Source organism: Cryptomeria japonica, chromosome 8 (genome assembly GCF_030272615.1).
Source record: "Cryptomeria japonica chromosome 8, Sugi_1.0, whole genome shotgun sequence".
NCBI classification, from domain to species: domain Eukaryota; kingdom Viridiplantae; phylum Streptophyta; class Pinopsida; order Cupressales; family Cupressaceae; genus Cryptomeria; species Cryptomeria japonica.
Genome location: NC_081412.1, coordinates 727,282,129 through 727,354,217, shown reverse-complemented (window position 1 = coordinate 727,354,217; position 72,089 = coordinate 727,282,129). Strand labels below are relative to the sequence as shown.

General features: G+C 35.2%; 3 protein-coding genes across 3 annotated transcripts; all 3 read left to right on the top strand.

Annotated features, from left to right (window-relative positions):
* Positions 1-22,379: 22,379 nt before the first annotated feature.
* On the top strand, positions 22,380-23,135 carry LOC131046817 (ethylene-responsive transcription factor ERF098-like). Its single transcript, XM_057980604.2, has one exon. The coding sequence runs from the start codon at positions 22,380-22,382 to the stop codon at positions 23,133-23,135; it is 756 nt and encodes a 251-aa protein (XP_057836587.2).
* Positions 23,136-42,138: 19,003 nt separating this feature from the next.
* Positions 42,139-54,563, top strand: LOC131857948 (ethylene-responsive transcription factor 15-like). Its single transcript, XM_059210742.1, has 5 exons — positions 42,139-42,177; positions 42,322-42,407; positions 52,654-52,739; positions 54,221-54,309; positions 54,354-54,563. The coding sequence occupies exons 1-5, from the start codon at positions 42,139-42,141 to the stop codon at positions 54,561-54,563; spliced, it is 510 nt and encodes a 169-aa protein (XP_059066725.1).
* Positions 54,564-68,949: 14,386 nt separating this feature from the next.
* On the top strand, positions 68,950-69,687 carry LOC131857947 (ethylene-response factor C3-like). Its single transcript, XM_059210741.1, has one exon. It carries the CDS (start codon positions 68,950-68,952, stop codon positions 69,685-69,687), a length of 738 nt encoding a protein of 245 aa, XP_059066724.1.
* The last annotated feature ends 2,402 nt before the right edge of the window (positions 69,688-72,089 follow it).

Sequence of the window (72,089 nt, the reverse complement as noted above, 5' to 3'; positions counted from 1 at the left end):
AAATGTTTACACAACCATATCCAAAAGCTTTCAACAAATTTCTATGAAAAGTTCAGTTTAGTTTAATAGAATTAGCTACTCAACTCTTTGTTTCTGTGTGTTAATTTAGTTTCATTATCATCTGAAAGTCTTCCAAACATGAGTTGTTTTTTAAAGCCTTCAATGCCTTCACTTGAAAATATCAATTCTAAATAATTTGTAGTAATTTTATTTTTTTATCACTTCATTCTGATGATGGGTCATAGAATATTTTCTCAAATGTTGATGAAAAACTGTTTACACAATCATATCCAAAAAAATTCAAGAAATTTATATGCTGCGTAAATCTAGTTTACTGTCATCCAAAATATTTCAAATGTGAGCTGTTTTTTAAGACCTTTAATTATGAAAATTGAAATGATCTCTGACTAAAAATTTTTGTCAAATTTTTTGGATTTTAACATTGTAAAAACGAATTATAAAAATTGAAATGATAAAAATCACATAAAAATCAATCGTATTTTGCAAAATCTGATACAAAGCAGACCCTTCCCTTCGTACCTAATGTTAGGTAAAAGCAATCCATCGTCACCTTTGTTTACTGATGGATGATCGCCTTTTAATTTTATGAAACTGGAGTTTATAAATACATTTTTAAAAAGACGAGTTTGAAAGAATCGCTAAAGTGGGAACCGTATGCCATTATCATAAGCCTAACATGAATGCCCTGAGAACAAATTTATTGACATTGTCATATTGAGTGCCCAAAAAACTTATGTAGCATATTGTGTGGATTTAAAGTGCCAACAAGAGAATATTGGTGAAGGATGGATAATAAATTCAGTCTGAAAGTTGGAGTTCGAAAACATTTCTCATTCTTAATTGTATTTCAATAATTCTTTTATTACATTCGAATTTTGATTGTATTTGTATTCTGTTTTTAGTTTTGATTGTATTTCATGTGAGAAAAATAACAAGTGCAGAAAATTTGCAAAGAAGAACAATAGCACATAACACACAAATTTACGTGGAAAAATTTGGTAAAAATATACCAATAAAAAACCACGGGAAATTTTTTTCTTTCGTATTGATTCTCAGGAATTGTAGATTTACAACAATTTCAAAGCCTTTTAGGCCTTTGTCTCTTAAAGGAGGAAGTCTGCTACTCTATATATATACAAATTTGACAAACTTAACACAATAATTAAGTTCTCAAATTTGCCACCTCTAACTCTTCGAATGCCACCACTATAGTCATATTATTGAATAAGCCTATATGTGGCACTCAATCGTCTACAAGGCTGATACATATAGAGTCCAACATTATTATACTATGAATCACTTAATAATTTACTAAGTCAATACAACCGAGTTGTAAAGTCCTAGTTGGAGACAACTTACTAAATATAGTAAGTATGACTCACACAATTACATGTATGACACATACGGGACCAGAGTCCTAATTGATGACAATTGTATGACACATATGGAAGACGAGTCCTAATTGACTTCACATTCCAACATTCTCCCACTTGAAGCCAAATTTTAAACTCTTGAATAATTCCTCTACTGAAAGACCATTGCCAATGCTACCTATCATCACATAATCTGTAGACCAAGAGAAGTTTTGCACCAAATGAACTTCTCTCTACTAATAGGTTTCGTCATAATATCTGCAGGGTTTATACTAGTGTGAATCTTGGCTAAAGAGATTTGTCCTCCTTCCACCACTTCACAAACAAAGTGATATTAAATATCAATATGCTTTGTTTTGGAATGGTAAGCTGAGTTTCATGCTAAGTGTAAAGCACTTTGACTGTCACAATGCGGTACCATGTTATCTTGCTTTACTTGCCATTCACCCAAAAGTCTATGAAGCCAAATCACCTCTTTGCCAGCCTGTGTTGCTGCCATATATTTTGCCACAGTAGTAGACAATGCCATCACTGCCTGCAACTTCAACACCCAACTAACAACACCTCCAACTAAAGAGAAAACATAACCTGTTGTACACTTTCTCTTATCTCTATCTCCACCAAAATCTGCATCCACATACCCATTAACTTGAAGACTACTCCCACTGTAATAGATAGCAGCATTTGAAGTGCCTCTCAAATATCTGAGAATCCACTTCACAGTTGTCCAATGATCAATACCAAGATTCGCCATGTACCTACTGACAACTCCCACTGCTTGTGCAATGTCTGGTCTGGTGCACACCATGGCGAACATAAGACTTCCTATTGCTGATGAGTACAATACATGAGACATCTGTTTCTTCTCTGCTTTTGTGCTAGGGCACTATTCAGAAGACAATTTAATATGAACAGGAAATGGAGTACTAACTGGTTGTGCTTTCTGCATATTGAAGCACTACAGAACCTTCTCCACATAATTTTTCTGTGACAACCATAATTTTCCATTGTTTCTGTCTCTATGTATCCTCATTCCAAGAATCTAATTTGCACTGCCTAAGTCCTTCATCTCAAACTCCCTAGCAAGATGATTTTTCAAATGGATGATTTTATACATGTTGGGACCTACTACCAACATATCATCAACATACAGTAGTAGAATAATAAAACTACTATCATCATACCTTTGATAATAGGCACAATTATCAGCCTCACATCTACTAAAACCCAAATTCAACATGAAGGAATCAAACCACTTCTATCAACATATTGGCACCTATTTCAAATCATATAGCGATTTTCTCAGCCTACAAACAAGATTCTCATTGCCTATTTCCTCAAAACCTTATGGTTGTTGCATATAAATCTTCTAAGAGAGATCACCATGCAGGAGAGAGATCACCATGCAAGAAGGTTGTTTTTATATCTAACTATTCTAACTCCAAATCAAGACTAGCAACAAGAGCTAAAACAACTCTAACAATACTTAACTGTACAACAAGTGAAAAAATTTCATCAAAATCAATGCCAGATTTCTATGCATACCCCTTGGCCAGATTTCTATGCATACCCCTTGGCCACCAGCCAATCTTTATATCTCTCCAAATTATCATTTAAATCTCTCTTCAACTTGAAGACCCACTTGTTCCCAATAGTTTTTCTCCCTTTAGGCAATGGGACAAGCTCCCATGTTTTGTTCTTATGCAGAGCTTCTATCTCCTCTTCCATAGCAACTCTCCATTTGTTGGCACATTCAGCTTCACAAGCCTCCTGATATGAACTAGGTTCACCAACATCAGTAAGTAATGCATAAGAAAAATTACAAGTAAGAGAATACCTTATAGGTGGTTTGATTACTCTACTGGATCTTCTTAAAATAGGTGATAATTCACCCTGTGGCTCAACTGGTTGTTGTTCTTCTGGTTGATCTTCATCTAGTTATTCTGCATCTGGTTGTTCTTCATCAACCACATCTAGATGATCATCATGTTTTTCAACCTCTACTAGAATAGCTTCCATACCTTGTTGTTCTTTACTTTTTTGTATTGAATTTTTATTAAAATACACATCTCGACTAACAATAATCTTGTGGGCAGTAGTATCCCACAATTTGTACCCCTTTGTACCTTCTACATAGCCAAGAAAAATACATTTTGTGGACTTCTTGTCCAGCTTATTTCTATTCTCTTTAGGAATATGTAGATAAGCATTGCAACCCAAAATACAGAGGAATGAGTAATCAATTGGTTTACCTTTACATATTTCTTTTGGAATTCTATTATCAAGAGAAGTAGTGGGAGATCTATTGATCAGGAAACAAGCTATATTTAAGCCTCACTCGAAAATTTCTGCTCCAAACCTACAATACTCAACATGCATTTGGATCGCTCCATGATTGTATGGTTCATGCGTTCAGCAACACCATTTCGTTGTGGTGTCCTAGCAACCGTCAACTGCCTTGCAATTCCATGCTCATTGCAAAATTGATTAAATTTTGTTGAACAAACTCACCTCCATTATCAGGTCTAAAACATTTTATTGTCTTACCTTTCTGATTCTCTACCAGAGCTCCAAACCTCTTAAAACAAGAAAACACTTCAGATTTCTTCTTGAGAAGATAAATCCACACCTTACAGGAATGATCATCTATAAATGAAGCAAAATATGATGAACCTCCAATAGTTTAGGAGCTTCCCAAGTATATGAATGAATTAAATTTAATACATCTTTGTTTTTGGTAGTACTTCTAGAAAAATTAAGTCTATTTTGTTTTCCAAACAAACAATATTCACAAAATCTTTAATCTTTATATTTTGCACTTGGGAGAATATTTCTATCTAGCAGTACCTTGAGACCTTGTTCACTCATATAGCCTAGCCTTTGATGCCAGGTTGATAATGAGTCCATCTCTACATTAGATACCACATCAGCCTCTCCAATGTTAGTTTGTCCAACTAACCTATAGAGATTGCCAACCTTCTCTCCCTTTAGCACAACCAAAACTCCCTTTGTTACCTTGAAACAACTATTTTCACAACTGAATTTATAACCTTGTTCATCAAACACTCTAAGTGAAAGTAAATTTTTCTTTAAACTAGGTACATGCCTAACATGCTAAATACTTCTAACTACTCCAAAAATCTTGATTCTTACCTCCCCTTCACCAACAACTTCCCATGGGTTGTCATTTCCCATGTAGACCATACCACCATCACAAGACTGATAAGAAGTAAACCAGTCTCTATGTGGTTTCATATGAAAGGAAGCACCAGAATCAAGAATCCAAACATGAAGTAAAGAACTTCTCAAATTAGTAGTTAATACCTCTCCATCTTCCAATGGTGTCTGAACTTCAGAAGTGTTTGCCTCAGATGCAGGTGTACTAGGATTCTCCTTGGTTTCTTTTGGTAGCCTACAATCCTTCTTGACATGTCCATTCTTGCCACATTTCTAGCATTTCACCCTTTTTCACCCCTTTGATTTGGACTTGGTTTGTCCACGCCCAGTATTTGGTCTTTCCTGAGTTCTGCCTCTTGCAACAAGGGATTCATTAGAAGAAGATCCTTGAGATGTCTTCCATCTTGAATCTTCAGAGATTAAAGCAACCACCACATCCTCAAAGACCAGCTTCCCACTTGGTGCAAAATTATTAAGAGCCATTACCAACTGATTCCAACTATCTGGAAAGGAGCAAAGTAATATTGTTGTGTTATCATCTTCATCGATTTTCACACCCACTGAAGCCAATTTTCTTGTCAGTGTGTTGAAATTTTTTAGATGATCTATGATAAATGAATTTTCACGCATCCTCAAATTATACAACTGTCTCCTTAGAAGAATTTTGTTTGCTAATGACTTTGTCTCATACAACTTTGCAAGCTTATTCCATAAGTCATGAGCATATTTCTCCTCTACAACATTGAACACTGTTGAATCTGCTAGAGATAACTAGATTGTTTCTCTAGCCACGCTATCCATGGTATTCCAATCTCTTGTGCTCATATTTGTAAGTTTTGATGATACTCTTTTAAGAGCTCTATCACATCCATCCTTTACCAACAATGCTTGAATCTTAAGCTTCCATAGAGAAAAATTCGAACCATCAAATTTATGTACCTCAAATATGGTAACACTATTTCCATCCATTTCTCACTTCTAAAAACAAACAACTTCTACACAAATAACCTAATCTTTGATACCGATTGTGAGAAAAATAACAAATGCAAGAAATTTGCAAAGAAGAACAATAGCACATAACACACAAATTTACGTGGAAAAATTTGGTAAAAATATACCAATAAAAAACCACGGGAAATTTTTTTCTTTCGTATTGATTCTCAGGAATTGTAGATTTACAACAATTTCAAAGCCTTTTAGGCCTTTGTCTCTTAAAGGAGGAAGTCTGCTACTCTATATATATACAAATTTGACAAACTTAACACAATAATTAAGTTCTCAAATTTGCCACCTCTAACTCTTCGAATGCCACCACTATAGTCATATTATTGAATAAGCCTATATGTGGCACTCAATCATCTACAAGGTTGACATAAATAGAGTCCAACATGATTATACTATGAATCACTTAATAATTTACTAAGTGAATACAACCAAGTTGTAGAGTCCTAGTTAGAGACAACTTACTAAATATAGTAAGTACAACTCACACAATTACATGTATGACACATACGAGACCAGAGTCCTAATTGATGACAATTTGTATGACACATATGGAAGACGGGTCCTAATTGACTTCACATTCCAACATTTCATTTATGGTTCTGGAATTCACATTGTTAAGTAGATTGTTCAACACGTCAAATTAGTATTTTGATTTGAGCACTTAAACTAGCAAAATTAAGCTTCTAATTCTCTATATAAAACTAAACATGTCAATTCATAAATAAAGACCCAATTGCCTCATCTATCACTGGTGCTCTGCAAACCTGTTTGAGGTAGACAAAGATTGTCTTGAGCTTTCTGAGGTCCACCAAGGCCAATAGGGCAGAGTTGTTTTCTTTCCTTTGTGTGTTGTTTACTGTTTGTTCTTTGCACCAATTTTTTTGGTTTCGTTTCTTGTCATTTACAGTGGAAGGAAAAAGAGGGGACAATATTGGATGTGAGTTGTGTCGAACAATACCAGTAGCACTACAAGCAGCCAAGAGGCCGAGAACAAGTCTTAGAAAACACCAGCTTCTACTTTACTTTTCTAGATGTTATCCAAAACACTAACAATCTACAATTGGTTAGGCAAGGATTAATGGAGTACTACTTGTTTGATGTATGTTGTCAAGAAAATAAGATTTGTGCCAAGCTTGAGGAAGGCTATGATGGAGATAATGAATGTAAGGTAGAAAGCCTACACAAGTGCCCTCATCTCATTGTAGAGTTCATCTCTAAGATTCTCTTTGTCCTTGAAAGGGTATGTTGTTGAAATCATTTGTTGTTGTGTCAAAAGATTGAACTCTCAATGTTCGATACAAATTTTAAATTTAATCCGACCCATGAGAAGTGGTTAAGCCATGTTATGAGAAACTCGTGTTGGTATTCCAATTACAATGAGAGATTGTTGGCATTTCAATAAGGATATTGAGAAGGTTGTTGATGACTATGGATATAACTGATTAAGGATGATTACTGTCTTAATATTATTATTTTGTCATTGATGTCAAGAAATTGATTTTCTAATTCAGTATGATGTTGCCATATCTTAAGAAGTATGATTTGATGAGTATAAAGATGTCGGTAAAAGACACAAAAAGAATATGATGAATAAGGGGATAAGTTATTCAATGGGCAACTATTACCAAGTTAGACAATGATGAGATCATGATGTTTAGATTGTTTTGATATCCTACATGTGCTATTGTTTGAAAGGTTAATACTATACTATTACCGAGCAAAGAACCTAGTCGGTAAACCCTAAGGAACCTAGTCGGTAAACCCTAAGGTTATCGCTATCAGTTAATGAAGGCAGAATGTCTACCGAGTGAAGTTTAGTATTTACCGAGTTACAACCGAGCTATAACAGAATGCATTAAATGTTTACATGTGATATTTAATGAAGGAAGCTGATTAGCTGGAGTGGATTAAATGATTGGTAAGCCATGTATGAAGATTGTTAAAGAATCTATGGTAAAGAAAGATTGGTAGGAAGATCTACAGCTCAGATTGAACCGCAATACCCTAACACAAGTTCCAAGGTGAAAATGCAAGTTCCAAGGCGGGGTGAAACATTTTCAGATCGAAGGATACATTGAACCTAGACAAGATTAAAGATCTGATGGCTATGATTGATCATGGGAAATGTGATCAAGGAGATTAAGTGGTTGGAAGATTGTTTATAAATAGGAAACTGTTGATAAGCAATGTATGCGGGCAAGTGTATGCACAGGGATGCTACATAGTGATTACCGAGCACAGAAGCTTGAAGACCTGTTTTGATAACAGAGTATAGAGCCCAGCAAAGGGACAAGATAAGTCCTATAAATTGATTGTATTGAGCAAATAAGAATCTGCTTCAACATTTTTAGATGTGAAGTTGCAGACATATTTTTATTACTGTTATTTTGAGAAGTAGCAGAAAATCTCTTAACCGAGTGGACTTAACAGTCTTATTTGTAAAATCCTCTAGCAAGGTGACATTCTTATTGAGTGTTTGAAATCCTTTAACAAGGTCACTTCTAACAAGGTGAAGATCCTAACAGATCTGAGGGAAATCCCTTAACCGGGTCACATCCAGCAATTTGTTTGTAATCTTTAACAGGATTTGCTTTTAACCGAGCATACTCTAAAAGAGTATATTTCTGAGTGGGTTTGAAATCCCACAGTGGTTTTTCTCTATTTGGGTTTCCACGTTAAATCTGGTGTTATATGTTTGTGATCTTATCTATTTATGGGTCTGCATGCATTACTTTTTTCTGATAAGGTTACCGAGGTTGAATTTGTTGTTTTTATTGAAGATAAAGTTTGAATGATTCACCCCCCCCCCTCTCATATTGTTAGCTTGGCATCTGTACTAATCATATTTAGTATCAGAACTATCAACTCGAACCATCAACACTCGATACAAATGCCAGATTTAACCAGACCCACAAGAAGCAGTTAAGACATGTCACAAGGCCCCAAGGAGGTGCTGACCACCAAGTCAACATATGTATGTCCAAATAAATAATAAATTTCTTTTTAAGGAATACATTTTTTTGTTTTTTATTTCTAGTGGCATCATTTTTACACCCAAGTTGCTTCTCTCAAATGCTCAACTCTCCAAAGGGCTTAACTATGCCACATGGAAAATGAAGATGTGCATGATCCTCCACATTAAAGAGCTATGGAGAATCATTATTGGTGCAATACAAAGTCAAATTAACATAGATGAGTGAAAGAAGTTTGACAAGATTGATACGAAATTCCTGATATTGATCACACTTAGTATCTCCAATGAAGTTCAACCACATGTATGGGATGTGACAACATCAAAGGAGGCTTGGGATACTCTATCAACCATATACGAGACAAAAAATCATAAAAACATCCTCCATCCTTATTCTAAGATTCATTAACTTAATATGAAAGCAAAATCAAAGCATAGTTAGGGCATGAAAGGCTAGAACACAAAAGTGAGGCCTACGTGAGAAAAGAATTGTATAGGGATACAATTTACAATGCTATAGGAAGCATGGTTGAGTCAAAATCCTTCATTGAGACATCTTAGATTTTTTGGTTGTGAGGCATAAGCACATGTACCAAAAGAGAAGTGAACAAAGTTGGAGAACAAGGCTATGAAATGTATCTTCATTGGAAAAAGTTATGGTGTGAAAGGATACAATCTTTGGGACCCTATTGCATACAAGGTAATACATAGTAGAAGTGTTATTTTTAGGGAAAATAAGACTCCTATTACATTATAGTCGGCACAGACTAAACATGAAGATGTGATTCAATTTCTTTATATGCTTGAAAGAGTTGAATCAATGCCCCTAGATAGGAAACAAGTTTAGGAGAGCTCATCTAGCTTTGAATCTTCAAATCAGGAGGAAGAACCTCCAACTAAATGTTTTTGAAGGTTTACAAGATATAAACAACCATCTGAAAGGTATTCACCTGATGATTGGAGTTGTATTTTTTGTTTAAATACTAATGTGGATAAACCTATATATGTAGAAGAGGCATTGATGGATGAGTTTGATTTGGACATTTTGGATTGTGATGGAGGAGTAACATTATGATAAGTAAGTGGAGCTTGAGAATAGGAAGGCGAGAACATTATGATATTTGGGTAAGAGATGGTTGGGAAACAAATGAAAGGCTAACAGAAGGAGGTATGTAGAAGTATTGATTCACAGTGTGAGATTTTGCCAAGATCTAGGGCTCAATGAAAAATACAATGGAGAGACAAAATATTGATAGAAATAAACTATAATCTATCAAGATGAAAATACTGATCAATTGGATCATCAATCGTTACATACAATGAATATGAACCTGCTTATATAAGCAAGGCTATATAGATATGTGAGTACACAAACATGACATGTGGCTCAATAAGAAACACAGGTACATAGGAAATAGGTGTGGGTAGGTAGGAGAAACAATATAATATTCCACATGAGGTGGATCACCCATTGAATGTGGAATGTAACAACAAGATAAGTCCACAAAATGTGGAAATTCTCCTACACACACTATCCCAATGTGGCACAAACACCCAAGTGTCTCATACCCAAACTACTATGAAATGCATTTCCTAAGTAAACTTAAGTAAGGTGTAATAATATCCATGATGAATAATTATTTACATCAACACCCCCCCTTAAGTGCAACTCAGGGGAATGTACTTAAGTCTACAATGAAACTAAGAAATGCAAGATGGGTCCCAACTACTGGGCCATGTTAGGTACCCATGTACAAATGCAAATGTATGCAAACCAGTGCAATGAAATCTCTCACAAAGCAGGGAAAGAGAGAAAAACCCAATGGGAAAAAACTCTCCCCTAAAAGAGAGATGAAAACTAGATACAAAGAACTCTCATAGAAGTATGTGAAGGACAAAACCCCATGTGAAGAAAAAGTCCCCCCCATATGAGAGAAGAAGAAGATAGACTAGGAAGTCCCCCCTCAATGTGGAATCTGCACCAATCACAGAAGCTCGATGATGAATGAAGAAATTGCTCCACGAACATCGAACCACGTTCCTCCCCTTAGGAAGAAACAAAACCAAAGGTGTATCCATGAAGTCTCCCCAACCATGAAGAGAAGATGTAGGGAAAATACTCATGATGAATGGAATCTCTGAAAACTGCTCAAGTGTCCTCATGTTGATGTTGAAAGTTAACCCCTCCAAAGGTGGTAAACTGCGCTACACTGCTGAAAAAGGCACTCCAAGATCTAGTGGAGAAAAATGTAGAACAATATCCAAAGACTCACATATCTCCTCAAAAGATAAAGAGACCTCCTCCACCTGCTGGACAAAAGTATCCACAATCATGTCAACCTCTAATGATTGATCGTGTAGACAATGCACAAGAGGGTCAGAGTGATCCCTTGCAACAATTGAAGAAGGATCATCTTCATCAAAGAGAAGATGAATGTCATCAATGATGTCTCCCAAATCTGCAATGTAGGACTCCACAAACAAACCTGCAATGTCTGTCAAGTAGGCATCCCATGAAATTGAAGTTGGAAGACATGAAATATCCTGCTGCACTGAATCACAAGAAGCCAAAACTGTTGCACTAGCTACATCATTAGGTGCAATAGGTGGTGTGATATCAAGAGAAGGAGATGAAATGCAAGGCTCAAGAACGGGGTCACAAGTGAGAATCCCCAAGTTCAAATGTCCAAAGTTCTCCTAAAAATTTGAATCATCAACATAGGAAGAATCAACCTCATCAATAGGACCTAAATGTCAAAAAGAGTACAACCGAGATGAATGATCAACCACCCCAGTCACAATGATGGCTCCACTCTCCAAGTCTCTAATGATAACCGAATCAGGTGTGAACTCCACAGTTTTCCTAGTTGCCCCATGTGTGATTTGATAGATGGAAAGAAGATTGTTTGTCAAGTGGGGTATACACAACATCATTGAAGGAGTTATCCCCAATGGCAATAGATCCTTTCCCAATCACATCCATGTATGTATGATTGCCCATCAAAATCTGCGGTATGTGGCAAGGCTCATATGTAGAAAACATAGACTGTGAAGATGCCATATGATGAGAAGCCCCTGAATCTAGAAGCCATCTCCCTGAATCATGACTTGTAGTAGCACAAAGAGCTTGTCCCTTTCCTTTATCTATCCCAAAAGAGTGATCCTTTCCTTTATCCTTGGAAGAAGAAGCCGATGTACACATTCTAGAAGGTAGGTTGATTCTATTCTTCTCAAGAAGATTCTTTAATTCATCAATATCCTTCTTATACCAATGATGTTCATCATGTCCTGACTTCTTGCAATATCCACAAAAAATGTTGTCCTTATATGATTTCCTTTTAGGTGAGAATGGTGAATCACCTTGTTGTGGAGAGGAAGATTGTGCTCCATCTTGTTGCGGTTTTGACTTAGGTTGCTTTTGATTCTTTCCTTTTCCTTGATTTCTTTGATTCCCTTTATTAGCCAACAAAGCTTGTGACTTTGAATATTTGAGAATCCCCATCATGGTCAACTTAGATTGCTCAAGTATCAACATCTCCGTGAATGAATCAAATGAGGGAGAAGTGTGAGGAACCTTGAGCTAACCTATGGGTGTGAAAGCTAGATACAAAGGTTGCATACTCTGAAGGAAGCTTGTCCAACAAGTTATAAACCAATTGAGCATCCTTTTTGTCAATTCCACAATCATTTAGCTTTGCTCTTAGCTCAGTTGCTTTTGTGACATAATCTTAGATTGTATCAAAATCCTTGGGATCCAAAGTTGTGAGTTCACTATCAAGCTTGTAGTCCTTAATCTCATCAACTTGACCATACAATTTCTTAAAAATATCCCAAGCCTCTTTAATTGTTGTACACTTATCAATGTGAAAAATGAGGTTATCTGATACATACTTTCTAAGAATTCCAAGTGCCATAGCATTCTTAGTAAGCCATTCAATTTGAGAATTAGGATCAACCTTAGGATTAGGTGGTGCTGTTATAGTTTCATTTACATAATGAATGAGTCCTTTTTCCATTAGTTTACTCCATGCCTTAATCTTCCATGATGCATAATTATGAAGAGTTAAAAGTGGAAATTTAGGAGAACCTATACCACCAAAATGAAAAAAAAAAAGATAGAGAGGGGAACAATCACACAAGAAACCCCCCCAAAATACTCAATCAAGAAACCCACCCCAAAAATGTTAATTTGGCACTTTATATTTAGTGCGTATACAATGGGCCACTTGCAAAACAAGGAAAAGTGGACATCTAATTTCAATTTACAACTTCTAAAAATGAGATCTAAGAGACTTCCACAAATACTGCTAGTGATCTAAACTAAGGTCCAAGCAAAATACAAGTACCTAATATGCCAAGAATGGCCAAATACTTGAAAGTATAATTTTTAATTTAAAATCACTGCAAACAAATGGAAGATTATGAAATTAGAGGAAAAATAATGCACTTTCAAAAAAAATGGCACTTGAAAAGGAGGTCGTATGACCCCAAATGAAGCCTCCGAAGTTGCAAAATCGGGGATTAGACAGGTACAGTCATGAAGATTTGCGATTTCTAAAAAATCCATCAATTAAAATCAAAAAATTCTTTCACCACTACGAAGAGCACAAAATTATAGCCCATTTCAAAAACAAAAGCACCAAAAAAGAAGCAAAAATGAGCAAGATATGGCCTTCCAAAGTTGAACTGCAAAACTAAAAAGCTCAATGAAGAGGGGGTCAAAAAAATTTCAAAATACTGCTAATGTGGTGCTAATGTCAGCAAATGACAGGCTTAAATTTGACACCCGTCTGCCCATCAAAAAAATTTCGCCTCCCTGCCCATTCGACGTTCGTACGGTACGAACTTGCTGATGTGGCGATCTGCATGGCAGGGGATGGTCGCTGATATAGCAGAGCTGTGTGGCGTACAGATCTTGACTGTGGGCTAGTGGCCGCCTGCCACGTGGTGGACGTGGGTCCATTGATTTTAATGACTGTCAGGAGCTGCAGGTCGGCAGGAGGCTCCGGGTCAGAGGGCTAGGGTGCCAACACCGGCAACAAGGAGTCCAGGGGTTGGCAGGGTCTTCCGGCGATGGAGGGCTAGGCCGAAGAAACAACAAAGCCCAGCCGATGGGAACAGAAGCTGAGGGTCACGGGCTATTGTACGGGAGCTGCGGGAAACATAGACCAGTCGGAAGGGAACGCAGCACGGGGCTCGATGGGGTGTTGCAGGCTAGCGGCAGAGGGACTGCACGGGCGATAGAAGGATGTGTCGGTGCTGGGAGGTGGGTTCGCCGGTAGAGGGAGCAGCTGGCGGTAGGTACGACAGAGTAACCGAAGACGATGGTGGAAGAACGCACCGCCGTGAGTACGGAATAGCAGCCACCGGAGCAGAGTAGGGTGTCGGGAGAAGATACGGCGAGGTCCCTGCAAAAAACGAAGTTTGCAGTACAACGGATCACGGGGGGTCTGCGAACCCCCCAAAAACAAGATTTTTTAAAATTTTTTCCCAAAAAATTTTTTCAATTTTTTTTCAGAAAAGATTTTTAATAAAATTTTTTTCGAAATTCGTACAATAATAGCCAAAATGGGCAAAAAAAATTTCTCACCAAAATAGGCCGACTTTATAGCCAAGATTCATGGAAACGGCCTCCCAAACTCAACCATGATGTTCAAATTGTTGTACGACGCCCCCAAAAAATGAAGATCCCCAAATCCAAAAATTGAAGCCTCCAAAATGTCTCCAAAAGACTAATCAATGAAGCCCTATAGGCTCTGATACCATGTGATATTTTGCCAAGATCTAGGGCTCAATGAAAAATACAATGGAGAGACAAAATATTGATAGGTATAAATTGTATTCTATCAAGATGAAAATATTGATCAACTAGCTCATCAATCGTTGCATATAATGAATATGAGCTTGCTTATATAGGCAAGGCTATATGGATATGTGAGCACACAAACATGACATGTGTCTCAATAAGAAACAAGGGTAGGTAGGAAATAAGTGTGGGTAGGTAGGAGAAAGAATATAATATTCCACATGAGGTGGATCAACCACTGAATGTGGAATGTAACAACATGATAAGTCCACAAAAGGTGGAAATTCTCCTACACACACTATCCCAAAGTGGCACAAACACCTGTGTCTCATACCTAAACTACTATGAAATGCATTTTCTAACTAAACTTAAGTAAGGTGTAATAATATCCATGATGAAAAATTATTTACACCAACACATAGGATTTCCCCCATGAATAACATGCCTATCATTAATGTTTTGTGTAGAGGTAGCTATGATAAAAGATATGTATGCAAGTATGTTAGGTGAAGATGTAGAAATAGAATGTTGATCATGATTTGTACGATTTGAAAAATGAAGGGCTTTAACATAATATTTCATTGGAATATTATTAGTGCCCAAAATATGAGCAATAATATGTAACACATTCACACCTTGTTCATCACTTTGAATCATTCTCCTCAAACCCTCAATCAAGGGGACTACCTCACTATTCAAGTGTTCTTGATGCATCTATTGTTAAAGACTATCCAATTCATGGTCAAGCTTCCCCAATTGGTCAATACTTACTTAAGTTCAAGATTCAATTTTGTCATGAGAATCATGAGGGGAATGATTCTCCACAATGTTAGGTATGTCTTGTGTAGGAATAGTTGATTCACCCAAGTTCCCATGGAATAGGTTAGTCAACATAGTCTCAATACCCTTTTGGGAACCCATAACTCTATAACATCTTATCATAGAGATGTTGGATGTGGGACAAAGGGTAATAAATCTCATACACAAAGAGGGAAAACCCAATGAAATAGATTTGTAGTCACAATGCCTCTCATGCAAACAAAATAAGTGATTAAACAATGTAATTTCCAATAGAATGATTGATTAACCAATGCATTATAGAAATAATAGACTTGACTAGTAAATACTTCTAAATCTGAAAATAGTATGCAATAACAATCATATCTTGGCATATATATCAGAAATTATGTAACCTAGAAGTCAATTTCATAAAAAAAATGTTTAGGATTTTTGTGAATTAGACCTCTAAATTTATGTAATTTAACTGCATAAATGATATATTTCAGAAATGATTGCAAATATGAATTAATTAAATGCATACAAATCATACCTGAAATTAAAAGTCAAAATTAATACAAGCACTATGCTAGATTCACCAAAAATGTAAAGGATGGAAATAGGGTTCAAAAGCTTATGCATGCAAACTAAGAATTAAACCTATCTTCAATAATTAAATTTGGAAGGTAAATTAACTCAATCGGCTCAACCCCCGATTTGATTGGAAAGGAGCTAAGCATAAGGTGAATTCAATACTCCTTGGTATTGACTTGAAAATGAGATATGAAAATGATTTAAATTGAATTTAATGCAATACCTAAAGTTAAAGATGTGAATTTGACAATAATCAACATACACAGATAGTTTTAGATCAGATATGTAGACATAAAATACAAATATAGAAACGGGAAGCAAAAATGAACCTATTGTCACCATTTTAATTTTAAAAATTCTAATACAACTAATCTTGAATTATACTAATATAAAATAAAATAAAAATATTTGCCGAAATACAATATGAACCAAATTTAATATAAAAACATAGAAACTAGTATTATTAGAATAACTTATAACAAGTGTCACATGCCTTTATAATATTGAAATTAAAATTGTTTGAGAGCTATATTGTCAAAGTTTAGTTAAAGTTAGGTTGAGAATACTGGGAAAGGTTTTTGAAAATAATAATAATAATAATAATAAGATATGAAATAATTGGCACTTAAATTAGCATCCTATTTTTTTATGATTGCTAGCAATAAAGATTTTTTTTTGTGTATAATTATAGTTATAGTTGTAATTAATAATTATAAAAATTAAGGTTAACATAGTATGAAATGGATTTGATGAGAATTTATAGTTTTTGATTAAGTGAAAACAAGTTTTGAAGGGGCCCCGAAACCCTTTACATCAAAAAAAAGAAAGATAAAGCATTGAAAGTCCGGCTAGATAGAACAACCAAAAACAAAGACAAGGACTGCCCCAAAAGACAACAAGGCCAGTAAAACCAACTCAAACAACCAACTACAAAGGCCCTCATTTGGCCTTGTGGGAAGGAAGAGTCATATCAAAAGAAGGCTTGGACGTCTTTGAATGCTTTCCCTTAACAGTAATCCAACCATCTTCAAATTTAGCTGCCGCAACAGACCAATCCCAAGGGCCCAACACTGCTCTTTCCGGAGTGGAAAAAAGGGTGCCAGAAGAGGGAGTAACAACCGTCGCAGGCACAAAGTCACAACCAGCAGAAGTTGTGCCAGTATCCTGTGAAGCAGTCAGCGAGGAAAGAGGTACCACTATTGCGAACACATGATCACCACAAACAGGAGGGATAAAATTTGTATCAACATGCGAAGAAACCGGTGGGGTAAGAGGCAGCAATCCATTTTCAGTAGAGGGGACAACAACATTCGGTATCACAGCATCATGAATCATAGAAGCATCCTTAGTGGCAATCGAAGAATCTTTCATTGTCACTAAAGAGACCGATCCAGCCAAACTAGAAACCCCAGCATCAATAAGAGATTTTCTAACCCTATAATGTTGGTGAGAGGTCCCCGACCACTATGAAGCCGATGAATTTTTCTTCTCAATCCCACAATTCCTTGCTGCATGACCAATTTTGAGACATCTACGACATCGGAAAGGAATACCCTTATAATCCAAGGTCTGGAACTAGCTGCCAAAAGAGGAGTTGATGACAATTTTTGTTGTCAGACCCTTAGAAACATCTAGCTCAACCAGAATGCAAGCAAACATAGTATGATAAAGCCCATAAGGGTCATTATCCACCATAATGAAGCTCCCGATAGCATCACCAATATCCTCAAAGAGAGAATCAGCCCACAAGTGTAGAGGAAGGTAAGAAAGCCTAACCCAAATCAAAATTTTGTTGAACGTTTGTGAAAGGGGGTTAAAATCATAGTACCAAGGTTTGGCTGATAGTGGCATATTATATTTCTCATAGAAAAAAATTTCACATAGGATTTTTCTTCTGTCATTGGCATCCTGAAATTTAGCAACAAAGAAACCTTTAGCCATAGGGAAAATGTGAACGATACCAAAAATTAGGGGGTCCCAGTGCTGGGAAATCCATTTGTGCAGCTCCGGGAAGCTTGGCCAGATACCCTTGAATCTACAGATAGCACTATGCTCCGTAAAGACCTTCACGTTGTTCACAATTTCCTGTTCAGACTCCTTATTTGCATTAACAGAAGCAGCACAGGAGACAAGGATAAACCCTCTCTCAACCCCTCTACGTGAAGAAGGAACCCTAGCAGAACAACATTCACCATCATGGTGAGGGCACCCAACGACCATTGACACCCAAGAGGGACCAACATCCTTGACCGATCCAGCGGGGCGATCACCAATAGGGGGCATGCAGGGGAAACAAAGGGAGAATCAGGTGCGGGCTATTTCAAACACTCCATTGCGCATGCTCAAAAAAATAACCTTGTAGGAAATGTGTTGGTCTTTACCCAACGATGAGCATTTATAGTTAAACAAAGAATGGTTAACAAATAATTTATAAGTAGTATGTTAACATAGAATGAAATCCATTTGATGAGTTTTTTTAAACAATTAACAATTATTTACCACTTTTACAACTGTTTTGGATGATTGTTCAAGAATTGAAAAAATACTAATATTAATAATTTTATAAAAAAAATTAATAGTTCACAATGAGATATAATAATAGTAATTATAATTTTGTTAAGTACTAATAATTTGAAAATATGTAATAATAATAATACGATAATATAACATAATATAAAAAATTGATTATTATTTTTATTATTATATTATCTTAATTATTAAATGAATAGTATTATTTTATCATCAAATTTTTATATTATTAAATTGCATGAACATAACCCTAACTTAAATAACCACAAATAACCTAAAAAAGAGGGGATTTTGCATCCCCAACTGATGCTACTTATGCCTCAATGGTGAGGAATCTGTGAACCATATCTTTATTCATTGTCCTTTTGTCCAACCTATCTGGTCGATGCTTTTTCAGCTTTGGGGTTTAAATTGGGTGTTCCCTGAGGAGATTTAAGATTGTTTCAGGAGCTGGTCTTGTAGAACAAAAAGTCTGACTATAAGGAATTTGTGGGAGTTTTCCTTTCCACATATTCTATGGGGTATCTGGAAAGAAAGGAATAAAAGAATTTTAAGGAATGCCATTAACTCCTCCGAAGTGGTGTGAGCTAAGATAAAACATAATCTTGTTGAGAATGTGATGGCTATTGGATCTCATTATTGCAATAGTAAGAAAGAGTATGATGTTTAAAGGAGCTGGAATACCCCAGCGTACATGGACAATAACACCAATCAACTCAAAAGAAGGATGTGTTGTTGGTCTTCTCCTCCCAATGATTGGATTAAGGCTAACTTCGACAAGGCTACTAAAGGGAACCCAAGGCCAGCTGGTTGTGGTGGAGTTATCCAGAATAATGCTAGTTTTTGCATGGGGGCGGTGGCCTTCCCCTTAGGGAACCAAACAAATCACTTGGCTAAAGCCATGGGTGCCCTCCAAGCTATTAAATTAGCGCATCAACTAGGAGCCAAATATTTATGGTTGAAAGGGGGTTCTAAAAATATAATCAATTGCCTCCTTGGTAAGCAACAACCGTCATGGAAGATTAAAAATATTATCGACATGAGCTGGGAGTTGCTTGAAGGATTCGACCAGTATCACATTTCTCATGAATATAGGGAGTCCAACAAGAGTGCCGATTGGGCTGTCAATGAGGCAGTACGGAGTGGGCAGATAAAGATTTGGTATGGAGAGGAGGAGCTCCCTCAAGTGGCACGTGATATTTTAAATTATGAAAGATATCATGGAAAACAAGGCAGGATTTGATATCATTTATCGAAATGGTAGGGTGGTCGTGGAATCATTAAATGATATCGTAATCAATCGAAAGGGAGGTACATTATTAATTCCATAACATCTCGTACGTTTTATGGGCACTTCTTTCCATTTGGAGCAGAAGCTTTAAAAATATCTATTTGCTTCTAGAGGCTTCTTCCTTGCTTAAAAGAAAGTCTGCAGAGAAGAGCGATATTTGCTGGAATTTACATTCTGCTAATATCAATAAGAAGATGGGGGTAAATCATAAGTGCACAAAGGCTACAAAAATTGATAAATGGTGGGATCGTCCTTAGGTTTGGATTGTGTTGCAAGCAGCAAAAATGTCAGATTACATGAAAAGAATGCAAGAAAGAAGGCCTGAAATCACTATGATTTTCAAAAAGGGGTGGAATAAGGGCACCCTAACCATTGGCAGTAGAAAGGTTAAGGTTAAAGAAACCATGATTGCTGAGGCTACTGGTGTGTCGATGGATGGTATCAAATTCTACAGGGACCAGAAGTTGTTGGATGTTGCTGTGAAGAAATTCCTCAAGGACGAGGTGGAGAAAGCGAAATTGGTGAAGGAAAGCCACATTTACTACTCCCCTAAGGTAATCAAGTTGCTTTGATGAAAGATTTTGTTTCCTAACATGAAATTCATAACTTTAGATGGTAGATATACCAGAGTTTATAGCTACCACTTTGTTATTCTAAATCATTTCCGGTACAAGGAAAAAATTTCCCTCCCCTACTACTTGTTCTGTGCCCTAAATGTCGAGATTATGGATGCTATCTCTAATCCCAAGACCAATCCAGCTCTACATGAGGGTCTTATGGTGGTTCTTTACAACCATATCAAGAATGCCATTGTTCAACAGGATATATTTGAGGTTTCCAAGTCAGAAGAGGATTTGGGTGATTTGGATGATGAAGATGATGATGGTTACGACACAGAGGCGGATGTCGAGGTGGACCCCATATCACTAGGTCGAGCAAGCGTAAGAGGAAAATTGGGCAAGGGGAACAAGGCAAAGGGTTGATCAGTCAAAAACAGAAGGGGGAGGACGATGACAATTGGTACGAGGAAGAAGAGGAGAGTGAAGATGACATGGAGACAGACAGTGAGGACATTCAAATTATCTCTAGCTAGAAGAAAAAGGGGAAGATGCTGAGAGGTGAGGAGTTGGGAGCTAAGAACCGTTCACCTCTTCCTACTAGCTCCAAGGATCACAGTAAGGGCTTGGCTAGGGAGAACACCCCCATGAAGGAGATTAAGACAGCAGAGTGGAAGGAGGTTGGTCTGGAGGTGAACTTGGACCCTGTGGAAGATGAGGCTCAGGATGGCTCCCCTCTGGACTTCGACCTCTTTATCAAAAATGGTATGGAATGCTTCAATAAGGTCTTCCTTTGGGTTCAAAAGGAAATAAAAAGCATAAAAGCCAAATAGGTCCAGGAAGCTAGCAAACTTGAAGCTCTCGAAGCTATTGGCACCAGTAAATTCAGCTCTCTCCCTGACTGCTTAAGTGAGCTAACTAAAGCTATCAGTAATGCAGAGAAAATCATAAATGCCCAATGCAATAGCTTTCAAACCCTGGAAGATAGAGCTGGGGCTATTGAAAAGAGGTTGGAAGGGATTGAGAAGACTCTTAAAAAAGATTGAGGAGTAGAGTTACAAGATTTTAAAAGCCGCCTCTGATAGTATCAAGGTCCTTATCAGCGAACTCGAACATGTCTAGGGGGAAAAGGCCCTCGGGGACACTACTGAGGAGAAGGATGGTACCCCTGAAGATAAGGAGGTGGGTCCTGGAAAAAGAACACGTGCAAGTACTAGAAAGAAGCAAAACCAAAGCAAAGACATTGAAGATATCAAGCAGACTGCTAAGACCATGGAGCAACTGGAGCTGGAAGCTACCGAGTTGCTAAAGAACTTCACCTAAGCTTGGTTGTTCTTCTCCGCTTTTACTGTTGTCTAGTGTTTAGTTTCTTTGTGTTGTGTCTTTTTGTTACTGGCTTTTTGTTTTTCGATCAACTGTCTTTTCTATAACTGTTGTCTTTTGCTTTTCTAGTGTTCTCTAATGTCTATCTTTTGAATATATGATGTAAAGGGTTTCGGGGGCCCTTCAAAACCCGTTTTCCCTTAATCAAAAACCTTAACTTAAATAAAATAATATTATTAAGTATGAATTTTATATGCATATATATTAATCATTTTAAATGATTTAGATTAAATTAAATCATGAAAATATATTAAAATCTTAAGACATATTTGACAAAGAGATGATTGTTATATTTTTTCAATAATTTAATTTTATACAACTTATGAAAATAAAATATATAAAAAGAATTTTTTTTTTGAAAGATTAGTAATGAGACAATAAGTTTTAAATAAAAATCAACGTAAAAAATTTGCATGCGCAATTATTGAAAGCATATCTAAATGTGACGTATTATCAAAATATATAATTCAAAAGCTTAGATCATATTTCAAGTCCTTTTTACCAAGAGAATGCGGTCTCCCTCAATTGCCACTGGTGCATTGAACGTAGCAAACATCGAAGACTGCAAATTGTTTGCCCCCCCACGTGTAGAAGATCAAAAGAAGTTAAAAAGTCTGAGGCGCCGAAATGGACCAGCGTTAAAAGACCTAAAAAGATCCAGTCTTCTTTATCAATCAGTCAAGCACTCGCAAGAATTAGTTTTTGGGTGAGGTCCACAAAGACCATGCGTGCAAGTATAAACGTTGACGCCAGTCTCCTGTGCATAACAGTAGTCAACAGTGAAAAATAATATCTTATTTCACTCGCATCCTTATAAATACCCAATATTCTATTCCTTCCTAGTTCAAACGAACATTCACAATTCATAGGGCACAAGAAAAAGAAGTGGGAAGGAATGGATTCCTCTAAGGAAGAGAGAAGTATTCTGAAGAGAAAAGCACAGTACAATGAATCTATGCAAGTGAAGAAAAGTGGTAAAAATGATATACCATCTTCATCTTCTCTAGGTTATGGTTATTATGAAGATGAACCAGAATCATTCATGGCTGCTGCATATTCGGAAACCATGAATTCTGCTCAAGAAGTGAGTCTGCGCAATGAGAATAGCTCAGGGGAGAACTTGGCTTTGCATGGAGTTATGAAGAATGGAGCCATTGAAGGGTGTCATGAACCCATGAATGGTAAAGCTGAGATTGGTAGTGTGAGTGAGAAGAAATCAAGGGTGGATGGGAAAAAACATTATAGAGGAGTAAGGAGAAGGCCATGGGGGAAATATGCAGCTGAAATCAGAGATTCAAGAAGAAGAGGAAGGAGGATGTGGCTTGGAACATTTGACAGTGCAGAGGATGCAGCTATGGCTTATGACAGGGCTGCCCTCAACATTAGAGGCCCAAGAGCAATCCTCAACTTTCCCATATTCACCTCATGTTTCATGATGCCAGATGAATCCAGTGAAGAGAAAGAACCTCTTGATGGAGGATGTCAGATTACAGAAGAAGATAAAGAAGAAAGTACATGTGCAGACAGTGAGAGACTTGTGATAGAATTGGAGGATATGGGTGTAGATTATTTAGAAGAGATTCTTCTCACTAGTGAAAGAATAACTGCTTCCCGGTTCTCTGCTTCTTTAGAGGAGCGGCTGATTTCTTAGTCCCACAGCTTGTTTTATAATCACTATTGATTCTGAACCGAACTTTCCAGTTCTATACACATAAGACCAAAGTATTTTGTAAACACCTGTCAGAACATATATACTGTATGTACAATATTATTCTGATCTAAAATGTCATTGGGCATTCTTTGAGAGATTTGGTTTAGTTAGTGAAATGAATTATTCAACTCTTTGTTTCTATGCATCAATTTATTTTTACTGTCATCTGAAAGTCTTTCAAATCTGAGCTGTTTTTTAACTTTCAATTTAATTTGAAAACATCAAGTTTAAATATTTTTTAATAAATTAGTTTTTTTAATTTCTTTCATTTTAATGAGGGTTATAAAATATTATTCAAAATGATGGAAAAATGTTTACACAATCATATCCAGAAGCTATTAAACAATTTTTATAAGAAATTTGACTTAGGTTATTGAAATTAATTAATCAACTCTTTGTTTCTCTGCATCAATCTAGTTTAAATTATTCTTTTGACTCGTTTCATTTTAATGTTGGGTCATGGGATATAATTCAGAATGATGGAAAAATGTTTACACAATTATATCTAGAAGCTGTCAAACAATTTCTGTGAGAAATTTGATTTAGTTTAATGAAACTAGTTATTCAACTATTTGTTTCTCTGCATCAATCTAGTCGCATTGTCATCTTTCTTTTTGACCCACTTCATTCTGATGATAGAATATGGAACATGATCCAAAATACTAATGAAAAAATATTTACACAATCATATTCATAAGGTCTTCAATTTCTTTGACCATTAATATAACTAGTTCACTTCAAAACATCAATTCTAAATAATTCATAACTGATGGAGAAATTTGATTTACTTTAATGAAATTACTTATTCAAGCATTTGTTTCTCTACATCAATCTAGTCTCATTGTCGTTCAAAAATCTTTGAACTGTGAGTTTTTTTTGACCATTGATATGACTAGTTCACCTTTTTTGACCATTGATATGACTAATTCACTTGAAAACATCAATTCTAAATAATTCATAGCGAATTTTGACTCATTTCATTCTAATGATAGATATCTAAAATGTTATACAAATATTAACACAAATATAACCAGAAACTTTTAAAAAAAAAATCAAAATTATAAACTATAAATATTAAATACTATAATTTATTATTTTTATTTTAAAATAAAATGAATCTACGAGAAAAATTAGTTAAATATTAAAAAAAAATTACAAGATTGTAATAATAAAACGAATCTAAAAAATTTGCAGTACAAAACGGTTAATCAAAGACTGATCTGAAACAAACCTGTGTAATAGTGGAAACCAGATCAAATTATGCCTAAAATATCAATATTTGTTTATCAAAATTGACAATTTATATTTGAAACATGAATTTAGTAAGTACTTCCTATCTACTAATTTGCAAAATGGTGCATGGCCTCCCTCCCAGTTCTGTTTCATCTATTTTCTTCCCTTCGTAACATTTCTCTTTCATCTTACCACCTCTGGTTACTGCTGGTTGACTACCTTTTATCTTTATGAAACAGCCATCTATGAAAACATTTTAAGAAAAAGACAAGTTTGAAAGAATTTCTAATGTGGGAAACATTTAACGTTATTGAGAACATTGTCATATTGACTGACTGCCAAAACATCTTATCTAGCATATTGTGAGAACTTGGAATACCAACAAGAGAATATCAATGAGGGGTGGACAATAACTTCAGCCTTGAAAGGTGGAGTTCAAAAACTTTTCTCATTCTTAATTAAATTTCAATACATTTGTAAATTTTTATTTTTTTACATTTGTATTTTTATTGTATTTGTATTTGTATTCTAGTTTCTATTGTATTTGTATTTTGTCTATGATTCTTAGTTTTACATTATTAATAGTGTGTTCAACACATCTAAAGTACCTGAAGGGGTAAAATTAAGGATCTAGCTTTCCAAGGTAATTAAACTTTAATGAATTTATGGTGATTATAAAGATTATAAAGACGGTCCAATCATGGTATGTCTAACAATTTTGTATCAATTACAAATAGTCCATAACAACATAATCGTGTTCTCCAACAAATGTTGATTGTCAAGAAAGGATATGTCATTGTCTCTGCGGATGATACCCTTTCTAAGGAGATTTCTTCCTTGAGGGGGTGTAATGTCCCCATTTAGGATTAAATGAGATAACTCTTTTCAATAAGGTTGTATCATACACCAATTCTAATTTAAGGGAACATTTCGAACTTTAAGTTGAAAACATAACATCGACTAATCATTACTAGAACATTTAATTACTAAACATGATTTATAATACAGAATAGCTCAAGGTATAAACAACCCATACCTTAAATCTACAACTATTAACAGGATTAAGTATATCCCGCGATCACACAAATAAACATACACTGTCCACATGCATATACATATTCAGGTTAGCAGAAATTATCAACACTAACATGTAAGCAAGAAATAATAAAAAAAATAGGCCAGAAGAGAGCAAGGGACTGGTAAACTACCAAATCCAAGGGCTGGTTGCTTCCAACCCCCTTGCTAATTGGATAGGCTCCCATTGCTTCCCTCCCAAGCCTTAAAACATCTGACACTTAGATGATTTCTCAGGCTTGAGAAGATTGGCATGGAGTAGGTAACTAGCTACTTGACTCATGGGTCTCTGATCACATGAGCCCCTCGTTGCCATTGACTACCAACTCCAGTGCTCTTCCCAAACTATAGCGAGAAATCATTCTAATATTCCTTCCTTTTTGCCTAATGGTGTTCAACATAATTCAATCTTTCCGCAATCCTCTATGCATGGTAGCACCAGCTTCGATTAATTTGAAGTCGGAATCCCAATTTACACACAGTATAGTTTTCCTCCTCTTATTTTTTCATATATATGTCCAATATCTATTATTGATCCATTTGATTCTTGGTCATGTTACTAGATGTTTTTGATTCCTTCCCTTTATATCTCTCAATGTGAGGGATAGGTCACCCCTCTTCATCATGTGTGCCCTTTAGCAAGAGACACGCCCTTTCACCCTTAGCACCCTTTGAAAGAGAACAATTCTTCATTATTTATGCCCTTTCAAAGGGACACAACCTTTCACTATCAAATCTGCACTTCTTATTTGACTCAGATTTGCACTTCTGATTTCCAAATTATCCCCCTCCCAAATGAGGTTCTCTTCTCCCTTTTATATCTCACATTTGAGGGAGACACGTGAGGGAGACACAACTTTTCATCCCATGTCTTTTGACCATTCATTAACTTAATTAAATTTTAATTATATTCTTTTACATTTTAATTTCAATTTTATTTTATTCTTTTGAATTTAATTTTATTATTGTTATTTATTATTAAATTTTTATTCAATGTGGGGACATTACAATCCATCCTTCCCAAATTTGCTTGTCCTCAAGAAAAATTAGCTTCTTATGTAGTTAAATGGGGATTAGAAGCATGACATACATCTAAGACCCCATATTTAATGCTCTCTAGATAAATTTATATCCTCTTTGATTCCTTCTGGTTATTCACATATTCTAGGTTAACTAAAATATAGAGTCAAACACGGAGCATGCAATTGAAAACACGGAGTATACACTTGAATGTATAAAGACAAGAAGCATACATGAAGTATACACACAATACACATATTCTTAGATTCCTCTTTATTAACTAGATTTCATCTTTTAACCTGTAGGATGGCAGGATCATGCTCTGATACCACTACAATGTCCCCATTTACGATTAACAGAGATAACTCTTTTCAATATGGTTGTATCGTACACCAATTCTAATTTAAGGGAACATTTCCAACTTTAAGTTGAAAATATAACATCACCTAATCATTACTATAACATTTAATTACTAAGCATGATTGATAATACCGAATACCTCAAGGTATAAACAACCCATAGCTTAAATCTGCAACTATTACCCTACAATCACACAAATAAACATACACTGTCCACATGCATACACATATTCAGGTTAGCAGAAATTATCAGCACTAACATGTAAGCAAGAAATAATAAAAAACATAGGCCGAAAGAGAGCAAGGGACTACTAAAAGACCAGATCCAAGGGCTGGTTGCTTCCAACCCCCTTGCTAGATGGGGAGGCTCCCATTGCTTCCCTCCCAAGCCTTAAAACATCTTACACTTAGATGATTTCTCAGGCTTGAGAAGACTGGAAGGGAGTAGGTAGCTGGCTACTTGACTCATGGGTCTTTGATCACATGAGCCCCTCATTGACACTAACTACCAACTCCAATGCTCTTCCCAAACTATAGTGAGAAATCATTCTAATATGCCATGGGGCCTCAGTTATTAAATCGAATGCATAGTTCACATATTCTGTAACACCTACGTATACATAATATTTTAATATAACCCTTAACATGTACCAGAAGTCAGTACCAAATCCACTAATTGACTATGACTTGAGTGCATGCGTTGTTTACTTATGTTTGACAAGTTGGACGTGTCCTACCCGATGGTTATTCCATAACTCTTTGCAATATTCCTAACTTTCTGCCTAATGGTGCTCCACCTAATTCAGTTTTTCCACAATCCTCTGTGCGTGGCAGCACTAGCTTCAATTAATTTGAAGTCGGAATCCCAATTTACATGTTCTCTCAATATGAGGGATAGGTCATACCTCTTCATCGTGTGTGCCCTTTGGCAAGAGACACACTCTTTCAACCTTAGCAACCTTTGAAAGAATGCAGCTCTTTATTATTTATGCCCTTTGAAAGGGACACAGCCTTTCACTATCAGATTTGCACTTCTTATTTAACTCAGATCTGCACTTCTGATTTCCAAATTATCCCCCTCCCAAATGAGGTTCTCTTCTCCCTTTTATATCTCACATTTGAGGGAGACGCATGAGGGAGACACAACTTTTTATCTCATGTCTTTTGTCCATTCATTAACTTAATTAAATTTTATTTTTATTCTTTTTAATTCAATTTTATTATGGTTATTTACTATTAAATTCTTATTCAATGTGGGACATTACAATCCACCCTTCCCAAATTTGCTTGTCCTCAAACAAAATTAGCTTCTTATGTAGTTAAATGAGCATTAGAAGCATAACACACGTCTAAAACCCCAGATTTAATGTTCTCTAAATAAATATATATCCTCTTTGATTCGATATGGTTATTCACATATTCTAGATTAACTAAAATATAGAGTCAAACACAGAGCATGCACTTGAAAACACGGAGTATACACTTGAATGTATAAAGACGGGAAGCATACATAAATTATACACACAATACACATATTCTTAGATTCCTCTTTATTGACTAGATTTCATCTTTTACCCTGCAGGATGACAGGATCATGCTCTGATACCACTGTAATGTCCCCATTTAGGATTAATGGAGATAACTCTTTTCAATAAGGTTGTATCATACACCAATTCTAATTTAAGGGAAGATTTCTAACATTAAATTGAAAATATAATATCACCTAATCATTACTAGAACATTTAATTACTAAACATGATTTATAATACAAAATAGCTCAAGGTATAAACAACCCATACCTTAAATCTGCAACTATTAACAGGATCAAGTATACCCTGCAATCACACAAATAAACATACACTGTCCACATGCATACACATATTCAGGTTAGCAGAAATTATCAACACTAACATGTAAACAAGAAATAATAAAAAGCATAGGCTGGAAGAGAGCAAGGGACTGCCAAACTACCAGATCAAAGCGCTGGTTGCTTCCAACCCCCTTGCTAGATGGGTAGGCTCTTATTGCTTCCCTACCAAGCCTTAAAACATCTGACACTTAGATGATTTCTCAAGCTTGAGAAGACTAGCAATGAGCAGGTAGCTGGCTACCTGACTTATGGGTCTCTGATCACATGAGCCCCTCCTTGCCACTGACTACCAACTCCAGTGCTCTTCCCAAATTGTAGTGAGAAATCATTCTAATATGCCCCGGGGCCTCAATTATTAAATCTAATGCATAGTTCACATATTCTGTAACACCTATGTATATATAATATGTTAATATAACCCTTAATATCTACCGGAAGTCAGTACCAAATCCATCAATTGACTATGACTGGAGCGTATGTGTTGTTTACTTATGTGTGGCAGGTTGGACGTGTCCTACCCGATGGTTATTTCCATAACTCTTTGCAATATTCCTCCCTTTCTGCCTAATGGTGTTCCACATAATTTAGTCTTTCACAATCCTCTGTGCGTGGTAGCACCAGCTTCGATTAATTTGAAGTTGGAATCCCAATTTACATGCAGTATAGTTTTCCTCTTATTTTTTCATATATATGTCCAATATCTATTATTGATCCATCTGGTTCTTGGTCATGTTACTGGATGCTTTTGATTCCTTCCCTTTATATCTCTCAATGTGAGGGATAGGTCACACCTCTTCATCGTGTGTGTCCTTTGGCAAGAGACACACCCTTTCACCCTTAGCACCCTTTGAAAGAGTGCAACTCTTCATTATTTATGCCCTTTGAAAGGGACACAACCTTTCACTATCAGATCTGCATTTCATTTTTAACTCAGATCTGCACTTCTGATTTCCAAATTATCCCCCTCCCAAATGAGGTTCTCTTCTCCCTTTTATATCTCACATTTGAGGGAGACACAACTTTTCATCCCCATGTCTTTTGACCATTCATTAAATTAATTAAATTTTAATCATATTCTTTTACATTTTAATTTAAATTTTATTTTTATTCTTTTGAAATCAATTTTATTATGATTATTTACTATTAAATTCTTATTCAATGTGGGGACATTACAATCCGCCCTTCCCAAATTTGCTTGTTCTCAAGCAAAATTAGCTTCTTATATAGTTAAATGAGGATTAGAAGCATGACACACGTCTAAGACCCCAAATTTAATGTTCTCTAGATAAATCTATAACCTCTTTGATTCTTTCTAGTTATTCACATATTCTAGATTAACTAAAATATAGAGTCAAACACAGAGCATGTACTTGAAAACATGGAGTATACACTTGAATGTATAAAGAAGGGAAGCATACATGAAGTATACAGATAATACACATATTCTTTGATTCCTCTTTATTGACTAGATTTCATCTTTTACCCTCCAGGATGGCAGGATCATGCTCTGATACCACTGTAATGTCCCCATTTAGAATTAACAGAGATAACTCTTATCAATAAGGTTGTATCATACATCAATTCTAATTTAATGAAACATTTCTAACTTTAAGTTGAAAATATAACATCACCTAATCATTACTAGAACTTTTAATTACTAAACATGATTTATAATACAAAATAGCTCAAAGTATAAACAACCCATACCTTAAATCTGCAACTATTAACAGGATTAAGTATACCCTGCGATCACACAAATAAACATACACTGTCCACATGCATATACATATTCAGGTTAGCAGAAATTATCAGCACTAACATATAAGCAAGAAATAACAAAAAAACATAGGCCGAAAGAGAGCAAGGGACTGCTAAACTACCAGATCCAAGGGCTAATTGCTTCCAACCCCCTTGCTAGATGGGTAGGCTCCCATTGCTTCCCTCCCAATCTTTAAAACATCTGACACTTAGATAATTTCTCATGATTGAGAAGACTGGTAGGGAGCAGGTAGCTGGCTACTTGACTCATGGGTCTCGTATCACATGAGCCCCTCGTTGCCACTGACTACCAACTCCAGTGCTCTTCCCAAATTGTAGTGAGAAATCATTCTAATATGTCCTAGGGCCTCAGTTATTAAATCTAATGCATAGTTCACATATTCTGTAACACCTACGTATACATAATATTTTAATATAACCCTTAATATCTACCGGAAGTCAGTACCAAATCCACTAATTGACTATGACTAGAGTGTATTCGTTGTTTACTTATGTGTGACAAGTTGGACGTGTCCTACCCGATGGTTATTTCTAGAACTCTTTGCAATATTCCTTCCTTTTTGCCTAATGGTGTTCCACGTAATTCAGTCTTTCCACAATCCTCTGTGTGTGGCAGCACCAGCTTCGATTAATTCGAAGTCGGAATCCCAATTTACATGCAGTATAGTTTTCTTCTTCTTATTTTTTCGTATATATGTCCAATATCTATTATTGACCCATCTGATTCTTGGTCATGTTACTGGATGCTTTTGATTCCTTACCTTTATATCTCTCAATGTGAGGGATGGGTCACACCTCTTCATCGTTTGTGCCCTTTGGCAAGAGACACACCCTTTCACCCTTAGCACCCTTTGAAAGAGTGCAACTCTTCATTATTTATGCCCTTTGAAAGAGACACGACCTTTCACTATCAGATCTGCACTTCTGATTTCCAAATTATCTCCCTTGCAAATGAGGTTCTCTTCTCCCTTTTATATCTCACATTTGAAAGAGACACATGAGGGAGACACAACTTTTCATCTCATGTATTTTGACCATTCATTAACTTAATTAAATTTTAATTATATTCTTTTACATTTTAATTTTAATTTTATTTTTATTCTTTTGAATTTAATTTTATTATGGTTATTTACTATTAAATTCTTATTCAATGTGGAGACATTACAGGGGCTCTCTTTTTTGGAGGAGCTGAGTATTCTCAATCAGGAGTGGCAAGTGGTGAAGAGCCCTAACGTTTAAGAATCAACTTTTAGTTTCTGTGGTTCTGTTTTGTTGTTTCCTAGTTTTTAGTTTATTTTTGTCTGGTTGTTGATCTTTTTGTTGTGCCCAATCCTTATTTTTTTATTGTCTCAGTACTCATGAGATCCCTACAATATCAAAATTATGAATGTTTTATTGACTAACAAGCTTCATTTGAAAGGGAATTCCTAGATTATTATTAATGCAATTAAATCTAAGTCTATTCCTAACTGCAAATTGAATAAAATGGTTTAACAAATTCTCCGATCTTTGTCAACTATTGAATGTTCAAAAGCTCCCACACGCTGAGAGAAGGGAATACAAAGGCTAATAGACTGGCAAACTAGGCAACCTACAGTAATAATGGTGAGATGAAGCATATTGAAGTTTTAAGTGATAAACATGTGGTGTGTAATGGATGTGAGAAAATTTGTGAGGATTGCAACTACTCAATTGTCCACCATAACAGGAAGAATAGAAGAACCATTTCTGTCCAGCCTAAAACAAGCGGGCAACAAACATTCTAAGGTGGCTTTTGGAAGGAAAATTTTGGCGAGATCTTCATATGCTTCACGGTGAAAACCATTCAACATGGATAGTAGAGGATAAGTAGAACGCCCTCAAAATCGGAACTTAACAAATCTGAAGTCTTTCTCAATATTGCGATCTGTTGTTTGGAGATGTTGCTGAAGAAATAAATCGTGACTTATGAGAAATAACGGAAGCAATGGGAGAAGATAGATGGCCCATGTCTGATAGCACAAAAAATGATGAGAAGAATCGAATGGCTCGAAATTAATAGCAGAAATAAGTGCAGATTGATTGGGAATTTAAAAAAAAAATCAGATAGCAACAGGGACGGAAGCTCTATAGACTGCTAGAATGCAGATAAATTAGGCAGAATTTTGACTAGAGTGAAGGAGGTGGATGGATTGGATCAACAACACATATAGAAACATAAACACAATATATAAACAAATAAATTTAATCAATTATTTTACTGTGCTACGGCACATTTTCATTAATAATTAATAATTTGAATCTATTAGATCCAACTCACTTGATACTAAAACCATTACATCTGCCTCCTTAAATAGAGGTCTTTGGACAATTCTACAAACATTCTGAAAACATCTTAGATCTTTAGGCCCACCTTACAAAACATTTAAAAAAAATTCTTTTTAACTTAATATAGAACATTCTATTGAAATGATCACCCCGATGGGAGATATTATTGAAAGTTTTGATTTTTGACTGGATCAAATTTTGTGGTTACTAAGTTAATAGTTTAGATGGAATTTCTAGTCCCTTATGGTTTAAGTAGCAAATATTTGAAGAATATAATGTATCTTTAGATGTTGTACTATTTATTTTACTTTGGAAAGTAATAGCTAGAAACTTGTGAGTATGTAATTATTGATGATATAATAAAATGGGAATAGGCCTTACCTTGTATTTCACCAATCAAAAAGAATATGCATTTATATCAATAGAAGAAACTAAACTATTTGTTTACATTCATGGAGCACATTCTCTTGCAATGAAACAAGTTATGAGCAATTTAGAGGAAAACCCTTCAACACAAAATTTCACTCACTTTGTCCATCTTGCATATCATGGTATTTTTGTAGGTGTAGAGTTATAAATCACTAAATTTATGGGTAATGATCTAATTAGAATTTTCAAGATAAAGTTATAATTATTGGTATAGTGTATCAAAAATATTTACTTCTGTAGAAAAAAAATTCAAGCTAAAGTTCCCTCTTTTTCATCTCTACTCAAGACCCTAATCCTCAACTCATTTATATATTGGGACTAATTTAAGACTTATGAAGAACAATGTCTCATTCACTAACCCTCACTTTAACTTTGAGGTTAGCATATCTCAGCTAAATTTTCCTAATCAACCCTACCTATCATCTCCTACTCATGGCATTTCCCCTTCAATTTACCACCATCATCAAAGACTCCTATGAGATCCTTCCAAATTCCCTTAAAGTAAACACAACAATTATCCTCCATCTAAAGCCCCTTTATGCTACTATCTTCCCACCAAAATTGGGTATATTATCAAGAAAGCAAGGATATGCACAAAATCATATATGAAAATGTGATTTGTAATCCATATTTTTAGTGTGTTGTTTCAAGACTCTTGCATTATGTTTTTTAAATTATTAGTGAGGATTTCGTAATGGGGCCCACACCCCTTACAATTTAACTTGCAAGAATGTCATTCTAAGAATTACTCTCTCAATGAGGACATCACTAGACTTTACAATTGAAACTACACTTTGATACTATAATCCTAACGCAAATCTTTTACTACCTGCACATGCACTGTCTTCTTTTTTTCAAGATTTTGTAGTACGACACCTTCCATCAAGAGATTCTTTCTCTTCGTTTGATGTATCTAGTAGCATGAAATAGAAAGTGAATATAAGAAAATTGAGCATGGCATTGGGGCCTCTAATGTTAAGGGCAGCTCTATCACAAGTAATGGTTGTGTCCTCTACACTATCAAATGTTCCAAGCAAAATCCTAATTCCTCTTCTTGAATCTATGATGTCAGTCATATATTCTATCCATGGCCTTCTCCTTGCTCTTATGTAACATTTCTCTCCATCCAACCATGATTTTGTCGTAGTCACACTGTTATTCATGGGCTCATGATAGCCTTCAATGGTTGCATTCTTCATGACTATATACGAAATCAAATATGATATGTATATTAGTTTTTTATGACAAGTTTGGTGGGTTTCTTGATAGCAACATCTAAAGATAACAACTCAATTTATAATTTTTGAGTCTTACTAAACACATTATCAAAAATAAAATAAAAAATTTCATTAAAATAAACATAAAACTAAATAAAAATTAATATAACTATGTAAATGTCACCATTCCAATTAAACCTTAAAACAACAACTAATCTTGAATTATACTTTCATAACTAAAATAAAATAAAATTAATTACCCAAATACTTGGTTTGAATCAAATTTATTTATATAAAAAAACAAAACAAACAAATGAGTATTACTGCAATTTTTTTTTTTTTTTAATGATAAATAGACATTTCCATTAAATATATAAAAAAATACACTAAAGCCTACTTCTTCACAACTCCAATCTCATTATAGACCAGAATTCTCAAAATTTTAAACTGCAAAGAAGGATGTCTTCCATGCACTTACCTGGGTATTCCAATAGATCGAGGCCTAAGGAACTCTAAATTTTGGGATCCCTTAAAACTCAAAGTTGAACAAAGAGCAAATTCCTGGAAGGGCAAATGGCTTTCTTGGGCAGGGAGACTAGTGATGATCCAAGCATTGATCTTGGCCCTTCCAATTTATCTCTTATCTTTATTATCCCTAACATCTAGTGCCAATGCCTTCATAATCAAGAAGATGAGAAATTTGTTATGGGAAAACACTGAAGAGAAGCATAAATTTTCTTTAATAGCTTGGGACAGAATTATCAAGCCCAGATCAACGGGTGGTCTAGGCATCAAGGACTTTAAACTGCAAAATATAGCCCTAGGGGCTAAACTACTCTGTAAATTCATAAAAAACCCTAATGCTTCATGGGTGAGAATGTTGGCAACAAAGTATCTCCCAAATCAGAATTACCTTAACATCCTTAGATCAGGCAACTTCCCCAAGGGGTCTAGAACTTGAAACTTCATCATCTCCTGTTGAAATCTGGTTTCAAATTCAATTTCTTGGGACATACATGAGGGCTCATCTAGTCTATTCTGGGAGGACTCTTGGGGTGGTTATCCACCTCTAGCAAATCTAATCCACATCCCTATTGTAGAACACTAGTTCAAACAGAAATTGGGGCTCCCAAGTTAGAGACTATTTGGAAATGGTTGATGTGTCGAACCCACAAAGATGGAGATGGAAATCAATAGAGGGCTTGCCAATTCCAGGGAGGATCTAGTTGAGCTTCTAGGACATTTAGAAGCAAGAAACATAAGCCCCAGAAGAGGAGAAGACTCTCTTATCTGGGCGCCCTCCAAAATAGGACAATATAATTCAAAAGATGGATACAGAATTCTAGTCAGCCCTGCAGAGCAGAGTAACCATGATATCCCTTTGAAGATGTTTTGGAGTTCCAAAGTCATTCTGAAAGCGGGCATCTTTGCATGGTTGGCAGTCCGGAAAAAAATTCTAACTGCAGATAAGTTTACAAGAATGGGCTATGAGGGTCCATCAAGGTGCATTTTGTGTAAAGACCAATCAGACTCAGTGGACCACCTCCTCTTGAATTGTCCTTTTTCTTCCAACTGCTGGAGATGGCTCTGTGCCAAATTGGATCTGATCAAAGCCTTGTCGAATGAAATCAAATCTCTATTCCAAAGCTGGCCCCTTCCTATTAAGGAGAGCTCCCTGAGCCAAATTTTGGAAGTGTGGAAAGAAAGAAACCGCAGGCTATTTGAAGGTAAAGCTAGGAGACAGGAATCGATTTTGAACTCAATTGAATCAGAAATAGTGGACTCAGTTAACTACAGAACAACTTTTTCTTTAGATCAATCCAAAGTTTTTACTTCATGGGATGAAAACATCAGTCTAAAGTGGCAAGGCATTATTATCCCCTCATCCTCTCGCCAAAAAAAAAAGGCAAGAAAAGATGCAACCTGGTCTCCCCCAAAGCTAGATTGGGTTAAATTGAACTTTGATGGGGCCTCCAGAGGCAATCCTGGCCTTTCCGGAATAGGCTATGTTATCAGAGATCAAACAGGAGTAGTTATTGGGAAAATGGCAAAGCCAATTCCTCCAGACACCAATAACATAGCAGAGTTCATTGCTCTGCTACTCGGCTTGAAGGACTACATCGACCATGGCCTTATAAATGTCTCAGTGGAAGGAGACTCAGAGATAGCAATAAATGCTATAAGGAAAAAGAAAACCCCCAACTAGAGACTCCAAGCATTATTGGAAAAAATCCTAGAACATTTGAATAGACTTGAACATTTTGAGGCTAAACATATCTACAGGGAAGCGAATGAAGTGGCGGATGCCCTATCAAAATCAGCAGCTCAAGGCTCGTTCACCCATTGGTGGTCCCAGGGCATTCAACTTACTAGTAATGCAGATTGGACAAGCTAATAAGTTTTCTCCATACAGTTCTTTGGGGCCACTCTCTGTTAGTAGGATGGTGGATCACAGAATTTAAATTTGAACTTTTTTGACCTGCTCTCTTTTGGCGGTTTATCCTAATGGCTATTTCCTTTCTTCAAATTTTAGTGCTCCCTTAAAACTGGGGCTCATGGTGGGGCCGGGTTAGCCATGCTAGCAATCCGCTAAATTTAACTTTGCCTCCACTTAAATGGGATTCTCGAAGCTCTAGCTGGTTTGCGCCATCACCCAATACTTTTGCATGAGTTATCCGTGAGTTAATCCTTTTATCTACATTTGAGTAGATTTGGCTCAATCTGGGCATTTATTCTCTGCCACCTTCGTGAGAGCCTTTATTGCCTCTCTTTTCTTCATTATTACTTGTTGAGACATGCGCTCGATTTTCTTGCTGAAGCATCCTCTTCTTGCTTCCATCTCTTCTCCCTGCATATTCTGGTTTTTTCTCTCTGGTTTCCCTTCTCGCATGCCCTTTTTTTCCTCCGATCACCATGTCTTCTGAGCCTCCATTTGGTTTTATCATGAGTGTTTACCCGAGGCCTACTTCTTGCTTTAGCGCAGACACCCCCATTTCACTTGCTGCCTCCACTCGTCAGGTCTCTTTCAGAAGGATCACGGATTTGAGACTCAAGCGGCTCCTCATCCATGCAGACCCTCTAGTTCTTCTTGCAGTAAAAATGATCCTGGGTAGTGCCCATTTGAGCAGGGATGAATACCCACGAGACAACACTAGCATCTCCTCCAGGTTCGTGGCTTCTCTGTTGGACCAAAAGCTACCTAAGCAATATGTAGGAGCTCTTTCTTGAGGAAATTCTCCAGGAATTTCAAGAAATTCTAAATAAGGCCCTCCATGATTCTGGCACACCTCGGCCAAGCGATCGGATTCTTTTCAATGCACACAGAGAGCTCATCAAATACTATCCATTTCTACTTGACCTAAAGGGTAAAGATCTGGATAGACATAGAGTCTTTGCCAGTGTGGGTCTGAGCTATCTCAAGTGGAGGTTCTTGGGCGATGACCCAGAGGCTCAAGGAAAGGAGGTGGACCTCTTTCAGTTTGCAAAGATGAACGGAATCCTGCCTATGAATGCAGCAAAGGCAGAAGCAAAACCGAAGCAGAGTTGCAGAGGTGGCTTGAGCAAAGGTGGCTCGAGCAGAGGCCGCAGGAGCGCAGGTCCTGGCCGAGGTTATCCAGCACACAGAGGTCATGGTAGAGCAAGAATGGAACCGCTGCAACCCGACCTTCCTACTACAAGCTAGGCCCTCTTTTGTTGATATTTCATTTTCCCTACCTGATACTTAGTCTTAAATTTGTATATATTTTATTTTGGTTCCATACTTTCATGCTTAAAAACTCTGGTTCTAGGCAGTTGGAAATCTGCCATTATCTTTTATAGTCCTATTTTCTACAGACTATTAGATTTTTTGATGGCTCTGATAAAAGTTCCCAACCCTTTGCGGGAACCATGTTATGCTGGATTCTCTGAGAACAGATTTTTTGATTGTCATGAATCTCAGCAAAAAAATCGCTGTATTTAACCTAAATCAATACAAATATTGGCTCTGTATTTACCGATCAAAAAATAAAAGGAGGAATAAATCACTACTGCAATTTTAAATTCTACTTCTGAAAGCATATCTAAATGTATCAGCAAATCATATAATTCGAAAGATTGGATCCTAGTTCAAGTCCTTTTACAAAGGGAATGCGGTCCCTCAATTGCCAGTTACCCAACTTCGATCAATACCAGAAAAGTGCAACCCTAATCCTGTCATCTCACGACACACTATAATTAATAACCAGTGCTCAATTGAATGTAAGGAAAAGGGAAGAGTGCAAATTGCAGATTGGCCACCAACTTGTAATAAGATTAAAAAAATTGAAGTAAAAGGGTGCGAGGTGTCAAAATGGACTAGAATCTAAAATACAGAATGTGAAAAGGATTAAAAAGATCGGTCAAGCACTCGTGAGTATCAGTGAATGAGGTCCCCACAGGCCATTCGTGCAAGCATTTACAAATTTAATATCCACAAACGTTGACAGTAGGCTCCTTTGCATCGTTGTAGTCAACAATGAGAAATAATATATATTTCACTCTCCTGCTTATGAATAGACAACATTCTACTCCTTTGTAGTTCAAAAAGAACATTCCCAATTCATAGGCCCGCACAAGTAGATTAAGAGGGACGGGATGAATTACTCATAGAAGGAAGGGAGAAGTGGTCCCAAGACAAAAACCCAATACAATGAATCTATGCAAGTGAAGGAAAGTGGTATTAGTGATATACCTTCCCGTTCTTCTCTAAGTTATGGTTCTTATAAAGGTGAGCCATGGCTGCTGCATATTCAGGGAAATATGCGGCTGAAATCAGAGATTCAAGAAGAAGAGGAATGAGAACACAGCCATGGCTTAGGACAGGGCTACCCTCAGCATTAGAGCTTCTAGAGTCATCCTCGACTTTGCTGTATTCACCTTATGTTCCATGATGTCGATGAATTCAGTGAAGGGAAAGAGTCTTCATGGAGGATGTCAGATTACAGAAGAAGAAAATGAAGAAAGTACATGTGCAAGCAGTGAGAGATTTGTGACAGAATTGGAGGATAAGGGTTTAGACTATTTGGTCTTAAACCACACACATTAAGCAACAAATTCATTTACAACAAGAAGTTATTGGGTATAGTTTAACAAGCTTGGGTGTCATATTTGGAAGCATTTAATGAAGAATTTCAAGGATATACATAAGAATTTAAAAAGACTATCGGAGGGAAATGAAAAAGCATATTTGGGTGCCTCTTTGTGATGTCTCAAAAGAGTTCTAATCTTTATGAAATGCAGCCTTTGATGATGTTAAAGGGAAGCAATCAATAACAGAAAGGTTGGAGAAAGAAGTTGCAAGTTTGCTCCAAGGAATTGTTTAAGCAAGATTGTAGGCAATTACAGTTTGCGAAGAGGGGAAAGAGAGAAGAAGAGAAAGAAGAGTTTTTTAGGTGTGTTAGAGGTGTTAAAGGCGGCCCTGAGAGATGCAAGATGAAGAAAAATATCAAACTTCAAAAGAGGAGTGGAGCCAAGAAGGTGTGAAGGCTTGAAGCTTTGAAGATTTGTAGGCATGAAGTACCTAGAATCATTGTAAAATTTCTAAATTTTATCTCTTTTTGAATGAATGTATATATGAAGGTTGAAATAAAAATAAGTTTTAGATTTTGTTTTCATATAGTGTTTTGGATGAAATATTAAGGTTGCAAGATTGGGAAGTTTGATAAGACCCCCTGATCTTGTCTACATCATTTAGTTTAGTGAAATATGTTTTTTAGCTTGATGCAGGAGCATCCCTATGAATCTTATTGCATATTATAGTAACAAAATTTTGTCCTACATATTGGAATGAGAACAAAATGGTGATGTTGATACAACATACTCAAGTAGTAATAGCTAGGGACTTGATTTTTGCAATATATCTTCACGAGAAGTTCATCTTGTCAAGCAACCTGAACCTAGTTCTTTGGGAGGTAGCGTGTGGAACTTTGTACCTTGTGGATTCATCACAACTCATCATGCAATATATTTGGGTTAGGAAAACCCCCAGACAAATCCACAACCATCTGGATTAATCCTTCTAGCTCCATCATCAACTTTAGGTTGACATACATGTTTCATTGGGCATTTAGCTTGGGGCTTAAATTTGGCGATTCATATCATTTCTAAGACTTGGAGCTAGTATTTAATTGCTCCCAAATTCAGTAGAAGGTAGTGAGAAAGTTAGAAGATAGGGAGTTACAATTAGGAGCTAGTTTTGCATTTGACATGGTAATAAGCCTTTGGTGGCTTGTGAGCCTATAATTGTGGTAATAAGCCTATCAATGCAGAGCATTTAAGAGGGTCTATGGGCATGTTGTATTCCTACTTGGATCAATAAATTTGCATTTTCTTTCAATAACTTCCATTTGCGAGGCTAGATTATACATTTCTAGACCCTCCATCCTTGACTGCATCACAACTCTTTGTTTCTATGCATCAATATAGTTTCACAACCATTTGGAAGTCTTTCAAATTTGAGATACTTTTTACATCTTCAATTTCTTTGACCAATATTATAATTCAGTTAAAAATATCAATTTTAAATAATTATAGTAAATTATTCTTTTGGCTCACTTCATTTGATGAAGGGTCAAGAAGTATGATTTGAGTTTATGGACAATATTTCATACAAATTTGCAGTGAGCCTAAGGGGACACATACAGACTTAGCATCTGCCATACCAAAATCTGTCCAATACTTTTTAATGTAGTCTTGTTGAGATAGTTTGAGTTCTCTCTTTTTCCTATCCTGAAAAATGGTCATCCTAAGGATTTTCTTCACTGCCCCTAAATATTTCATGGCAAACTCATTAGCTAAGTGAGATTTAAGCTCACAAACAATTTTCATGCTTGTGTCACCCACTAGCATATCATCTATATAAAGGAGAAGTATAACAAATTCACTATTGGGAAGCTTTTTAAAATAGATACAAGGATCAGACTCATAGTGATCAATCATAAACTCATCAAATTTGAAATACCACTATCTTGGGGCTTTCTTAAGCCCATACAAACTCCGTTTCAATCTAAAATAGAGATGTTCCTGACCCTTTTTGATAAATCATTCAGGCTGATGCATAAAAAATTCCTCATTAATGTCGCCATGGATAAATTTCGTCTTCACATCCAATTGTTCAACCTCAAGATCCCAGGCTGCAACCAATCCCAATACTGCTCGGATGGTAGTCATTTTGACTGCTGGCGAAAAAATATCTTTAAAATCGAGGTCTTACTTCTGAGCGTACCCCTTGACAACAAGTCTTGCTCAAAACCGTTTCTGACCACCAGCTTCATCCTTCAAATTATACACCCACTTATTACGTAATGCCTTTCTGTTAGGCGGAAGTGGCACCAAATCCCATGTTTGGTTTCACAATTATGCATTCATTTCTTCGCACATTGCAGTGTGTCATTTATCACAATCGACAGTTGTACAAGCTCCTTTATAATTGGCAGGCTATGTTTGATCAGAGATTAAAAAGGTGGGCTTGGCTTCTTCACAGAATAACATCTCATAATCTGTAAATTTTGGGGGAAATCGATGCTCTCTGGTAGACCTGCGTTGTTGATTATCAACACCACATGCTTGGATTTTTTTTTCAACACAATGACCACGAGATACCAATTCAATATGAGGCGGCTCTATTTTATCAGTCAATGGCGTACAAAGGAGATGATTTATTTTACGGAGACCACGTGAGTGGTCTGCCATGAATTCACCATCCACGTCATGTGAATACCATTGTTGTAGGAAGCTTGTGGATGGAGAGAGGAGGGGTAGTCATGTTAGTTGTCCCGCTAACGATGAAGGTTGCTTAAGCAGCATGAATTGTGATGCAGGCCATGGGATACCTCCAACCAGCGTGTGCAGAGTTGCAGACTGTGGGATACCACCAACCAGCATGTGCTGAGATGCAGGACGTGGGGTAGGTGGAAACCTAGAGGGAGATGCCTCATAGCTATTTCGTGGAAGCTTCTCACTAACCAATCCACAATTCTCTTTGTGTTCCCCTATCTCAATTTGTGAGGAATCAATTAGAGGTCGAGGTGGCCCTGTTCCAAACAGTGATGCAATAGAGGTGCTATCAGATTCTTCATAATTGAGAGTTTGTCCATGTGACTATAAACTGGAATCAAATGGTAGATTAATAACCATTGGAGCTCCCACTTGATGGGAAGACTGATGCAAACCACCATTATTCTGATCTAGTGAAGGCTGATTTTCAAAAACTAATAGAGGAACATACTTTATTTTTAATTTATTTGGAACTTGCAGCACAGGGAAAGAAGTCTCATTAAAAATAACATCCATGCTATGAATAATTATTTTGTGAACTGGATCCCACAAATCTGAAACCAAATTGCTCTTCACCATACCCAACGAAAATACATTTATGTGACTTGGGATCCAATTTAGTTTTTTTCTCCTTGGCTATATACGAGAAGACGTCACATCCAAGCATGTGAAGATGCGAGTAGGAAATCCTCTTCTCTTGTCATTCCTCCAAAATATAATTTAGATGAGGGACTTCGGTTGATCAGGTATACTATTGTGTTGCATGCCTTTGCCCAAAATTCCTTGCCTAGACCTGCATTTGATAACATACAACGTGCCTTTTCAAGGATTGTCATGTTCATCCTCTCGGCTACACTGTTTTCTTGAAGAGTGAAAGGAACAACCTTAATCCTTCTAATCCCATTATCAGCACAAAAACCATCAAATTCTTGTCAACAAAATTCTCCACCATTATTTGTTTGTAGACACTTAATCTTTTGCCCAATCTGATTTTCAACTAAAGCCTTCAAAATTTAAAATTTAGAAAAAACTTTAGATTTCTTAAGGAGCATGTAAATTCATACTTTCCTTGTACAATCATCAAGAAAGGTGACAAAATAGTTAGCTCCTCCAATGGAGGTTACCTTGGTAGGCCCAAAAAAATCCGAATGTACTTAGCTCCAACAGTGTTGTCTTCGTATCACGCCCACCTTTCAAAAAATTGACTTTCTTTTGTTTTCCATAAATACAGTGTTCACAAAAGGCCAAATCTACAAGTTTGAGACCAAGAAGCTGATTTATTATGTGCATAACATGGAGCCCTTTCTTGCTAATATGCCCAAGCCTTTGATGCCAAAGATCCGCTTTACTATCCTCAACTACCATTGCAGCTCCCATTTCACCATGAGTCTTAAATATATAGAGACTACCCAGTTTATTGCCATTTGCAATCAACATGGTACCATGAGTTACCTTCCAAGTATCCGGAAGAAAATTCACATTAAGACGGGTTAGTGCAGGATCAAGGGGGGCCAAAAGTTGCGATGTGAAAAAAATAGTCTTCCTCACTCGCCTAAAAACGTGAAAATCCGTGTTGATTTTTTGCTTGGCATGGGTGTCAGTACACCTTGGCCTAGTAATTACCTATGCAAATCGGATATCAGATAAAATCGAATATCGGATTTTATCTGATATCCGATTTTTATTTGTAATTTTAACTTAAAAAATATATTATATGTTACATATTATATGTTACGTATTATATATTACGTATTATATAATACAATATTATATTATATAATATAATATTATATTATATTATATATTATATAATATTGTATTATAATATATAATATAATATAATATAATATTATATTATATTATATTATATATAATACAATATTATATTATATATAATATAACATAATATCATATTATATTATATTATATATTATATAATATTATAATATAATATTATATTATATATTATAATATAATATAATATTATATTATATTATATTATATTATATTATATATTATATAATATACATAATATAATTTTATATTATATTATATATTATAATATATATAATATAATACAATACGTATTATATAATATATTATTATATTATATATGTTATTTAAAAATAATTTAAGTGTTGAAATTGGATATCCGATTTTCTAAGACTTTTACATTTCGACAGTGACAGTCCCGTGAGTCATTTTTAACTCACAGGTCACGCAAATTCGTCAAAATCCGATATCCGCTCCATCTGATATTCGGTGTTTTGACAAAAAATTGCTAAAAAATAGATTTAGAGGTAAGAATTTTGTCGTTTTGAATCATTTTCATTCATTTTTTGTATTTTTTATGAATGTTTATTTGATTTTTCATTGAAAATATGGTTTTTTTTCATGAAAACTAGCTTTTTTTTAAATCAAATACCTAATTGTTTAAATTTGTTAACTAAATTTAATTGTTTACATTCAATTAGGTTAAAAATGGGGGATAACAATGAAAACACTGACCAACCACAACTACAAAAACCAAACCCTCATTTGCCAAACCCGCCCCTCAATTCAAGATTTGATTGCACAAAATTTGAATGAATTGAGGGGGATTGCAGAAGTATATCGTAGGATCCCTCGTCTAAACCCATTGTTTGATCATCTCACGTCGATCGTAAAAAGTATGGAAACCATGACTGAGGAGCATGATGTCTCCCTTTTGTGGCGAGATTCTATGAAGGGAAAATATGCAGATGGCTTGTCGTATAAGGATATCAAAGATCTTGAGATATCCAAAGATGAAATCACCTCATTGTTTGTCAATCCCCGTACTGGTCAGCTTGTAGCTCCCAACAAAACAAAAATTGTATGCTGAGTTTGTTTTACACAAACATGTGAACTACTTTGACATCCAACCTTTCCAGGGTGTAGGTTTAGGTATGCCCCAAAATAGACTTGGGGCGGTCAGAGTAGTCCAGGGCCCATATGTCCCCCCTCCTCCTGTTGATCCCCCACCTGCAGTTCAGCATCCTGATATCATTTGTGAGGCGGCTTCACGGACCATATCGGCTATTCACTCTTTGAGTAGTCTTTTGGTTTCTCAGGCTGCGTCAGTAGCTCAGCCTACTCTTGATGGTAGCGATGCATCTGGTGCCGGTGACACGTCATCCTCAGCTCCACACATATACGTCCCCCATAGTTGTGTCATGTGTGGGCACATATGCTTGGGTCCAGTTGGATAGCCCGTTGATCCTGCTATGGACAGTGTAGATTACGAGGTGTATGAGATGCATGATGCACCAGAGGTTATTACACAGACTGGAGGCTACCCTGGGGAGTCCTCACATTCTAGAGGCGAGGAGGCACTGTCATCATACATTGATGATGTATTGGTAAGATTTATGTTTTCACAGTTCATGTTATATTTTAATTAAATATTTATAAACTAGATAATATTAAGTACTAATTTTTATTTACATGGTCTATTTAACAGTTGATGACCGAGGATGAGTTGAGACAGATTCAGGAGGGCACCTTGTCGGCCATTTCATTTGGCCTCGATAGTTTGACGGTACATATATTATTGCACCTAGTCATTTGTATTTTATTGTACATACATGCTCATCATTTATATTTGTATTAATTAGATTATGTAGTAACTTGCATGTATATCTTATTTTACTCTTGTAGGGGACAAGCAGCACGAGTGCAGTGCAGTGTGATCTAGGATCTGGTAGTGCAATTGGAGACAAGGGAAAGGTAATTGAATGCAAATATGATTGAATGAATAGTTTAAATAACTTATAGTGATTATACATGTCTAGACATAGATTGATAGTTTCATATACTTGTTGTGTATATATACAGAGAACTCTTGTCTTCACATCCTTGATGACTACACCCAGTATACCTGAAGAAGAAGAAGAGATGCCTTGAGTAGATGTGTGTTTATTTTATTATTCGATTAGTAGATATAATTTGTTATTATCAGTGACAATTATATGCTAACTTGTATCAATCTCATGTTTCTGAACATATGTAGGTTGTGTATCAAAATATTCAAAACATACCTCCTCTACCAAAGACATACATCAAGAGTCCTGCAAAGCTGAAGAGAAAACGTGGAGATGAGGTAAACATGAATAGTTCAATTAAATAGTTCATTTTTATGTTAACTTTTCTAATTTGAATTATATAATATAACTAATATTAATCGTGGGTTTTTTTTCTTGTGCAGGATCCTTCAGAGACGAGCAGTGTGGCGAAGAGGATCGATTTTGATGATCCATCAGTAGCTTAGGATGTTATAGATAGTTTTGGGATGCTTACATGTCTAGTTGGCATGTATATTTTGTACATGGACATACATTCACGTATTTAGACATACATTTTGTTTCAGTTGGCATTTATGCCATATTTGTGTATGGACATACATTTGTAATCATTCGACATTTTTATATATATAGAAGTTGATATTCGATCATATAAATTGTTGCTCATCTGTGTGTGGTGTTATCATGGAAATCTTTAATCTTCATTCCAATAATTAACAATGGTTAATAATGGCTATTTAATGAACAATACAATTCATTTCATTTCATCGTAAGTGTCATTTTTATAATGAACAATATAATTCATTTAATGAACAATACAATACAATTTATTTAATGAACAATACAATTCATTTAATCAACAATACAATACAGTTCATTCAATGAACAATATAATTCATGAACAATACCCTATGCATGATCCTATTTTTCCCCCCCACTCGATTGAACGGTCAAGGTTATACCCTACCGGCGTCGTCCCTTGAGCGCACTAAGTGCTCAAAATTGTCAAACTTTGGCAGGCCCTAACATGGAATCCGTGGCACCTAAAAACGATCCATTTGAACCTACAGGGCCATGAGAGGGGTCCCTACAAAATCCTATCTTGGTATTTCAAGTTGCCCTATGGTTTTATTAGGGCAGCAATTTTTCGGTTGGCGAAAAAATTGTCAGTCTCACTCAATGGAATGTTGTCGCTTGGTCGATTTCTCGTTCAACTCATCGTGATGACGAACCATCAGCTCTGACATGTCCATTTAGGCATTATTACCCTATGCATGCTCCTTTTTTTCCCCCCCACTCAATTGAACGCTTGGGGTCATACCCTACCAGCATCATCCCTTGAGCACCCTAAGTGCTCAAAATTGTCAAACTTTGACGAGCCCTAACTTGGAATCCGTGGCACCTACGAATGATCCATTTGAACCTATGGAGCCAAGAGAGAGGTCCCTACAAAAGCCTATCTCGGTTTTTCAAGTTTCGCTACGGTTTTATTAGGGAAGCAATTTTTCAGTTGGCAAAAAAATCGTCAGTCTCACTCAATGGAATGTTGTCACGTGGCTGATTTCTCATTTTGCTCGTCATGATGATGAACCATCGGCTCTGACATGTCAAGTTAGGCATTATTATCCTACACATGCTCCTATTTTCCCTCCCACTCGATCGAACGCTCGGGGTCATACCCTACCGGCGTCGTCCCTTGAGCGCCCTAAGTGCTCAAAATTGTCAAACTTTGACGGGCCCTAACTCAGAATCCAGGGCACTTGCGAATAATCTATTTGAACCTACGGGGCCATGAGAGAGGTCCCTACAAAATCCTATCTCAATTTTTCAAGTTGCCCTACGGTTTTATTAGAGCAGCAATTTTTTCGGTTGGCGAAAAAATCGTCAGTCTCACTCAATGGAATGTTGTCATGTGGCCGATTTCTCGTTCTTCTCGTCGCGATGAAGAACCGTCGGCTTTGACATGTCCAATTAGGCATTATTACCCTACGCATGCTCCTATTTTTCCCCCGCACTTGATCTAACGCTCGGGGTCATACCCTACTGGCGTCGTCCCTTGAGCGCCCTAAGTGCTCAAAATTGTCAAAATTGGACGGGCCCTAACTCGGAATTCGTGGCACCTGCAAACAATTTGTTTGAACCTATGGGGCCATGAGAGAGGTCCTTACAAAAGCCTGTCTCGGTTTTTCAAGTTGCCCTATGGTTTTATTAGGGCAGCAATTTTTTGGTTGGCGAAAAAATCGTCAGTCTCACTCAATGGAATGTTGTCGTGTGGCCGATTTCTCGCTCTGCTCGTCGCGATGACAAACCGTTGGCTTCGACATGTCCAGTTAGGCATTATTACCCTACACATGCTCCTTTTTTCCCCCCCCACTCAATCGAATGCTTGGGGTCATACCCTACCGGCGTCATCCCTTGAGCGCCCTAAGTGCTCAAAATTGTCAAACTTTGACGGACCCTAACTCAAAATCCGTGGCACCTGCGAATGATCCGTTTGAACCTACAGGGCCACGAGAGAGGTCCCTACAAAATCCTATCTCGGTTTTTCAAGTTTCCCTACGGTTTTATTAGGGCAGCAATTTTTTGGTTGGCGAAAAAATCGTCAGTCTCACTCAATGGAATGTTGTCGCGTGGTCGATTTCTCATTCTGCTCGTCGCGATGACAAACCGTCAGCTCCGACATGTCCAGTTAGGTATTATTACCCAATGCATGCTCCTGTTTTGCCCCCCACTCAATCGAACGCTCGGGGTCATACGCTACCGGCGTTGTCCCTTGAGTGCCCTAAGTGCTCAAAATTGTCAAAATTTGACGGGCCCTAACTCGAAATCCGTGGCACCTGCAAACAATCCGTTTGAACCTATGGGGCCACGAGAGAGGTCCCTACAAAAGCCTATCCCATTTTTTCAAGTTGCCCTATGGTTTTATTAGGGTAGCAATTTTTCGGTTGGCAAAAAAATCATCAATCTCACTTAATGGAATGTTGTCGCATGGCCGATTTCTCGTTCTGCTCGTCACGATGACAAACCGTCGGCTTCGACATGTCGAGTTTGGCTTAGTTACCCTACGCATGCTCCTGTTTTGCCCCCCCACTCGATCGAACACTCGGGGTCATACCCTATGCATGTGACATCCATGAGAGAAAAGATTCATATGAGAGAAAAGCTTCATTTTATCTCAATACAGTTGTACCTATTTCATTATTAGAAAAAATAAATATACAAAGACCTGTTATTAGTATCCTCTATATTATGGATTTGAATTGATGTTCTCAATTAGTTATTATCTGTTCAACTTTTCTTCATAAGGCACAACCATGTGGTGGTTATCATATCAGGACAACCATCCATGACTTTCAAAGTAATTGATATTTATTCCTACACCTCACACTCACAAGATTAATAATGAAATGACATTTATGATTCATCAAATGTTGACAAATTCTAATCAAATTTCAAATTCAAGATGTATACAACATATCATATTCAACTTCAAGATGCATACAACTTACCATATTCAAGCTCATGCCAACGACCACTTGGATATTGTTATAGGTCGATTAAAGTACAATATATGTTATAAAACCATATAGTCTTACAAAAAAGCCATCATAGACCATCTATGTCAATTAAAGTATAATTCATTTGTAACAGGGGCACACTCACAATCTGAAGTTGCAAAGCCTTGTGGGAAGCATCAAATTAGAAATTTACTAATCTGACTCATACTACTGTCAAAAGCATAAAAGATGCTACTTCTAGAGAACATCATACTCCATTGTGGAGAGAATATTAGGTGCATCTGATGTCAGCGTCTGAAAATGAGACAATGTTATTCAATTGCCAAAATCTAATTGACTTTATTTTATAAACCATTAATGAATAAAAATAGACAAGGTTACCTGAGTGAAAGTTCGATGACCACCTTGACTAGTAGGTGTTGATGTTGAAGGCCCAACATTTAAAAATGTCAAATGTCAAATGTTTGATTCAACAAACCACCTTGACCATCAATGTCAAATGTTTGATTCAATAGATCATCTGTCATGACAATTTGATCCACTGCAAATGTGTCCTGGCCACATGCATTTGAATCATCTTCATGATAATAAACACAACAAGACCCACAATTTAATCTCATTAATGCACAAAGGAATATGTACCATCACCAAGAGAGGGTCTTGTCAACGACGAATGATCTAGCATGAACCTGTACTTTTAAGAATTGTTAGTCTACACATAAAATGCATGGATGAACATAAAGGATTTATGACAATCACTTCAACTGAAATGCATGATAATAAATGAAAAGGTGGGATTATATACCATAAAAATATGTCCCTTCAAATTATATCAACAGAACCCACTATGTTGATGCAAAAATCATAATGTGATACTGTTGTATATCATCAAAAAAGACCTTCATGAGCATAAAAGTTATGCGATAATTATATCATAAAAAATTGTCAAATAGTGTTGTCTAATAACAAAAATTGTAAAGCTCATCAAATGCATGATAATAAGTCGTGTTGCAAAAATACGTCCCTTCCAATTATATCGAGTGTACTCGCTATGTGCATGCAAAAACCGTGTTGCCAAAAACAAATGTTCATCAATAGACCTGCATTTTGAACACATCCTTAATATACACGTAACAAACTTGAACATTAAGGTTTAATGATCATTGTTTGAATTGAAATGCATGATAAAAAAATAAGGCACCATTAAAGACCTACTACTCAAGTGTGCCTAAAGGGTCATCTCTTTGTTTAAGAGTATCCAATATTGCTTCATGATCAGCAGTAGTCACTGTCCATAGCTCTTTGGTCTTTGGTTTTGCTTGATGATTCAACAACTTGACATTTGTAGCTATAATAAGGTGTGAATACATTATAATGGTTTTGTGTCTCTCATAGTCTTCAAATGCAGGTATGCCATTCTTTCTAATCATGTATGTTCGCAACCAACTTCCCACAACAACAACTGAACCTATAGGATATGTGAACCCATCACCATCTATCATTGGTTGTGTTACCTTTTGTTTTCCCTGTACACATCGTGCCAACCAATATTCTGATCTCTCTTCATTCCCTTGCGGTGCAACAACCGTAAAAACATGTCCTGGTTGTACAAGATCTGATAGATGATCATACTCAAGTAACTTTTCCATGTCATTGTTTGAGATAAAGGAGTTAGGTAGTGGGGAACCCACGTATCAACCCACTCACTTGACTCGCACTGATCCCAATCACACCGAACACAACTTTGACAAAAACAAGCCAACGCTCGTGTCCAAATGGTCCATGTACTTGCATCTGTGCTGAGAAATGAATGCATCTTTGAAGAATCTTTAATTATTTGACAATCCCATCTATCTCCCACTCTTTCCTTTTTTTCTCGGTTTTTTGTACAAAAATCAGATATCGGATTTTATCCGATATCCGATTTTAGTACAAAATTTGTGGTCCCCCAAAAAAATTCCCATTGCCGCCATTTATTTGTAATCTGCCACATTGTAGAAATTTGATATCCGATTTTAGTAATCATAGAGAGAGAGAGAGAGAGAGAGAGAGAGGATGGGGTCCTATGGTGTCGTTAGGGGTCATATGGTGTCGTTAGGGGTCATATGGTGTCTTGGGACACCATAGGACCCCTTAAGACACAATATGACCCCTAACGACATGATTTGGTGTCTTAAAGGGTCCTATGGTGTTGTTAGGGGTCATATGGTGTTCATAGGAGTCATATGGTGTCTTCGGGCACCATAGGACCCCTTAAGACACAATATGACCCCTTAGGACACAATATGACCCAAAGAAACCCAATATGGTGTCATTAGGGGTCATATGGTGTCCTAAGAGGTCATAAGGGTTCATGGGACACCATATGACCCCTAACGACATGCTCTGGTGTCTTAAGGGGTCCTATGGTGTCCCAAGGAGTCATATGGTGTCGTGGGACACCATAGGACCCCTTAGGACACAATATGACCCCTTAGGACACAATATGACCCAATATGGTGTCATTAGGGGTCATATGGTGTCCTAAGAGGTCATAAGGGTTCTTGGGACACCATATGACTCCTAACGACACCATAGGACCCCTTAAGACACCAAATTGTGTCGTTAGGGGTCATTCTCTCTCTCTCTCTCTCTCTCTCTCTCTCTCTCTGACTACTAAAATCAGTGAAAGCAAATAATATAGACGAGGAAGCACTCGTAAGTCCAAATGTGAGAAAAGAAATCAGAAAAGTTTATTATCAAACCAGATTTTGTAAAATAAACAACACTACAATATTTTCACTTCTCGTAAAACGTTTATTACTGGAGGCTTATTCACTCAATAAAAGTTAGATAAAGGGTTTCCTGCTACAATATATGGAGAACAAAAAAAATCTTTTCATGAAACTTCAACCAGTACTGGAAAAATACTTCAGCGAAATTGAACAAGGAAAATGTTTCAGTGATGAGCCCGAAGGGAAAAGGCAGGAAACAAATAAGCACTTAAACAAAAATATATTTTTGGGTGTTGGATCTAACATTGTGGCTTGTATTGCAGGTGCAATGTGGGGCTACTTTTCCTTTGTGGGCTGAGAGTTTTTAGAGGCTGTCACATTGGAGCTGACAACCTATATGAGAACACGAGTGTCAACACCAAAACTAAGGAATGCAAGGTGAAGCTTTTAAGCACTAAGGAATGCAATGTGAAGATTTGAAGAGGCAAATCAGTTTTTGACAAATAATACTGTAATATCCTTTATTTGTCTCGACTCTAACATGAACAAGTGAGGAATTTGTTATTTGATCATAATTAGGTCACCAATTTTATGTTTTTAAGGTCTAGTGATTCATCTGTAACATAACAGATAAATAATATTATATTTTGTACCTTTGATACTACCTAGTTCTTGTTAGTTGTTATACACACAAACAAATGACATTTTATGTTTCATTTTAACCAAGTTCATTTAATTATTTAATCTGTAATGTTTTTCTCTGCAACCATTCTATGGCGTTGTTTGAACAGAGAAAATTATTAATATACGGAATTTCTCTCTTTTGTTTGGTGTGCCCAATCATAGTGATATACTGATGAGTAAATATATATTTCTCGTGGATAAAAAATGTATTAGTAAGTAATGGGTTTTGCACAATTTCTATCATTATGTTAAACAAAATTGTGGCTCTTGAAGCAAAACAGAGCAGATAGATCTTATCTGTTTTTAAAAGTAAATTCAATGAGGAGCAAGTTAATGACTACTTTTAGCAACGCTCTGCTAAGCTGAAAACTATACGTAGAGGAATCAGAAAAATGAGAGAGAGCTAAGTATTTGTAGGAATATTTTTGCAACTATATAGAGATGGGGAGCAGTATTTAATACTCAAGTCAAATTGGTTTTAAATCTAAAAACTTATCCCATAGCCTTTTTCTTGGGAAGTGGAGATAGGTGGCAAACAGTACTCCAAATCAATGCACGATAACTTTTTACATCAACAGTGTTTATGTGTTGAGATGACAGAAGTCCTTACTACTTTGAAAACTGTCCACAATCTGTGACAGAAGGTGATGGATAGAAAAAGCATTATCTTCATCTTGAATGAAGAATATCATCCTCTTAAATGAACATGACAGATCATCCATTAAATATGACAGTTTTTCGATTTGACCTTAGTTCAGTGGGATGATAATTGAGGGCTCAGATGATTTCAATCATCTTGCAGGCTGTTAGGGATGATATCAACCGTGGATGGTGAAACTTAGGTTGTCCCATCTCATATAAAAGACACCTTCGGCGTAATTATTTCACTCTCCTCCTCCTTCCTTATAAATAGGCAACATTCTACTCCTTCCTAACATTCCCATTTCCTAGGGCACAAGAACAAAAAGTGAGAAGGAATGGATTCTTCTAAGGTAGAGAGCAATTTTGTGGGAAGTAATCTCAAGAGAAAATCCCAATACAATGAATCCATGCAAGTGAAGAAAAGTAGTAAAACTGATATACCATCTTCTTCTTCTCTAAGGTATGGTTCTTATGAAGATGAACCAGACTCATACATGGCTGCTGCATATTCAGAAACCATGAATTCTGCTTAAGAAGTGAGTCTTTGCAATGAGAATGGTTCAGGGAAGAACTTGGTTTTGCTTGAAGTTATGAAGAATTCAGCCATTGAAGGCTGTCATGAGCCCATGAATGGTAAAGTTGAGATTGGGAGTGTGAGTAAGATGAAATCACGACTGGATGGAGAGAAACATTACAGAGGAGTAAGAAGAAGGCCATGGGGAAATATGCAGCTGAAATCAGAGATTCAAGAAGAAAAGGAATGAGGATGTGGCTTGGAACATTTGACAGTGCGGAGGATGCAGCCATGGATTATGACAGGGCTGCCCTCACCATTAGAGGCCCCAGAGCCATCCTCAACTTTCCCATACTTTCCCATATTCACCTCATGTTTCATGATGCCAGATGATTTTAGTGAAGAGAAAGAGTCTCTTGATGGAGGATGTCAGATTACAGAAGAAGAAAAAGAACAAAGTACATGTGTAAGCAGTGAGAGATTTGTGATAGAATTGGAGGATATGGGTGTAGATTATTTGGAAGTGCTCCTTCTCACTAGTGAAAGAATGACTTTTCCTTGGTTCTCTGGTTCTCTACAGAAGCACTGACCATGAGGTTTTACTAGTTTGAATAGCTTGTCTTTTTCTATCTTGTTCAGTCTTATTTCTTCTAGATTACGTATGTTTTCAGATTAGTCACTTGAACCAATCAAAATATTGAGAACATATTATTTAATTTAAATTTTACACGAACTCTTGAATTAAGCTTAACTCACATTCATGTAGCCTATATAATAGATAATATAATAGACGTACATGGAGTGATTCACATCTATTAAGAACGAATGCCAAAGTCTTATACTCTGCTTAGTTCTATGGTGATCATGTTGTCTTTTTAGCTGCTACTCCTTCCATCTCGTTAGCAAATTGCAATACTGTGGATGGGTACGAATAACATGTAAACATTAATGGGAATGAAAAATAAGGGTAAAATTTTTATAAGTAAACTATTCTTGAAAAGTAATTTATAATTAAGATATGTTGATACATATTAATGTTAGAAAAGTATTTTATTAAAGAATGTGGTGTTAAGGGATAAAAGTACATAGCTTGAAATTTTAATTTTATTTATGTATTTGTTATATGTACGTTGTGCGTATTTAATCATGACATCTAATATCTATTGTCACGACCTGACTTAGACTCTAGTTAGATTTACTTTACTATGTCAGATACTTATACTGTTGACATTTTACACGTAATTATTTGATCATGATGTTAGATGGTATTTTGTGGTTTAATGACATTAATAAGGTCAGTTATTTTATAATATCGTTATTTAATGATGATGAATTATTATTTTTAATTATGATCATTAATGATATTAATGCTTTAATTAGATTTTCAAACCTGATAATATGAATAATGCATTTTATTATTGTGATCTGACGACCTTTTGTTGAGTTGGAGTAAGTTGCAGGTTAATCGTTGAAGGCAGACATATGACCAAGGAGGGGTTTTTCTAGCTCGCCAGTAGCAACCTAAGTATTGGAACCTTGTGCAGAGTACCCAATTAGATAAGCAATTAATAAATTAAATAAGGGAGTTTAATATAAATGATAAAATTAAATTATTAAAATAAAATAATAAAATAATAATAAGGATAAATTATTAAATATACAAGTATTTAATATTACAATCAAGCTAGAAATTAATTATAATATAATTATTGAAAAGTGAGTAATTAAAAATAATATATAAGTTATTTGATAATTAAATTATAAAATAAATAAAAGCTATTTAAAGAGATAACATCTTGTAAATAATTAGAGGACTAATTTAAAAAAAAAAGGGGATTAATTCAAGGAATTTATTAAAATATTAATTAATAAAATAATTTTATATGTATAATCAAGATTATAAATTATATTTTCGACATGCAAGATACAATGCATGAGTAAATAGTAAGATACTTAATTTAGGGAAAATAATGTGCTAAAAATATAGACGACATGCAAGGCATGATGAAAACTAAATAATTAAATTAGTATATTATTTTCTTTAAAACTAAATCTTTAAAATCATGCTAACAAATTTGTGATTTAATTTAAGAATTATTTTGTGAGTTCTAATCATGCATTTTATAATTAAAAATTTGGTTTTATTTTTAGAACTTAATCATGCAATTAGTTAAATTTTATTTTTAGAGAATTTAATATTTATAAATATAGGGATAAATCTCTTATTTGATCATTCCAATTCTTTTTGAGCTTCTTGATTCGTGTGATTGCTATGAAGTCGACAAGGTAGATTGAAGAGATTGTCTAAAATTTGGGAAATGCCTGGGATTCTTCTTTCTCACAGCCAGGTTCATTTATTTTATATATTTTATTTGAGTCTTAATTTGATCTTTTCCTTTAAAAATTATCCCTTTTGTCATAATTTCTGATTAAAAAATGAAGTACAGGGAATAAATTTGTTAGAGGTAGGTTTTTAATCTCTTCTTTACCACAAGACTTCTATCTATGAAATCGATTGATTGGTATTGTTTTGTTGCTAAGAGTAATTGGATATTGTCTGGATTTAATGCTAGTTTGTTTGATGTGTCAGTTGTGTTGTCAACACCTTCTTCTCAATGTATCTTAAAAGTTAGAAACTGGGTTTTAAGGAAATTTATTAGGTTTTTGAGTTTCAAATATTTCTAAGCGTTGTGAAAATTTTAGAGAAATTGGGATCTGGGTTTTTGAGAAAAAACTGAAACATTACAACTATATCATGACTATGAATCTTGATTTCTTTTTCATTATTATTTGCTGCTATTTTTTTTTATCATAGAATATGCATTATGTTAATTTCTTATGAGAGTACTAACAAAATAAAAGAAATTAAAAATATTTAATATATATATTAGGAATTAATTTTAAAGGATTATATTAACTTATTAGAGATTCTTAATTTAGAATTATTGAAAATATTAAAATTTAATTTTGATTTGAGGATATTATATTTTAAAGGAAAAATTTATAAAAATTTATAAAGAAAAACATATAATAATATTATTCTGACATTAATCCGCGAAGGTTTAATTATTTTCTATCTATGAGGGATGATTATGGAACGAGAGTGCTTGTTTATGGGCTAACCAGGGAAGGGTGATTTTCTTCACCTCCCCAATAGGGTAATGATGGCCATCATATTTATTTATTTTTCTCCCTGCCATAACACATGTAGTTAGTTCAACCAGGATGGGTTGTTAGTTCTACATGATTGCATAGGATTCCTTTACTACAAGTTGGTACTAGCTTGCTAAGATACTCCGTCGTGAGGGACGAGAGCTTATCAAGAGCACCGGGAAGCTTATGCTTCATTTGGTTGGGCGGATAAAATGCCTAGGTCATATGTCTGTCATCCAGTTTGCGAGAGGAGGTTATTCAGGTCAAACGGAGGTGACACATCCAGATACAGAGAAAGTCAAAGATTCCAGATAAAATTTTATGTAATAATTAAAGATGTATATTTTATTTCATTGTAAGACGAGAATGGTCGCATGTAAAAGTTATGAAAAAGGACCTATAGTAACCTAATGTAAAGCGACAGGAAGTCGCCATGCAATGTAACTAACAAAGAAAAGAAGAGAAAAAGGCTACTAACATACTAACCCACTAACATGCATGATTTACTTTCTTAGATTAGTTTTCATTTACGCATGCATGCATGGTCATATTTAATTATCTGGTAGATTATTTAATTATGAATTTTTGCATGTTAATTTAATTGGTAATAATTTCATGCATATGATTTACACTACTCATGCGCACACGTAACTCAACATCGTAACTAATTATGGTTTGCATTCTATTGGACCTCATGCGTAATTTTAGATTGTTATTGTTCACATGCACATTTAATTCCTACATGTTATTTATGAGTTGCATGGTTGTTCAGTTACTTATCTATTACTTGCATGTTGATAATCATTGCTTTTGCATGTGCAATAATGGTTAATTGAATTTTTAATTAAAACAGTGAGTTTAAGTTTGGTTTAACTAGGGTTAGGACAAGCGGGTCCTTACATCTATAGACCTTATATTAGTCTAGAATAGGCTATGTGGTATAATCTATATAATGGACTATGATGGATGGTGTAGTGGAATCTAGCTCATTCAAAAATTTTCTATTTTTTCACATCAAATCTAATCCTTCTAGAATCTTGGCATTCCCCTATCAACTCATGTGCTAAAATATTTTATGGAGTGACTGTGGAGCTATATTATAGACATTCCTAGATAATTACTAGACAAGTGGACTCAGTTGCAAAATAGGATTCAATTCAAATTCAAGGAATCAACCTATAGTGTTCTAAGTTGTATCATCATAAGATTTCATACTCATTTTGGGCTCACTTTGGCCATTGTATCTCATGCCCCTAATTTCTAATTGATTGTGCTCATTCCATGGCCAAATCTGGATGTCCAACATAATCTTAAGCTCACTAAACTCAAGTTTGGCTCAAAATGCCTGGACTATGGTTCCTAGTGCCCTAGTCCAACCTCTTCGAGCCCAAATTTGAACATCTAACAATCAGGAAAATGGAGAGTGAGAAAATGCTCTCCATTGTTCCAGCCTTCTTTGAAATTTAAACATGGAAAATGTGAAATTGTGTATAAATATAAATTGTCGCCTTACCCCATTCGCCCCCTGCTCCTACCCTTCCCCCCACCCCCCCTCTCCTCCTCATTTGTATATCCTCGTCTCTTAATTTTAATTCACACTCCAACTGAGCACTTTCTATTAGGCATCTTTAAGGAATTAGAGGAGAGTTAGAAATCAAGCATTCAAGTTCATCATCATGATCAATTTTATGTAGTTATCCATGAATGAAGGCATGTATCAACTCCTATGAAGAAACATCAACCTTTTCTGAGGCTTCAAGGAAAGAAGGTCATAAAAAAGGTATCAATTGTCAATTCAATATTTCCTCTAAGGTTTTCAACATTTTTCCTACTAGGAGTAAGCTCTTTTTTCTTATCATCGTTGTTGTAGTGGAGGTTAATTCCTACCTAAAGTTTGACTTAGGCAAGCTCCTATATAGCACAACACAAGACTCTTTGTGTAGGTTATCGATATGACTGCTAAAAGATGTTGAGATTTAGAGTATATAGTGAGACCTACAATTTTAGATTTTGAACATGCCAACACTCATTGATGATGTCAATTCACACACCCATATGAAACTTTTTAGCTAAATTTCAAAGAATGTAACCTTAGGAAAATTCTAATCTAGGATCCGAAGTCTTGGGCTACGAGACACCTATCAGGACTAAGGTGCCTAGCACATTGGTCCACAACTTTCAATCCAAATTTCAATGGAAAGTTCCTTTCTATGTCTTACTTCTAGATCTACCCTTTTGTGTTAAATTTTAGTACCATTTCTTTCTATCTATGTTGAATATTGTCAATTTCCTAGTATTTAACCTAGTCTTACAACATTTCTTGTCTTTATCATATCCAATTATATCAAGTCAAAAAGAGGACAATCAACAAAAATTCTTAGCTCTCCTAAGGGGCTAATTTGGGCCTAATTGGTTGTTCTCCAATGAATGTATGGTAGAAGATGATTCCTACTTCGTGAGCATAATTTATAATTTGGATTTTTAGATCTGAGTTTAATTCCATAAATAATTTTGATTTAGAGGTATTAATTAATGAAATTTACCTTTTATTTGATTGCATTCATTGATTAATCATCATTTTCTTTGCTCATATTACTTAAATAGATGGTTAATTTGTCATTTCACTGCTATATTGTATTGCTAAATCTTTTATTTTATTTCTATAATTGCATATGTTAGCTGCATACATTATCATTCATAATTGTATAAAATGAAATCTAGGCATAAATTAATCCCTTTTCCTTTGCCCCTAGTTTTCCTTCTTTGTTTCCTAGGAGAAATTGTATGTTGTTGGAGCTTGTTCTTGTGTATGAGTTTCATATCCCATTGTTCTCAATACAATATCATTGTGAGAAGAAGTTATATAGATTCATGGCTTCCCATGGTTTAAACACTAAGGGTTTTGAGCCTAAGTTAGTTGTTGACTTATCCCACCTCGGAGATTGGGTGAATCCTCTTCTCTTAGCCCAACACCTACCTTGCCTAACATTGATGAGAATGTTTCCCCTCATGTTTCTCCTGATGACAATGGCTCTTCAACACATTTTTCTAATGAATAGCTCATGAATATTCACAAGCATTGAGATATCTTCAACAATTTGTGAGTCAAGAGCACTTGGTTAGAGAGGCAATCTCTTTGATTGAATATTTAAATAATTTCATTCAAATTTATGAACATGGTGCAGAAGTTCTACATGGCATAGCTCACATAATGGATGACAACACTTTGAAGGTGGCTAGTTTTACAAAAGTTCTAGAACATTCCATTTCTCCAACCTAGTTTGAGATATCCATGCCTATGACTACATCTATAGTCCATGTTCCTACATAGACATCTTCCATCATGGCTACCACTGAACAAAATAGTAACTGTATCTATATTATTAGTGAGTGAATCCTATCATTGTGTGTGTGTGTGTGTGTGTGTGCGTGCTTATATTTCACCTTTAACAAATCTTCTTTTTGTTTCTCAAAACATGCATCAACCATATCCTCTGCCCCATACTACAATGTTCCACCTACCTATCATACTACACCTCCAAATTTTTCTAATCGAATTCATCCACCAGAGCTACTTTAAACCATTTGTTGCAAAGAAAAACATTTTACAACAACAATTGGACAACATAATCCAATCCAAATCCACTATCCCTACATATTTCACAAGTATCCCACTTTCCCTAGATATCCTTAGCACTCGCCTTCTACAACACAATGAAGTCCCTTGTTTAGAGAAACATCATGGAAAAGGTGACCCCCACTTTCATGTGAAAACATTTTCCACTTTATGCAGTGATTTCTTCTATGATGAAAGTCTCCTTACCAAACTCTTCCCTCATTCCTTAAAAGGCACATCCTTGGAATGTTTTTTCTCTTTGCATAGTTACTCAATTGTTAAATTTCAGCAATTGGTAGATGCATTAATTCAAAATTTTTGAAACAATATTGGGCCACAAGTTACATGTAGTGATTTATTTCATTGGAAACAAGGTGTTAAAGAAAAAGTGATTGATTTTATTGGTATATATCAATATTTGTATGGAAAATTTGATTATATTATTACATATACTAATATTCAAGGGATTTTTGTTAATAATTTACAAAAAGATATTACTATAAAAGATTTTGTTTTGTAAGTATACATCTTTCACATAATTGTACACAACACTCACAATTATCAACTTCAAGTTAGTCAAATGAAGCCTCTTCATCTTTGACTCCAATTGATAGGAATGAAGATGCTCATCAAACATTTTAAAACTTTAGAATAAAAAACAAAAAACTTCATTAAGATCAATAGAAACAATTATTCCAACCATATTGATACTCAAGTTGCAACCAAACTGCCCCCTATTATAGTCCACTTTTATTTTAAGACATTCAAACATCACAAATTCACACCCCTTTCTAAGTCCTTTCATAGAAACATGCTTCAATTGATTAACAATAATTTGATGAAGCTTCCTCCTATTAGTTTTCTAGATACCTCAAAACCTTTTCCATCTTCCTTTAACTCAAAAGCCTTTTCAATACCATCATCAACTAGGGCATGACACTGATAAATTTATAAGTCTTAAGCATGAAATTTAATACCTCATTGATTATGATGATATAGTGGTCGATAAAGGGAATAAATCTATAGCACCTCCTAATCAAAACTTGCAAATCTTTACCAATCATTTGCCTTCACATTCCATGAATGTTGTTGAGCTTATAGATATAGGTATGTAGAAACTATTGAAGTATTTGACCAAAACAATGTTGTGAAACTGATAGACCAAGAGAAACCTAAGTCGATCTGTGTAAAACTAAACATTTATTGATCTACTATATGTGTTGAATGTTATTATAGAACATCTTTACACACAATAATTACACCATTACACAAATGATAACTCCAAATGCTTGATTCAGGTGCATGATGGTTTCTCTTGACCCACCATAGGTTCCATCACCCTTCATGTAGAAGATTGCTATAAATGCTTAGATGTTAAATTTAATCTTATCCCTACTTTGGAACAATTTCATTTAAAGTTGGATCATCCATGAAGGCAGTCCAATTACCATTCATAAGTGTTTAAAGTTCCCTTAAAATGAACAAGTTATAACTATACATCATAGACTTTTCCAACATTTGTCCTCAAAAAGCTCATCCACTCAAACTTCATCAAGATATCCTATTCCTTTCCTAACAAAAATTAAAATCCAATAAGATAGCTACCTTAGGTAATCCTTCAGGATCTACTTTGACTTCTCTCCCTAAGGATACTTTGTTCTCTATGGATGTGGAAGTAGCTCTTTCTAGATTGGGAATCCTTCGTACTCTTATAATTTCTCATATACATGTTGCAATTCCACCTCTAAAATCTTATAAAGGACAAATAAAATAATGCCTAGAATCTTATATCTCTCAATATTTAGTATTTCCATCTATTCCAAGAAGAAAAGGAAGGAAAAGAATCGATGTTGAGTGATCCACAACCTTCTTCTACACAAGTTTTGAGTCGTAACCAACAAAATCATAGTGTCAGAGAATGTTAATAAAGCTGTCCTAACAAATGAATTTTGATTTGATCCTATCTTCCTAGGCTTCACCTAATCATAGGGAGAATCTTAACCTTGAACAATCTTGCGAACATTTAAATTTTTTATTTCGTAATTATTATTCTTCGTATATCCCTCTTCACATTATATATCTTGTTGTGATTAAACTAGATGATGATTTTGATAATAACATTGAAACTATTAAAGATACTATTGATAATTTGCCTTTGATCTTTTTTAAATCTTTAACTCTATCTCCTAGTAACACACATAGTGATTCATCATTAGAGCATGGTCCTTGTTTGGCACTAGAGATAGTTGTGTTTACTGTAATAGCCATCAATCCTTTCGAATTTTATCCACCATCTTTGAATCATGATGAGCAAGATTGGGAGTTAGATGATTTGCTAGACTATCTCATTCTTGCAGTAGATTCTTTTGTGTGTTTTCTTTTATGTAATGTAATCCATGTAATTGATGCTTCGCATGTCTTTGTATTTATTAAGCTCTGTTTGGATGACCCTTGTTGCTCCATTTGCACAAGGCTACAAAGGGACCAAAGCTATCATAACATTCCTCTATTTGTATCATCATTTTCCTATATGTTGTATACGTATTATGTTGCAAATGTTCTCTTTCCATTAATATTCTTTTTTGTTGTCTTCTTTGGGGATGATGCAAATCATTGAGATTTTTTTATTCTATTTCATGTTGACCCAAAAAGACATTTTTTATTCATCTAATGTTCTCTTCTTCTAGATTTTACTTGTAGTTCCACTACCTGTGGGGCATGAGGTCAATTCATATCAATCGTTATTGATATATATGATTTATATCATGAACATAATAACCCAAATAGTAGATCCCTTATGTTCTCTTTCATGTCTTATGACCATCACGTTCGATTTGTCAATGTTTGGGGAAATTTCATGGCGGTGACACACTTGTCTTTTGGATGCATATTTGCTACCTTGAAGCAATTTCTCCTGGTAAGGCATAAATAATTTGTTTAATGTGGAGGCATACACTCTAACATATGTTACACTTTTGTTAATAGACCATAAGTTTGGTTTGTACACTTTGACCACACACCTTAATATGCTCGGTGCACATTGCAACACCCAATTCGTAATTGCATTTTTGGATTACCTAACGAATAGATATTTTATTTTTTAATCCTTGTGTTTTGTGAATGTCGCAACACCCATATCATTGTTTTTTTTTCCTTTCATTACTATAAAATGGAGATTTTTCTTTGTAATCTTTTGCAAGAATCAGCTAGCATAACCCACCTCGCTAGACCTATTTGAATCTCTTCTCTTATGGCTCCTACTAAACATCTCTTACTATACCTAGATGTCATACCCTTTTTTTTTCTTTCATGCTCCATGTGTATGTGTAACCCATATTGATCATATTGCTCCTTTTATCTTTATATTTTAGATAAATAAGATACTAATTCATGGGGTCTTGGTATTATCTTTTCTCATTGAAATTATTTTTATGCTATCCTATACTTTACAAGAGTATGAGTGTAAGGTCACACTCCCACTAAAGTAGGGGCTAAATGAAGTATCATATATTGTATCCCCATACAATTTCACACTCATTTTGGGCTCACTTTGTTTGTTGTCTCTCAAGCCCCTAAATTCTAACTGATTGTCCTCATTCCATTGCCAAATTTGGATGCCTAGCATAATGTTAAGCTCTTTGACCTCAATATGGGCTCAAAACTATAGGACTATGGAGCCTAGCACCTTATTCCTCTTAGACTGTGGTGCCTAGCACACTATTCCTATTAGACTGTGGTTCCTAGCACCTTATTCCAACCTTTTTGGGACCCAATTTGAACCTCTAATAGTTTACAAAATTAAGAGTGATAAATTTCTCCCCAATGTTATCCTTCTTTGAAATTTAAATATGAACATGTAAAGTTATTTATAAATACAACTATGCCCCACCCCACCCCCCAAATTTATACAACCACGTCTCCTAATTTCAATTCACACTCCAATTGAGTACTTTCAATTTGGCATCTTGAAAGCAATAGGTAGGAGGTCTAAAGTCAACCATTTAAGCCTTCAAGTTTAGTACTATGAGCAATTTTGTGTGTTACTCCTTGAATGAAGGCATGCATTAACTCCTATCAAACAACATCAACCTTTTTATGAGGCTTCAAAGAAAAATATCAGAACAAAGGTATCATTTTTCAATTCATTATTTCATTTAAGGTTGTAAACCTCTTCCCTACCAAGGGTAAGCTCTCTTTTCTAATAATCATTGTTGTAGTCGAGAGTAACTCCTACTATGGTTTGACATAAGCAAGCCCCTATACAACACAATACTTTTCTCTCTTTTCTATGTGTAGTTTACAAATCTAACTACTAAAAGTTATAGTGTAGACTAAGACCTATAGATATAGATCTTAGATAGGCACAAACTCATGTAATTTATATCAATTAGCACGCCTATTTGACACTTTTTGGTTGAATTTTAGAGAGCATGATCTACGAAGCATTTTGGTCAAGGATCCAAAGTATTAGGCTGCAGGTAACCTATTAGGACTAAGATGCCTATTACACTAGTCCACCACTTCTAGGCCCAAATTGTAGTGATCGGTTCCTTTTTATGTTTTTTTTCCAAATCTGCCCTTATGTGATGAATTTTAGTTATGTTGTTTTTTGTTTATGCTGAATATTATTAATTTCCTAGCAATTTACCTAGTTCCCACATCATTTCTTATCTTTATCATATCAAATCAAAATAAGAATAATCAACCAAGTTGTTGAGCTCTCCTAAGGGGTTAAATTTGGGAATGTTGTTTGTTCTCTAATGAATTTTAGGTAGGAAATGATTCCTAGTTTAAATTTTTAAATTAGCGAAACTCATTTTCCCAATAGATCACAACCATAAGAAAATTTTGATTCATAAGCTATCTAAAACTATATAATTTTAGTTACACTATTTCATTGAGTTTATTTTTTACATCATTTTCACGGCATGATTACAATCTTATACTCATCACCTAAAACTTGATTACTATAAAGATAAATATAGGCTTCTCCTCTCATCTTGAAGCTAGCCTTTGTATATTTTAAGCACAAACAAGTTGTTAGAAGAAAATTCAAGAACTAGTCGATTGAGTTTAGGAGTATGAAACCATAACTAATGAGGCCACACCATGTAGACTATTTTCTATTTTTTACCACTTGTCACAATGTACTAGAAAGTTGCCAAAAATTAAAGCTTCTACCTCATTAAAAAGTTTATAAACTCCTAAGAACTTCTTAATTACTTAGTTAATTGGGTCTTGTATGAATGCCTTATTAGTCCATCATTTTTATTGTTTATCATTTAAATTAGAGCTAAATCACATTTTTATGGAACTATTTAATTTTCATACATAAATTGTTCGATGTTGATATTACTTACACCACTTAGAAATTTTTCCTAGTGGTCTATAATTTATTTGATTTGTACGTAGAAAATTAATATAGTTACAACTACCATACAAATGTGAATTTCTCAACTAATAACTTTTAAAAAAAAATTGTTTGTTGTTGAAAAAAAAAGTAAATAACTTTAAGAAACAATAGATTATATTTATCACAAAAGTATAAGATAGGGAAAAACTAATTGGTAGAGGTAATTAATCAGTTATTAGATTGTTATTTCTTAAGACAAAAGACATAGAGATATCAAGTTCTTACTTTATTTTTTAGCTATAATTATTCTCCTTTCTAGTGGCATCATGGTACAACCAATATTTAAGGGCTTCTAACTCACATTTGCATGATTAATTCTAGAACATATAAAAATTCTACTTTCAAAGTATTTTCTAAATTATTCCTATTTTCCACATCTTTGTGATGTACATTTTTTAAGCGTTTCAATAGAGAATTTACTCATAATTATTTTTTAAAGTTTCTTATGAGGATACTCATGGGCTAACCTCTAGGTAACTTAAGATAGGTCTCTTGAAAACATTTCTAATATATTCAAGTGGCTAAATTTGTTTCAACTAGTTAGGATTTATGACCCTACCAAGGTAGGATTTCAACATTTGATACATTTTAGAGTTTTTAATAATTTTATAGTTAATTTTAATTACTTCCAATAGTTTATATCCCTTTTTGGGGATTATCATTTCTTAACATTTGTCACAAAAATGGGAGAATTAATAAATTTGTAGATTTCTTGAGTCAACCTTCAATTGTAGCCATAGCAATAGTATTAAGTGAGTCATGCAAACAATAGAGAATATATTGGCCTTAATTCTATGAAACTAATCTTGAATTTGTTGATACTGCTTGATATTTGTTTTCCTTGATTTTATTGTTATCATATTTAATTTTTTTACTATGCAGCATGGGTTGCATATGTTACTTTTGAGTGTTACTTTGAGTGTTTATCAATGCTTTAGCTCCACTTATTTTATTGATAGTCATTTTGTTAATTGTCAATTATGCATTGGTTGACATATTTTATAAATGAGTTATTGTATGTATTTTATGGGTTATGTTTGATCAATCATAAGGTCAAAAATATTTTATCACTCCTCTATATGTTGATTCTTGGTTTGTTGTTTGCATTGAGGTATGCCTATGAAAGTGTGATAAGATTCTTGTGAGGACTTCAATATTTTATTATAAGTTGTTTATTGCATTGAAAAGTGAGAACTCCCATGCACAAATGTCATGCTTGGTATTAGGATCATATTGTATATTTGAGATACATATTTATATGTTTTTTATGACTAGCTTATCATAGTGTCAAGCAACCCATTACCATCTATTTAGTTATTTGGATTATTCATGTAATTATTTTAATGATTTCAACATCTTACATTTTACCTCTATATATACATGTTTACATAGATGGACATTTGTATCACTATTTGCATTCTATATAATCATTGCTTATCACATTTTCATGATTGGATGATTGTCCATTCTTTTGGATATTATGTATGGTGTAGGTATGCTTGATGTGTGACCTAAGAATGTAGGTACAAGGTTATTTCCCTAATTGATTTCCCCAATAATGGATATATCATAAATTTCACCTTGTGTTAGTGTTTTTCATAATCTCTACCACAATCAATTCAAGTGTGAAATGAGTCATGATGATCTCATTTGATTTTAAATCTAGATCAATGATGATTCAAGAATCCATGTGTTGTGAGAAACTCATAATTTTGTAATTTATATGATGATTAATCATTTCGATGTCTACATTTGAGACATATATCAATGGATAAATCCTTACATTATAAGCATATCTCACGTTTGAAGGAAATCAAGAAATTGAGAAAGAAATAGAAAGATTTCTATTTAATTGTATTGGATATTATATTCAAATTATTTTAAATAATATGATTTCCCTAAAAAATAATTCATCACTCAAAAAATCTAAATTTAAATATCTACTATTTTTAGAAATGAAAAAATTAATTGAACATCTTTAAGTTAATTTCCAAATAGTATTTAGTAAAAGAAAAAAATAAGAAAAAAAAAACATTGTGTCTTTATTATTTGTTTTTCCCAAAATGAAAACTTCTCAAACCCTCTCTTCAAAGAAATTCAAAATGAAAGAAATCCTTTTTTTTTTAAAGATTAATTTGCTTGAGAATTGTTTTGAAAAGGAGTGCACGGTTCCTATGATTAGATTGCATATTTATTGCCTCACCAAATTTAATGAACACGATTTATTGCACCATTTTGGGATTGTTTAAGTTTCAACAAGATTAATGAAATTGAAGTAGAAAAGTCTGAGGCGCCAAAATGGACCAGCATTGAGAATACAGATATTTTGTCCTCTAACAATCTGAGAAGACTTAAAAGGACCCAGTTTTCTTTATCAATTAGTCAACCAATGGTGAGTATTACTTTATGGGTGAGGTCCACACAGACCATGCGTGCAAGCATAAACGTTGACAGCAGTCTCTGTGTATAACATTAGTCAACAATGGAAAATAATACACTATTTCACTCCTCTCCTTATAAATAGGCAACGTTCAATTCCTTCCCAGTTCAAACGAGAATTCCCAATTCATAGGGCACAAAAAAAGAAGTGGGAAGGAATGGATTTTTCTAAGGAAGAGAGAAGTAGTCTCAAGAGAAAAGCCCAGTACAATGAATCTATGCAAGTGAAGAAAAGTGGTAAAAATGATATACCATCTTCATCTTCTCTAGGTTATGGTTCTTATGAAGATGAACCAGAATCATTCATGGCTGCTCCATATTCAGAACCCATGAATTCTGCTCAAGAAGTGAGTCTGTACAATGAGAATGGCTCGGGAGAGAACTTCGTTTTGCATGGAGTTATAAAGAATTCAGCAATTGAAAGGTGTCGTGAGCCCATCAATGGTAAAGCTGAGATTTGGAGTGTGAGTAAGAAGAAAACACGAGTGCAAGGAGAGAAACATGACAGAGGATTAAGGAGAAGGCCATGGGGGAAATATGCAGCTGAAATCAGAGATCCAAGAAGAGGAGGAATGGGGATGTGGGTTGGAACATTTGACTGTGCAGAGGACGCAGCCATGGCTTATGACAGGGCTGCCCTCAGCATTAGAGGACCCAGAGCCATTCTCAACTTTCCCATATTCACTTCCTGTTTCAGTGAAGAGAACGAATCTATTAATGGGGGAAGTCATATTACAGAAGAAGAAAAAGAAGAAAGAACATGTGCAAACAATGAGAGAAATGTGATAGAATTGGAGGATATGGGTGTAGATTATTTGGAAGAGCTGATTCTCACTAGTGAGAGAATAACTGTTTCCTGGTTTTCTGGTTCTTTACAAGAGCGGCTAATTTCTTAGTCTTACAGTGTGTTTTATAATCACTGTTGATTCTGAACCAAACTTTCCAGTTTTACAACCATAAGACCTAAGTGTTTCGTAAATACCTGTCAGAATATAAAAGCTGTATGCATAATATTATTCTAATCTATAAGGTCATTGGTCACTTGTGAGAGTATTGGTATAGTTTAATGAAATCTGTTATTCAGCTCTTTGTTTCTATGTATCAATCTTGTTTCACTGTCATCTGAAAGTCTTTCAAATATGGGATATCTTTTACGCGCTGAAAACATTTTATAGTAAACTATTCTTTGGGCTCAGCTTCATTCTGATGGGTGATGAAATATCAATGAAATATGAGCTAAAATAATGTAAAAATTACACAATCATATTTAGAAGATGTCAAACAATTTATATGAGAAATTTGATTTAATTTAATGAAATTAATTATTCAACTCTTTGTTTCTCAATGTAATTTCAGTGTTATCTGAAAGTTTTCTAATGACAGAAGTTGTTTTTTAAGACCTCAATTCCTTTTACCACTGATATATTTCATTTGAAAATATCAATTTTAAAAAATTTGTAGTAATTTATTCTTTTTCTTTAGACCACTTCATTTTGATGAAGGATTATAGAATTGATCTAAAATGCTGATCAAAAAAAGTTTATATATTCATATTCAAAAGTTCTCAAGAAATTCTTGTAAGAAATTTTGTTTATTTTAATGAAATTAGTTATTCAACTCTTTGTTTCTCTGTGTTAATCAAGTTTTATTTCAGGGAAAGTCTTGCAAAGGTGAGCTATTTTTTAAGGCCTTCAATTCCTTTGACCACTAATATAGTTCACTTAAAAACATCAATTTTTAATAATTTGTAGTAAATTATTTTCATCTTTGACTTACTTCATTCTGATGATGGATCATAAAATATGATCTGAAATGTTGATGGAAATATGTTTATACAATCATGTGCATAAGCTTTCAAAAATTTTATGTGAGAAAATTGGTTTAGTTATTCAAGCCTTTGTTTCTCTGCATTAATCTAGTTTCTTTTTTATCCAAAAATCTTTCAAATATGAGTTGTTTTTAAAGGTCTTCAATGTCTTTGATCATTGATAAACTTTGCTTGAAGAGATCAGATTCTAAATAATTTATTGTAAATTATTGTCTTCTTTGACATCCTTCATTTGGATGATAGATCATAAAAATATGATAAAAATGTTGTAAAAATGTTAATATGATCACATATACAACAATCTTTCAAAAATTTAAAACAAAAAACTATAAACTATAAAAATCAAATATTGTAATATTAATTTTTATTTTGAAATAAAATGAATGTAATAGAAACATTGATTAAAGATTAAAAGAAAACTACAAAATTGTACTAAATAAAATGAATCTAAAATATTGTAGGACAAATCATTTAGTGAGACTGATAAGAGAAAAATATACTAGGTTGTGGTATTGCTTTTTAAAGCTTAATAGCGGAAACTTGATCAATTAATCAAAATTATTTAGATCTGACAGCATTAATATAATTAATTAAAGTATTTTTCTTGTACTTTGCAACATGCTGCATGTCCTCCCTTTCAATTTTGTTTCATCTATTTTCTTTCATATGCAACATTTATGTTTCATTCTACCACCTCTGGATTGCCTTATAACTTCGTGAATCAACCATCTATGAACACATTTAAAAAAAAGATAAGTTGGAAAGAATCTCTAACGTGGGAACAATTTAAGCCCAGCTTCTACCCTCTAGCGCACCAAGGACTCATTCTGTTGATTTATGAACATATTAAGGATAAGGCTAGGGCTACCAAGGATGATCCTTTGATCATCAATGCTCAGATATCTGAGAAATGCATAGACTCTGATTCGACTGGGGAGCCCAGCACCCCTACCCATAAAAAAAGGAAGGTTGAAACCGAGGAGGATGAAAAGGATGTGCATTTTGATGAAGAAGAGGGAAAGGATAAGGAAACTGATTCTGAAATGGAGCTTAACAAGGAGGAGAACTATGGGGAAGGAGAGGAAGGGGGAAATTCTAAGAATCGTCACCCCAACCCTAAGGGCTTAGAAAGTGAGAAAGAGGCTTTGAAGCCTAAGGAGGGTGAAAACCCTAATGCGGAGGAGACTGAATAGAGCAAGGACTCTGCGGATACCATTCTGGACACCGCCCACAATTGCACCCTTGAATTCTTCAATTTTCAGAAGCGGGTGGTTGAAAACATCACTAGCATGCAAGGTAAACAAAGGGAGCTGGAAGTTAAGATCAACAAGCTGATTAAGATGTCTGACTCTGGGAAACAGAATGAGGAGATAGAAAATAGTGAAGCGGAGGAGGAAATGGAAATGGAAGACTGGCAGGAGAATGATAAAAGGCGACCTGAAACATTTGGAGGATGTCATTAAAATCATG

Coding starts and splice junctions, on each gene's coding strand:
- LOC131046817 (XM_057980604.2), top strand. CDS start 22,380: ATGGATTCCTCTAAGGAAGAGAGAAGTATTCTGAAGAGAAAAGCACAG.
- LOC131857948 (XM_059210742.1), top strand. CDS start 42,139: ATGGCGTACAAAGGAGATGATTTATTTTACGGAGACCAC. Junction 42,408..52,653: donor GCTGAGATGCAGGACGTGGG/GTAGGTGGAAAC, acceptor CTTGTATTGCAG/GTGCAATGTGGGGCTACTTT. Junction 54,310..54,353: donor GTAAAGTTGAGATTGGGAGT/GTGAGTAAGATG, acceptor GAAACATTACAG/AGGAGTAAGAAGAAGGCCAT.
- LOC131857947 (XM_059210741.1), top strand. CDS start 68,950: ATGGATTTTTCTAAGGAAGAGAGAAGTAGTCTCAAGAGAAAAGCCCAG.